Here is a 60,948-nt window from a genome sequence, read left to right on the forward strand (position 1 = left end):
AACGTTTGTAGCTTGTGTGTGCACTAACGTTTGTAGCTTCACGGTCTTTTATTTTCAGTTTATGTATAGTGTTCGTTTCGTGTTTTCTCTCTTCTAAATTAAAGAAGATGTATTTTCCACACGCTGCGCCTTGGTCCTCTCACTCACCCATGGACGATCGTGACAAAAACAGCAATTCTCAACTGGTAGGTCGAGACCCAAGTGTGGGTCCCGGCAGGTTTTGAGTGGGTCATGGGTGTCTGAGTAAAAATATATATATATATATATTATTTTTATGAAAAAAAATACTCCAGTCTGAACTTTAATGACTTAAACCAGGTAGAAAGTGTGTAGAAATGATAACGAACTTAAAATTGTAAAATAATCCCCCCCCACAAAAAAAAATACTCAATCACATTTTCAATATAGAGCTATTACCCAGCTAGCACAGTGGATCTGGGCCAATTCCAGCTGAGAGTCGGGGCACTTGACTGAGAGTCAGACTCGGCCGACGTCATGTGGCCCGAGTCTGGGCCGCCTTAGGCGGTATTACTTATGGCTAGGATGCGGAGATTGAGCTCGGGCCGATTCCAGTGTGAGTTATCTGGCCCAAATGTATTACTTAAGGCTCGGGCCGATTCCGGTGCGAGTTATCTGGCTCAAATGTATAACTTGGGTCTCAGGACGATTGGGGCTAGTCTCTGGCAGATGATTACACTGGCTGCTTTATATAATTAATGTTTCATTATTTATACCTTTTTCCATATTTTGTCATTGTTTCTGTGATCAAAAAATACAATTACCATTTAAATTGAATTCTTTAAGAGTCCTGTTTAAGTTGTATTTTAGTATTTTGATACTTTGTGCAAGGCAATAAGCATTAAAAACTTTGTGGATGTAGCCTCCAGAGTGACACAGCGCTCTAAGACACTGCATCGCCGTGGAAACTGCGTTGCTACAGATGCTAGTTCGATACTCGTGCCGGCTGCGACCGGGAGATCCATGAGGCGACGTCCAAGTTAGGGGAGGGTTTGGCCGGCCGGGATGTCCTTGTCTGATCGCACTGTGGCGGGCCAGGTGCATGCACGCTGACACCAGGTGTATGATGTTTCCTCCAATATATATTTTTTTGGGGGGTGGATGAGTATAATTTGTATGCATAAAATGTAAAATAGTAATTACTAAAACGGGTAATTTTGTATACATTTATTTAAATTTGCATCGGGCCACTTCTGGGGGGATTCTGGTAAGATTCCGGCAAATCGGCTGAATTCCGGTAGACGGAAACGGCCCGGTGTACTTGGGCCGATTCTGGGCAGTCATTCATTTTGATTCCGGGCCAAGTACGACACCCGATTCCTGGGTAATTCAATCAGTTCCGGCCCCTCGGAAGAGGGCCGCTTCTGGGTCGATTCCTCATGGCTAGCTGGGTGGCAGCACTATTTTGGTTGATTTTTGTGGTGTCAAACCAGTGAGTTTAACATTCTTCATCAAGAATATGGGCAACGTTTAATTATTGACAATGAAAGAGGTGGGAATGCTGTTCCCTTGTCATATAATTGTTATATTTACCATCAATATAGCGTCAAAATTGTTCTCCTGATTGTATTTTGGCTATTCTTTTTTCGCGATGTGAGTATTGGGTCGCAACTGAGACAACCCGGTTCAATTTGGGTCCCGAGGCAAAACCAGTTGAGAACCACTGATCTAAAAGACCTGCATCACCTGTACTGGGAGCTTTTCCCTTTCTAAAGGACATATTTTTTTCATTTTTTTTAGAGCCCCCGTACTGCACAATGAGGAAGTGAGTCGCTGGTTGGGGTAAGTTTCTCCAAAACAAGTGAAATCACAACAACAACAACAAAAATACAAAAAAAGTGTTTGGACCCTTCTATAACAAGCCATTTAATTAAACAAATACAGCAAAATTCTCCTTTATAGCCTAATTACTGGTAGCCTAATTAGATTACTAATTGAGATGATTCAAGTATCAAGAGGTCAAGTGGCATGTGAAGATACTATATTGACCTGCTTGAGGACAAAACTAGGCCTCCCAGTTAAAAATACATTTTCCTAGCCATTACAACCTATGAATCTAGTAGTACTAAGCCTACTCCCACCATGGCTAAGACAAGCTAACTGAGCTAGCAGTACTCACCCAGTCTAAGTCTTTTCCTGTGGTAACAAGCCTTGTTAGCATGCTAAGCTAGCAATACCTACCCAGTCGAATTCTTCTCCTGTTGTATACAAGCCTATTTAGTTAACATGCTAAACTAGCAATACTCACCCTGTAGGCCTTCTCCTGCAGGTTGGTGTTGCTGAGCTTCAGGATAACATCAAATTTGATTGGCTTCACACTCATCCGACCAGGCTTCTTGTTAAAGTCCACCTGACGAATGATCTAAAGGACACACGAAAGAACAGAAAAATGTGTGCCTTCAGAAATCATGCTAAATTAGCAAAAACTTTACACACGTTAGACATCATCAAAACACCAGTGACAGTGCCTGCCCTCAAAAACACACAAACCAGGACGTCACCATCCTTTGGTATGGGGCTCGTACAAAGGAAAAATAATTGAGGTTCCTGACGACAGACATTTTAATAAATGATCAATGCAAATATATGACCAAAGGTTACAGTCCGTAAAAAAGCATACCATTAAAAACTACAACCCATCAAACACTATATGCTTGGTGTTTTTTGAGTGTGTGTTTGTGTGCCCCTGGTGATGTGACCCTTTAGTAGCTGTGGCTTCTGCAAAAGCTACTGGGTATCCAAATAAACAAATGCCAATTACAGTATATTGTGCATGTTCTTCAGAATCAGCACAGTATGTGCCAGTGCTATATTTCTGTATTTTTACTTATATCATTTTGCATATCACATTGTGTGTTTTATGTGTACTGGATTGACCTAGTTCTCTATATTTTGTTTGTGTATCTGTGTGTGTGTGCATGTGAGGTCGTTGGCACTAGGCGAGCGGGAGCACTCCTGGCCAGGTCTGTCTGTACAAACATCGGATGTGGTGGTGGTCACCGGGGGGGAGTAGGGGGGGGGGGGGGATATGGGCCAGCCCTGATACACAGAGGGGGCCACTGTAGCAGGAAGCTCCAAATCATATGCCCCCCCAACACACACACACACAAAGTATGTGTGGTGTGCATGCACGTGTGTGTATGATGGTGAGGTCTGTTATTGTATATGGAGTGTGTTTAAGTGTTTGTTGGCTAAGCTAGCATGAGAAAGGCAGTATGGGAGGCGAGCGCTTGTTCCCGTGTGCATGTGCACAGTTTGACCAGAGCGATAAAGACCCGGCTGTGGTTTACGCTCTGCTCCTAACTCAGACATACCAAACTTGACACATATTTATGATCCCACAAAGGCACGCATTTGCTTAGGCACTTTTTTAGTCTAATAATGTTGGCAGAAGACTGCCTCAGTCTGAATGGTAGTCTATAGACTGTTATGGGTACTTGGTAATTGGCTTCTCTTAACCTAGCTAACTAGAAATATGCTTAAAATGTACAATCAAGGCACTCCCAAGGATTTTCTGACAAGGTGGTGCTGAGTTACAGTTGCGGCCAAAAGTTTTGAGAATGAGACAAATATTAATTTTCACAAAGTCTGCTGCCTCAGTTTGTATGATGGCAATTTGCATATACTCCAGGATGTTATGAAGAATGATCAGATGAATTGGAATTAATTGCAAAGTCCCTCTTTGCCATGCAAATGAACTGAATCCCCCAAAAAACATTTCCACTTCATTTCAGCCCTGCCACAAAAGGACCAGCTGACATCATGTCAGTGATTCTATCGTTAACACAGTGTTGACGAGGACAAGGCTGGAAATCACTTTGTCATGCTGATTGAGTTCGAATAACTGACTGGAAGCTTCAAAAGGAGGGTGGTGCTTGGAATCATTGTTCTTCCCCTGTCACCCTTTTCCAGCATGATGGAGCACCTTGCCATAAGGCAAAAGTGATAACTAAGTGGCTCTTGGAACAAAACATCAATATTTTGGGTCCATGGCCAGGAAACTCCCCAGACCTTAATCCCATTGAGAACTTGTGGTCAATCCTCAAGAGGCGGGTGGACAAACAAAACCCCACAAATTCTGACAAACTCCAAGCATTGATTATGCAAGAATGGGCTGCCATCAGTCAGGATGTGGCCCAGAAGTTAATTGACAGCATGTCAGGGCGGATTGCAGAGGTCTTCAAAAAGTAGGGTCAACACTGCAAATATTGACTCTTTGCATCAACTTCATGTAATTGTCAATAAAAAACTTTGACACTTATGAAATTCTTGTAATTATACTTCAGTATTCCATAGTAACATCTGACAAAAATATCTAAAGACACTGAAGCAGCAGACTTTGTGAAAATTAATATTTGTGACATTCTCAAAACTTTTGCCCAAGACTGTACATTCCTCGCATAAATAGGTTGGATGGAAACATGGTTACTGACTCTCCCCTTTAACTCCTCTTAATTCACCCATTTTTAACTACAACTTCTGACTCTGTTGGAGAGGAGGTGTAGAACCACTGATCTACCTCAAAGTGAGGTGAAGAATCACTGATCTACAAGTAGTATTCCCTGCCAAATAATCTGTTTTGTGCGATTAAGATTCACAGAACTCCCCTGGCTCAGGCCATCCACCCAGCAAACATGCACACATAACCAGGCATTGATATATATATATGCAAATTGCCATCATACAAACTGAGGCAGCAGACTTTGTGAAAATGTATATTTGTGTCATTCTCAAAACTTTTGGCCACGACTGTAGGCCTAAGGTTTGGTAGGGGGGAGGTCCGGATGAGGTCAGTCAAGTTGTAGCATTTAGCATTTTTGAAAAACCTTTAACCGCTGAAACCTAGCATCTTAAAATATATCAAACATTGTAACCAAGGCAGAAGTCTTGTTTGATCCTAAATTAAATTGAAGTGTCTCAATGACGCTTTCACATTTTTGTAGGTTACATTTTGGGGTAATGATTATTCTAAATAATAGGCGTATTTATGTGGATAGTCGAATGAAAATGTCAACTGGCTTAATTGTGTTTGAAAATTCAGAATAATTCAATTACTGGATGCAATGTAGTAGTCTAGTTTACTGTAGGCTTTTTGTAATATGAAACAACTGAACTAGGCCTATAGGAGCTTGTTTCAGTTCTCCATCCCTGACCTAATCTATCAAATTAGGTCTGACTACTAGGCTACCATTCATTCAACATGCCTTGTCGTAATTGGCGAACTATCATCACACCATTAGCAGCCCACTGTTGACATTCAGCTATATGAAGAGGACAGATGAACTGATTAATTAACACAGGCCTGCTAATCTCTAAATTACATTTCTGTGAAGGATGATATTAGAGGAACAGCTCTCTGCTACTGTCTGTCTGTTTCCATCTCCACAGCGACACGTACTGAACTCCCACAGCACTGCACGTTTCCTTGCTTGTCAATGCGCTCGCGCCTACTACAGAGATCAAGCATATGAAATGTGCTATTTTACAGGGTCAGCCACAGTAGCACTGTAGAAAATTAGGGTTAAGTGCCTTGCTCAACGGGACAGCGGCAGTTGTTACCTAGTCGGCTTGGGGATTTGAACCAGCAACCTTTTGGTTACCGGCCCAAAGCTCTTTACTGCTAGGCTACCTGCCAGGGTTAGCCTTAGCTAAGGCGCTAACTACAAAATAATAGTGGTTATGTGCTTGACTAACACATATATTTTTGGAAAATGTATTTGTCAAACAGTTTGTTCTCCATTTTACCTAACCTGTGGTATCAATGAATGAAGTGGAGAGCTGCCATCCAGATAGATGGAGGAAAACCAATAGTACTATGACTATAGGGGTGGGCCTGAGCAGAGAACTAACTTTCTCCTCATCCGAGTCGTCTGAATGGCTCAGCTCCAACTTCAGACAGTTACAGTTACCACAATGTGCCAACTAGAAGCCTATTTTTGGGTCGTTTTTTTGTACCGGGCGTACTTTGACCTCAAATTGTGTGCATGGTATGCAAAATGCGTGCAGGTTGACAGGTTTACTAATGCACTCTGCAGACCACATCCTCTCTGCCTATGTAGCAGCCGGCCACCTCCCCACCCACACACACAAACGGGGGAGCACGAGGGGGGTGCTTTTCTGCTGCTCTAATTAAAACAGTACCAGCGCGCACCTCAGCCTCTTTTCTCTTTAAGGAGGGAAACAGTTCAAAAAAATGAATAAACAGGCAATGGGGTGCATCATGAATAAACACTGTGCGCTGTGAGGGGTTCTCGGAGTGTGTGTGCTGGAGGGTGGACGGCTGTGCCGTAGGCAGAGAGGGATGTGGTCTGCAGAGCACGTTAGGAGCAGAGTAAACCACAGCCTGGCCTTTATCACTTTGGTCAGACCATCAACACGCACGCACGCACGCACGCACGCACGCACGCACGCACGCACGCACACACACACACACACACACACACACACACACACACACACACACACACACACACACACACACACACACACACACACACACACACCAGACCATCACGGTGACCACTCCCACAAAACCAAGCTGTCGCCTCCATACTACCGTTCTCCTGTTAGCTTACCACAGGAGGCTAGCACTCACGAAGACTGATATGGGTATGCACACCACATATACTCAAAGCCAAACCCACACGCACACAGTCAAACATGTTGACAGTTTGTGCTCTTACCCTGATAACAAAGGTGTGTAGCGCGCACACACAACCCTCAGATGTACTTCCTCCCCCTCATCGTTCCGAGGCTATGCCGTTGTTAGCCGTTGAGACCTCGCTAACTGCCTTGATACACTGGACTGTGTTTTCCACTGATACCTGAGAAAATGTTGCATAACCCACCCAAGTTGTTTGTTTCCATTGGTTCTGTTGCCAAATGTTGTCCTTTTGAGGTATTTCTCACATCTAATCAACCCCTTCAGATCAAGGCTACACAAGTGCTCAGGGCAGGGGTGGCCAACCCTCCTCATACTGAGCTACTGGTTATGCAAGGTTTTGATCCGACCCTGTTGTAAATTAACATACCAGATTCCGCTCAGCATGGTCCAGTGAGCATATTACCAGTTCATTTAGGTGTGATACCTAGATTAGGGTTGGAGCGAAATCCTTCAGGGCTCGTATTCACAAAGTATCTAAGAGTAGGAGTGCTGATCTAGGATCAAGTCCCTCCTGTGCCTGTAATCGTGTTCATTATTAAGTAAAGAAGGCAAAACTGGTTCTAGATCAGCACCTCTACAGGGAGAAGCTTTGTGAATACAGGCCTAGGAGGGCAGTGCTGTTGGGGGAAGGTGGGGCACCCTTAGTATAGAGCAGTGGTTCACCTGCCACACACACACACACACACTATATGATACATTTATTAAACATAAGAATGAATGAGTGTGAGTTTGTCACAACCCGGCTTGTGGGAAGTGACAAAGAGCTCTTATAGGACCAGGGCACAAAAAATAATAATCAATAATTTTGCTCTTTATTTAACCATCTTACATATAAAACCTTATTTGTTCATCGGAAATTGTGAAGAACTCACTACAGGTTAATGAGAAGGGTGTGCTTGAACGGATGCACATAACTCTGCAATGTTGGGTTGTATTGGAGAGAGTCTCAGTCTTAAATCATTTTCCATACACAGTCTGTGCCTGTATTTAGTTTTCATGTTGGTGAGGGCCAAGAATCCACTCTCACATAGGTTTTTTATTTAAATTTAAATTTAACCTTTATTTAACTAGGCAAGTCAGTTAAGAACAAATTCTTATTTACAATGACAGCCTATGGGGGAACAGTGGGTTAACTGCCTTGTTCAGGGGCAGAACGACAGATTTGTACTTTATCAGCTCTGGGATTTGATCTAATAACCTTTCAGGTTACGGGCCCAACACCCTAACCACTAGGCTAAGTCCCGCCAAGGTACATGGTTGCAAAGGGCATCAGTGTCTTAACAGCGCGATTTGCCAAGGCAGGATACTCTGAGCGCAGCCCAATCCAGAATCTGGCAGTGGCTTCTGATTAAATTACATTTTCACAGAACCGCTTGTTGAAATTTTGATGAGACTCTCTTGTTCCGATATCAGTAAGTGGACTGGAGGCAGGGCATGAAAGGGATAACGAATCCAGTTGTTTGTGTCGTCCGTTTCGGGAAAGTACCTGCGTAAATGCGCACCCAACTCACTCAGGTGCATCGCTATATCACATTTGGCATTGTCCGTAAGCTGGAGTTCATTTGCACACAAAAAGTCATACTGTCACGTTCCTGACCTGTTTTCCTTTGTTTTGTATTCATTTTAGTTGGTCAGGGCGTGAGTTGGGTGGGTTTGTCTATGTTTGTATTTCTATGTGGGGTTTTGTGTTCGGCCTGGTATGATTCTCAATTAGAGACAGGTGTGTATTGTTTGTCTCTAATTGAGAGTCATACAAAGGCAGCCAGGGTTTCACTGGTGTTTTGTGGGTGTTTGTTCCTGTGTCCTCACAGGACAGTTGAAGGTTAGTCACGTTTGTTGTTTTGTAGTTTGTAGTGTCTTGTTTGCTGTTTTTCATTAAAAGATGGCTTATTTCCCTCAATCCGCATCTTGGTCCTATCCATGCTCCTCCTCGTCTAAGGGGGAGAACAACAATGACTGCCTTTACAGAAACACCCACCACAACAGGACCAAGCGGATTGAGGAGAGAGAACAAGAACTAAAGCAATGGAGAGAAGAGGAATGGAGTTGGGAGCAAATTTTCAATGGAGAAGGACCCTGGGCTAAGGTGGGAGAGAATCGCCGCTCTCGGGAGGAGAAGAAGGCAGCCACAGCCCAGGAGCGCAGGTATGAGGGTAAGCGGCTAGCACGGAAGCCCGAGAGGCTCACCCAAAAATTTCTTGGGGGGGGGGGGGCTAAAGGGGAGTGTGGCGAAGCCGGGTTGGATACCTGAGCCAACTCCCCGGGCTTGCCGTGGAGTAAGAGGGCGTCGTACTGGTCAGACACCGTGTTATGCGGTAAAGCGCACGGTGTCCCCAGTACGCGTGCTTAGCCCAGTGCGGGCTATTCCACCTTGCCGCACTGGGAGGGCTAGGTTGGGCATCGAGCCGGATGCCATGAAGCCGGCCCAACGTATCTGGCCTCCAGTACGTCTCCTCGGGCCGGCGTACATGGCACCAGCCTTACAGGTGGTGTCCCCGGTTCGCCTGCATAGCCCAGTGCGGGCTATTCCACCTCGCCGCACTGGCAGGGCTACGGGGTCCATTCAACCTGGTAAGGTTGGGGAGGCTCGGTGCTCAAGAGCACGTGTCCTCCTTCACGGTCCGGTATATCCGGCGCCACCTTCCCACCCCAGCTCAGTACCACCAGTGTCTACACTACGCACTAGGCTACCAGTGCGTATCCTGAGCCCTGTTCCTCTTCCACGTACTCTCCCTATGGTGCGTGTCTCCAGCCCGGTGCCTCCAGTTCCGGCACCACGCACCAAGCCTCCTGTGCGTCTCCAGAGCCCTGGACGCACTGTTCCTTCTCCCCGCACTCGCCCTGAGGTGCGTGCCCTCAGCCCGGTACCTCCAGTTCCGGTACCACGCACCAGGCCTAGAGTGCGCCACGAGAGTCCAGTGTGCCCTGTTCCTGTTCCCCGCACTCGCCCTGAGGTGCGTGCCCTCAGCCCGGTACCTCCAGTTCCGGTACCACGCACCAGGCCTATAGTGCGTCTCAGCCGGCCAGAGTCTGCCGTCTGCCCAGCGGTGCCTGAACGGCCCGTCTGCCCAGCGCCGTCTGAGCCATCCGTCTCCCCAGCGCCATCTGAGCCATCCGTCTCCCCAGCGCCATCTGAGCCATCCGTCTCCCCAGCGCCATCTGAGCCATCCGTCTCCCCAGCGCCATCTGAGCCATCCGTCTCCCCAGCGCCGTCTGAGCCATCCGTCTGCCAGGAACCTGCAAAGCCGCCCGTCTGCCATGAGCCTGCAAAGCCGCCCGTCTGCCATGAGCCTACAGAGCCGTCAGCCAGACAGGAGCCGCTAGAGCCATCAGCCAGACAGGAGCCGCTAGAGCCGTCAGCCAGACAGGATCTGCCAGAGCCGCCAACCAGACAGGATCTGCCAGAGCCGCCAACCAGACAGGATCTGCCAGAGCCGCCAACCAGACAGGATCTGCCAGAGCCGCCAACCAGACAGGATCTGCCAGAGCCGCCAACCAGACAGGATCTGCCAGAGCCGCCAACCAGACAGGATCTGCCAGAGCCGCCAGCGAGCCATGAGCAGTCAGAGCCGTCAGAGCGCCATGAGCAGCCAGAGCCGTCAGAGCGCCATGAGCAGCCAGAGCCGTCAGAGCGCCATGAGCAGCCAGAGCCGTCAGAGCGCCATGAGCGTCGAGAGCCGTCAGAGAGCCATGAGCAGCCAGAGCCGTCAGAGAGCCATGAGCAGCCAGAGCCGTCGGAGAGCCATGAGCAGCCAGAGCCGTCAGAGAGCCATGAGCGTCGAGAGCCGTCAGCCTGCCATGAGCGTCGAGAGCCGTCAGCCTGCCATGAGCGTCGAGAGCCGTCAGCCTGCCATGAGCGTCGAGAGCCGTCAGCCTGCCATGAGCGTAGAGAGCCGTCAGCCTGCCATGAGCGTCGAGAGCCGTCAGCCTGCATGGACCTGCCAGAGCCGTCCAGCCAGGACCTGCCAGAGCCGTCCAAACAGGACCTGCCAGAGTCCTTCAGCCGGGATCTGCCCCTTGTCCCGGTGTTGCCCCTTGTCCCGGTGCTGCCCCTTGTCCCGGTGCTGCCCCTTGTCCCGGTGCTGCCCCTTGTCCCGGTGCTGCCCCTTGTCCCGGTGCTGCCCCTTGTCCCGGTGCTGCCCCTTGTCCCGGTGCTGCCCCTTGTCCCGGTGCTGTCCCTTATCCCGGTGTTGCCCCTTGTCCCGGTGCTGCCCCTTGTCCCGGTGCTGCCCCTTGTCCCGGTGCTGCCCCTTATCCCGGTGCTGCCCCTTATCCCGGTGCTGCCCCTTCATTTAGGTGGGGTTAGTGGGAGGGTGGTCATTGGGAGGGGGATAAAGAAGCGGGGATTGATTATGGTGGGGTGGGGACCTCGTCCACCGCCAGAGCCGCCACCGTGGACAGACGCCCACCCAGACCCTCCCCTAGACTTTGTGCTGGTGCGCCCGGAGTTCGCACCTTAAGGGGGGGGGTTCTGTCACGTTCCTGACCTGTTTTCCTTTGTTTTGTATTCATTTTAGTTGGTCAGGGCGTGAGTTGGGTGGGTTTGTCTATGTTTGTATTTCTATGTGGGGTTTTGTGTTCGGCCTGGTATGATTCTCAATTAGAGACAGGTGTGTATTGTTTGTCTCTAATTGAGAGTCATACAAAGGCAGCCAGGGTTTCACTGGTGTTTTGTGGGTGTTTGTTCCTGTGTCCTCACAGGACAGTTGAAGGTTAGTCACGTTTGTTGTTTTGTAGTTTGTAGTGTCTTGTTTGCTGTTTTTCATTAAAAGATGGCTTATTTCCCTCAATCCGCATCTTGGTCCTATCCATGCTCCTCCTCGTCTAAGGGGGAGAACAACAATGACTGCCTTTACACATACAATGATGGAAAGACGTGTGTGTTGTTAATGCAGACAGAGAAGAGCTCCAACTTCTTAAATAATAGCCTCAATTTTGTCCCGCACATTGAATATAGTTGCGGAGAGTCCCTGTAATCCTAGATTCAGATCATTCGGGCGAGAAATAACATCACCCAGATAGGCCAGTTGTGTGAGAAACTCGTCATCATGATAGCGGTCAGAGAAGTGAAAATGATGGTCAGTAAAGAAACCTTTAAACTCGTCTCACAATTCAAAAAAAACGTGTCAATACTTTGCCCCTTGATAAGCAGCGCACTTCTGTATGTTGTAAAAGTGTTACATGGTCGCTGCCCATGTCTTCGCATAGCGCAGAAAATACATGAGAGTTCAGGGGCCTTGCTTTAACAAAGTTAACCATTTTCAATGTAGTGTCCAAAACGTCTTTCAAGCTGTCAGACATTCCTTTGGCAGCAAGAGCCTCTCGGTGGATGCTGCAGTGTACCCAAGTGGCATCGGGAGCAACTGCTTGCACGAATGTTACCATTCCTCTCTGTCTCCCTGTCATGGCTTTTGCGCCATCAGTACAGATACCAACATGAGCAGCAGCTACGTTTGGCTACATACAGACCGTTAGTGGAATTCCCGCGAGAGAGTAGCGGTTAATGTGATTGGATGTTAATTATTTGACTAGGCTACCTGTATTTGACATTGTGTTGTTATTTCACTGAACACTGATTGATGCTTATTTATAAAACCCTCTTAGGCCTCACTCCCCCCTATCTGAGATATCTGCTGCAGCCCTCATCCTCCACATACAACACCCGTTCTGCCAGTCACATTCTGTTAAAGGTCCCCAAAGCACACACATCCCTGGGTCGCTCGTCTTTTCAGTTCGCTGCAGCTAGCGACTGGAACGAGCTGCAATAAACACTCAAACTGGACGGTTTTATCTCAATCTCTTCATTCAAAGACTCAATCATGGACATTCTTACTGACAGTTGTGGCTGCTTTGCGTGATGTATTGTTGTCTCTACCTTCTTGCCCTTTGTGCTGTTGTCTGTGCCTAATAATGTTTGTACCATGTTTTGTGCTGCTACCATGTTGTGTTGCTACCATGTTGTTGTCATGTGTTGGTGTCTTGCTATGTTGTAGTCTTAGGTCTCACTTTATGTAGTGTTGTGTTGTCATGATGTGTTTTGTCCTACATTTATATTGTATTTATTTTTAATCCCAGCCCCCATCCCAGCAGGAAGTATTTTGCCTTTTGGTAGGCAGTCATTGTAAATAAGAATTTGTTCTTGACTGACTTGCCTAGTTAAATAAAGGTAAAAAAAAGAAAGAAAGAAAAAAAAAAACACTAGATGGTTTCATTTTATTTTGGAAGTTAAACGAAGCTACTCGGGCAAGAAAAAAGAACTTACCCAAATGTATAGTCATTTGGAAAATATAAATGGACTCTTTGAAAATGTAAAAAAAGTATATATACTTTTAAAAAAAACGTTAAATGTGAATCACATTTTTATTTGGCGTACTCCGACGGCATTGAAGGTAGGTTCGGGATGGTGATGGGTGGATTTGGCTCTTACCTCCAGTAGGAAGGGCAGAATGGGCACAAAGTTGTGTGTGCTGCTAGAGAGGAGGGTGAGGCCACTCACACAGTGGATCCTCTGAGGGTAGTAGCATTCAGTGGGCACCAGCCTGCACAGCAATACAGACACAGATTCAGTGGTTAACACTACCACCTGCTGGTGGAAGTGTGAAGTACAACTTGCTTTTAGGGCAGGGGTAGGCAATACATTTTGGCTCGAGAGGCACATAGAGATTAAGAAATTCTATAGCTGGCCAAACATAATTTCTATGTGTGTGTGTGTGTGTGTGTACCCACTTGATGGTGCCCACTATGACCTGGTACAGTGGGTAGATGAGGGACTGCAGGACGTCGCTGGGGTGCAGCGTGCTGAGAAAACGACGCCACAGGTATTTGTGTTTATTATGAATCCCCATTAGCTGCTGCTGGCTACTCTTCCTGGGGTCCAGCAAAAAAGTTTATAAAAATGTTCAAAACATTACAACACACTGTGTGCCAACAGGCCCCTGCTCTACCACACATCTACAGTTCTAAATCCATGTGTACGTGTGTGTACAGTGTGCATGTTATGGTGTGTGTGTGTGTATGCATGTGTCTGTGCCTATGTTTGTGTTGCTTCACAGTCCCCACTGTTCCATAAGGTGTTTTTTAATCTGTTTTTCTAAATCCAATTTTAACGGCTTGCATCAGTAACTTGATGTGGAATAGAGTTCCATGTCGTCATGGCTCTATGTAGTACTGTGCGCTTCCCGTAGTCTGTTCTGGACTTGGGGACTGTGAAGAGACCTCTTGTGGCATGTCTGGTACAGGCAGTGGACAAACTGCCAGTTATACACCAACTGGTATGTCTCCTGCAGCGATCACGCACAGAGACACACAAGGACACAGACACCTTAAATTAACATCAGCACCGATCTACATTCCATTCGTAGTTTGTAATAAAAACATTGTAACAAGCTTGTTGTAACAAGCTTTTCTAATGATTTGTCCCAGTAGTCTGAAATAAAAGTGGAACCTTTGGCTCCTATGTTAATATGTCACTTTGACCACACAATAAAATCTTTATAAATAACATTATTCCTTAATATCACTATCTGTACTTCCTAGTGTCCTATATCATACCTCATCATCATTAACCTGTGTACTTTTACGTCACACATAGTCCTTGACTATGTTCTCCAAATGTTGCTATTTGATTAGGATCCCCATTAGCAGCTACTCTTCTTGGGGTCCACACAAAACACTGCATAATACAGAATATTAATAGAAAAGAAAAACTCAAGGACATAACTACATACATTTAAAATGTCACAGCCTACAAACACACAATATATCTAGGTCAAATAGGGGAAGTGTTGCTTTCAGTTTTTTGAACCCAGGTTTGCTGTTCACTGCTTTGCTCAGGGGCAGAACGACAGATGTTTACCTTGTCAGCTCGGGGATTTGATCCGGCAACCTTTCAGTTACTGGCCCAATGCTCTAACTACTAGGCTACATTCAGATGGATAGGAGTTTCATGCAAAATACTGTAGAGTTTTTTGAATTTGTTGTGGATTTGGGAACTGTGAAAAGAACCCTGGTGCCATGTCTGGTGGGGTGGGTGCGTGTCAGAGTTGTGTGTAAATTGACTATGAAAACAAATCTTACTTATTCAAATAAGAAGCGATGCAGTCAATCTCTCCGATACTTTTAGCCAAGAGAGACTGGCATGCAAAGTATTGATATAGACCTCTGATCACAGGAGTCTGTTCTGGGCCAGCAAGCGTTTTTTTATGTCCTTCTTTGCAGCACCTGACCATATGACTAGGCAATAATCAAGATACACTATATATACACAAAAGTATATTGACACCCCTTCAAATTGGTGGATTCGGCTATTTCAGCCACACCCTTTGCTGACAGGTATATAAAATCGAGCACACCTCCATGCAATTTCCATAAACAAACTTTGGCAGTAGAATGGCCTTACTGAAGAGCTCAGCGACTTTCAAAATGGCACCGTCATAGGATGCCACCTTTCCAACAAGTCAGTTTGTCAAATTTCTGCCCTGCTAGAGCTACCCCGGCCAACTGTAAGTGGTGTTATTGTGAAGTGGAAACATCTAGGAGCAATAACATCTCAGCTACACAAGCTCACAGAACGGGACGGCTGAGTGCTGAAGCGCATAACTTGTAAAAATCATCTGTCCTTGGTTACAACACTCACAACTGGAAGCAATGTCAGCACAAGAACAGCCGCATGCACACAAACTTAAGATCACTATGCGCAATGCCAAGTGTCAGCTGGAGTGGTATAAAGCTCACCGCTATTGGACTCTGGAGCAGTGAAAACGAGTTCTCTGGAGGGATGAATTATGCTTCACCTATCAGGCAGTCCGACAGACAAATCTGGGTTTGCTATCTTCCCCAGTGCATAGTGCCAACTGTAAAGTCAGAATGGAGGAGGAATAATGGTTTGGGGCTGTTTTTCATGGTTCGGACCCCTTAGTTCCAGTGAAGGGAAATCTTAATGCTACAGCATACAATGACATTCTAGACGATTGTGTTCCCAAATTTGTGGCAAAAGTTTGGGGAAGGCCCTTTCCTGTTTCAGCATGACAATGTCTCCGGTGCACAAAGTGAGGTACATACAGAAATGGTTTGTCGAGATCGATGTGGAAGAACTTGACTGGCCCGCACACAGATCCCTGACCTCAATCCCATCGAACACCTTTGGGATAAATTGGAACGCCGACTGCAAGCCAGGCCTAATCGCCCAACATCAGTGACCAACCTCACTCTTGGTTTTGTGGCTGAATGGAAGCAAGTCCCCGCAGCAATGTTCCAACAACTAGTGGAAAGCCTTCATAGATGAGTGGAGGCTGTTATTGCAGCAAAGTGGGGACCAACTCTATATTAATAGCCATGATTTTGGATTGAAATGTTCGACAAGCAGGTGTCCACATACTTTTGGTCACCTGCTGCACTGATGCCACCTTTTCAACTTCCCATGTATTGGTTCACCAAGACCAATGTAAAAAGATAAAGGTGGGGACTGAGCCCAGTAGATTGCTTTAGTTCTGAAGAGGCATTGTTTCAGAATGGAGGGTGCTGTAGCTCTGCTGGTGTTGCTGTTCTCTCGGTCTGGAGCATGGGCTCAGGGAGAGAGTGGCGGGGTCAGAGAGAATGACATCACTCAACCGGGTCACAGTGAAGGGAGAGCGTGCAGGGAGAGTGACGTTGAACAGTTGACCAACCAGCCTGACATCTGGACTGAGCTGAAGGAGCTGAGAGACATGGTGGTGGAAGAGAGAGTGGAGCTGAGGAACGTGGGGTTAGGACCAGGCGATATGGCCAAAATATCACCACAATATTTTTTTTAAATGTTGACAATTTTTGCAGTTTTTGAATAATAAAAGTTCTAAATATGCTTTATGAGTAGGGCATGGCCCTAGGTTGACAATACATTCAAAGCGTTTTTAATGGGGCTTTGGCCATTCTGATTGTGTTATACAGTTCAATAAAACTTCCACCAAAAGTTGGAATATAGTGGACACTTTGAATACAGTGTTGTTTGACATGATAACGAATGAAAATGCCAGGGAGGGGCTATTGTGACAGGGTAGGAACCAAAGTGTTCGTCAGCTTTTACCAAGTGGACCCTAATTAATGTTAAATTAAACATTTTCACTTACTGTAGCTTTGAGTAGCTAAAATACAACAGCAATGGTATCAGGCTGTAATAGAGAGCTAGCTACGCATGCGCTTGTGCGTAACAGCGCTGACTAACTATATTTAGCTAGCAATTAGCATAAGTGGCTAACATTATTTATTTTAGCAACAACTTGCTGTTTGCAGATAGTAAGACACAAAAATGAATAGCGCGATTATACAGCGATTGTGGATTTAAACTCAGCAGAAAAAGAAACGTCCTCTCAATGTCAACTGCGTTCAGTTTCAGAAAACTTAACATGTGTAAATATTTGTACAAACATAACAAGACTCAACAACTGAGACATAAACTGAACAAAACTGAACAAGTTCCACAGACATGTGATGAACAGAAATTGAATAATGTGTCCCTGAACAAAGGGGGGGGTCAAAATCAAAAGTAACAGTCAGTATCTGATGTGGTCACCAGCTGCATTAAGAACTGCAGTGCATCTCCTCCTCATGGACTGCACCATATTTGCCAGTTCTTGCTGTGAGATGATGTTACCCCACTCTTCCACCAAGGCACCTGCAAGTTCCCGGACATATCTGGGGGGAATGGCCCTAGCCCTCACCTTCTGATCCAACAGGTCCCAGACGTGCTCAATGGGATTGAGATCCGGGCTCTTCGCTGGCCATGGCAGAACACTGACATTCCTGTCTTGCAGGAAATCACGCACAGAACGAGTAGTATGGCTGGTGGCATTGTCATGCTGGAGGGTCATGTCAGGATGAGCCTGCAGGAAGGGTACCATATGAGAGAGGAGGATGTCTTCTTCAACGCACAGTGTTGAGATTGCCTGCAGGAACAACAAGCTCAGTCTGATGGTAGCATATCATTACATCAGTATGTACCGGTATGTTAGCTAGCTACCTAATGTTAGTTGGCTGCTTATACATCAAACTTGCTAGTATATTAACTTTAGGCTAACTACCCAACGTTTATTGACTTGATTATTCCTGTCATTATTAGCTTAGTTATTAAATGGTATAGTCGTTGTGCGTTCTCAATGGACATTCGGGTGCTTTCGTAAATTCGCTCTGGCTATCTACTCCGATTTCAGAGCACTCTCGTCTGAGTGTACCACAGCGCAGAATAATTAATGATGAATGGCCGGTGTCAGTAAACGTTGGCAAAAAGCATAATTAAATTGTTGCTAGCAGCACTGTTACAGTCACCAACGCTCTGAATAACATGAAAACTGCCTAACCAGCTCTGCTAGAGCAAATAAAATGGTCAGAGTGGTCTCATTTGTGTCTGGAAGCAGCTCGCAAGCTAGCCAACGTTAGCTTGGGTGCTTGACTGCCTTTGCAAGGTCAGAACGCTCAAATCAACCCTACTCCTCATCCAGTGTGCCCTCCTCCGAGAGCGAAACCCGTACCAACAGATGCATATCTGTATTCACAGTCATGTAAAATCCATAGATTAGGGCCTAATGAATGTATTTCATTAGAATGATTTCCTTATATGAACTGTAAATCAGTAAAATCTTTGTAATGCAAAATGCATACATTTCAAAGATTTTACTGAGTTACAGTTCAAATAAGGAAATCTGTCTATTGAAATAAATTGTTACATGACTGGGAATACAGATATGCATATGTTGGTACGGGTCTGGATCAGAAATCCAGTCAGTATCTGGTGTGACCATTTGCCCGTTTGCCTCATGCAGCATGACATCTCCTTCGCATAGTTGATCAGCCTGTTGATTGTGGCCTGTTGATTGTGGCCTGTTGATTGTGGCCTGTTGATTGTGGCCTGTTGATCAGCCTGTTGATTGTGGCCTGTTGATCAGCCTGTTGATTGTGGCCTGTTGATTGTGGCCAGCCTCTTCAATGGCTGTGCGAAGTTGCTGGATATTGGTGGCAACTGGAACACGCTGTCGTACACATCGATCCAGAGCATCCCAAACATACTCAATGGGTGACATGTCTGGCGAGTATGCAGGCCATGGAAGAACTGGGCCATGTTCAGCTTCCAGAAAGTATGTACAGATCCTTGCAATATGGGGCTGTGCATTATCATTCTGAAACATGAGGTGATGTCGGCAGATGAATGGCACGACAATGGGCCTCAGGATCTCGTCACGGTATCTCTGTGCATTCAAATTGCTATCAAACAAATGCAATTGTGTTCATTGTCTGTAGCTTATGCCTGCCCATACCATAACCCCACCAGCACCATGGCGCACTCTGTTCACAACATTGATATCAACAAACCACTCGCCCACACGCCATACACCTTGTCTGCATGGCCCACTGCATGCCAGTGGCCCATTGACGTCGGTTACGACACCAAACTGTAATCAGGTCAAGACCCTGGTGTAGATGATGAGCACACAGATTTATGTTTCTGACAGTTTGTGCAGATATTCTTTGGTTGTGCAAGCCCACAGTTTCATCAGTTTCAGGGTAGCTCGTCTCAGACCATCTGGCAGGTGAAGAAGTCAGATGTGGAGGTCCTGGGCTGGCGTGGTTACACGTGGCCTGCGGTTGTGAGGCCGGTTGGACGTACTGACAAATTCTCAAAAATGGCTTATGGTAGAGAAATTAACATTCAATTCTTTGGTAACAGCTCTGGTGTAAATTCCTGCAGTCAGCATGCCAATTGCACGCTCCCTCAAAACTTGACATCTGTGGCATTGTTTTGTGTGACAAAACTGCACATTTTAGAGTGGCCTTTTATTGTCCCCAGAACAAGGTGCACCTGTGTAATTATCATGCTGTTTAATCAGCTAATTGATATGATTATGGATTATCTTGGCAAAGGAGAAATGCTCATTAACAGCGATGTAAACGAATTTGTGCACAAAATGTTTGCTTTTTGTGCATAGGGCTGTTACGGCGACCGTATTACCGCCACACGGGCGGTCAGGAGTCAGTCAAATTCCACGTGACCGTTTAGTCACGGTAACCAGGCTTCTCCAAGCTCTGATGCTGCTGATGGTCATTCGTAGCCTACCAAACTTGCTAACTGTCTGGTACTCAGCACTCTATTGCCCCTCAAATCACTTTGACATCAATGCAATTTCATCAAAAATCTAATCAAACACTTTATGCGAGCCCATAAGCTCATGGTGCACAACATTTCTGTAGGCTATGCAACTGCCCGAGAAAAGAGAGTTTTGATGGCCTCTATTAAAACGAGGATCCCATCAGCTTCCTATAGACTAGGGCTACTATATTTATCAACTTTCCTATTATTAAGCACATTGCTGCCCTTTACAACAGGAGTATAGCCTACCTGGCTGGCATGAAAATGAACCATGGGAAAAGAGTCCTCCATTCGCTATTTAAATTTTTTCTTTTACTAGGCAAGTGAGTTAAGAACAAATTCTTATTTTCAATGATGGCCAAGGAACAGTGGGTTAACTGCCTGTTCAGGGGCAGAACGACAGATTTTTACCTTGTCAGCTCAGGGATTTGAACTTGCAACCTTTCGGTTACTAGTCCAACGCTCTAACCACTAGGCTACCCTGCCGCCCCTGTCCATAGATTATTTAGAAATGTTTTACCCATGCCACTTTTCCGACAAGTGCATGATAATGGTCCATTCTAAATCAAAACTAATTCCACATATATTATTTGGTATATGTGAAGACACTAACTCAAGAATAGTCTGATGGGTGACAATATTCGTGTGCAGTAAGGCAAGAAACAGCGCATGTCTTTTTCTTTTGTGCAACTTTTTCAAATCATAGTTGCATGTCTCATGTAGCCTAGCCCATAGGCCAATATGTTTTGATAAGGTTTGTATCACAACTAAAGTGGACAAATAACCCCTAGCTTTACAAGGGGTTTAGAGCATAAGTTGTACACAAATCAAATCACATTTTATTTGTCACATACACATGGTTAGCAGATGTTAATGCGAGTGTAGCAAAATGCTTGTGCTTCTAGTTCCGACAGTGCATTAATATCTAACAATTACCCAACAACTACCTAATGCACACAAATATAAAAGGGTAAATGAGAGTATGTACATACATATAAGTGCAGTATATGGATGAGCGATGGCCGAGCGGCATAGGTAAGGTGTGTCGTGTCTTTGGCTATGCCGGATTAAGTGATATGACATGCTATTCTATAAAATCATTTCTCTGTAATTCATATTACCTGATTAATAAGCTAATCAGGTGAATGTAATTAACTAGAAAGTTGCGGCACCACGAAAGAATGTCTATAGAGCCGTTATCTTCCGAATAAACTCTTAAAGACCTAGTAATCTTTTACATCAATAGCAGTCAATATTTAATCGTCACCTTGTTTAGTCTCATCTGAAAGTTGTAAATTCTTGATCATGAGTTATAAGTTGAAATAGCAATACAAAATTTGGTTTAATTATTTATTTACTAAATAATCACACAGATTTACATCTACACAGAATGGATCATACATTGATTACAAATTATGTCATAAAGAAAACGTCCCTGGTGGACGGAACAGATACGACGGCTGGTTACACAACGAGAAGGGGTTGGGTTTGAGTGAAAGAGCAGGAAGACTGAGTAACAAAGGGAGACGCTATCGTAAATTCAGTATCTTATGCATTCTAAATAACCGCCCATTTAAAAAAGGAGAATGCAATAAATATTTACTCTGAGCTGCGCTTCGGTAGATTGGTTGTCGATGGAAGGCCGGTTTGTTCTTTGAAGAATGTCTCTGGTGGTAAACTGTATACTTGGTAGTACCGTCGTCGTGTGGTAGAATAGATACTCTGTCCGTCCTCTCCTAGCCCACGTCCTCTCCTAGCCCTCTCCTAGCCCTCTCCTAGCCCACGGATGGAGCGAGACATGATGTCCCAGATGTGCTCAATTGGATTCAGGTCTGGGGAACGGGCGGGCCAGTCCATAGCATCAATGCCTTCCTCTTGCAGGGAACTGCTGACACACTCCAGCCACATGAGGTCTAGCATTGTCTTGCATTAGGAGGAACCCAGGGCCAACCGCAACAGCATATGGTCTCACAAGGGGTCTGAGGATCTCATCTCGGTATCTAATGGCAGTCAGGCTACCTCTGGCGAGCACATGGAGGGCTGTGTGGCCCCCCAAAGAAATGCCACCCCACACTACGACTGACCCACCGCCAAACCGGTCATGCTGGAGGATGTTGCAGGCAGCAGAACGTTCTCCACGGCGTCTCCAGACTCTGTCACGTCTGTCACATGTGCTCAGTGTGAACCTGCTTTCATCTGTGATGAACACAGGGCGCCAGTGGCGAATTTGCCAATCTTGGTGTTCTCTGGCAAATGCCAAACGTCCTGCACGGTGTTGGGCTGTAAGCACAACCACCACCTGTGGACGTCGGGCCCTCATACCACCCTCATGGAGTCTGTTTCTGACCGTTTGAGCAGACACATGCACATTTGTGACCTGCTGGAGGTCATTTTGCAGGGCTCTGGCAGTGCTCCTCCTGCTCAAAGGCGGAGGTAGCGGTCCTGCTGCTGGGTTGTTGCCCTCCTACGGCCTCCTCCACGTCTCCTGATGTACTGGCCTGTCTCCTGGTAGCGCCTCCATGCTCTGGACACTATGCTGACAGACACAGCAAACCTTCTTGCCACAGCTCGCATTGATGTGCCATCCTGGATGAGCTGCACTACCTGAGCCACTTTTGTGGGTTGTAGACTCCGTCTCATGCTACCACTAGAGTGAAAGCACCGCCAGCATTCAAAAGTGACCAAAACATTACATTTACATTTACATTTAAGTCATTTAGCAGACGCTCTTATCCAGAGCGACTTACAAATTGGTGCATTCACCTTATGACATCCAGTGGAACAGCCACTTTACAATAGTGCATCTAAATCTTTTAAGGGGGGGGGGGGGGGGCAGAAGGATTGCTTTATCCTATCCTAGGTATTCCTTGAAGAGGTGGGGTTTCAGGTGTCTCCGGAAGGTGGTGATTGACTCCGCTGTCCTGGCGTCGTGAGGGAGTTTGTTCCACCATTGGGGTGCCAGAGCAGCGAACAGTTTTGACTGGGCTGAGCGGGAACTGTACTTCCTCAGTGGTAGGGAGGCGAGCAGGCCAGAGGTGGATGAACGCAGTGCCCTTGTTTGGGTGTAGGGCCTGATCAGAGCCTGAAGGTACTGAGGTGCCGTTCCCCTCACAGCTCCGTAGGCAAGCACCATGGTCTTGTAGCGGATGCGAGCTTCAACTGGAAGCCAGTGGAGAGAGCGGAGGAGCGGGGTGACGTGAGAGAACTTGGGAAGGTTGAACACCAGACGGGCTGCGGCGTTCTGGATGAGTTGTAGGGGTTTAATGGCACAGGCAGGGAGCCCAGCCAACAGCGAGTTGCAGTAATCCAGACGGGAGATGACAAGTGCCTGGATTAGGACCTGCGCCGCTTCCTGTGTGAGGCAGGGTCGTACTCTGCGGATGTTGTAGAGCATGAACCTACAGGAACGGGCCACCGCCTTGATGTTAGTTGAGAACGACAGGGTGTTGTCCAGGATCACGCCAAGGTTCTTAGCGCTCTGGGAGGAGGACACAATGGAGTTGTCAACCGTGATGGCGAGATCATGGAACGGGCAGTCCTTCCCCGGGAGGAAGAGCAGCTCCGTCTTGCCGAGGTTCAGCTTGAGGTGGTGATCCGTCATCCACACTGATATGTCTGCCAGACATGCAGAGATGCGATTCGCCACCTGGTCATCAGAAGGGGGAAAGGAGAAGATTAATTGTGTGTCGTCTGCATAGCAATGATAGGAGAGACCATGTGAGGTTATGACAGAGCCAAGTGACTTGGTGTATAGCGAGAATAGGAGAGGGCCTAGAACAGAGCCCTGGGGGACACCAGTGGTGAGAGCGCGTGGTGAGGAGACAGATTCTCGCCACGCCACCTGGTAGGAGCGACCTGTCAGGTAGGACGCAATCCAAGCGTGGGCCGCGCCGGAGATGCCCAACTCGGAGAGGGTGGAGAGGAGGATCTGATGGTTCACAGTATCGAAGGCAGCCGATAGGTCTAGAAGGATGAGAGCAGAGGAGAGAGAGTTAGCTTTAGCAGTGCGGAGCGCCTCCGTGATACAGAGAAGAGCAGTCTCAGTTGAGTGACTAGTCTTGAAACCTGACTGATTTGGATCAAGAAGGTCATTCTGAGAGAGATAGCAGGAGAGCTGGCCAAGGACGGCACGTTCAAGAGTTTTGGAGAGAAAAGAAAGAAGGGATACTGGTCTGTAGTTGTTGACATCGGAGGGATCGAGTGTAGGTTTTTTCAGAAGGGGTGCAACTCTCGCTCTGTTGAAGACGGAAGGGACGTAGCCAGCGGTCAAGGATGAGTTGATGAGCGAGGTGAGGTAAGGGAGAAGGTCTCCGGAAATGGTCTGGAGAAGAGAGGAGGGGATAGGGTCAAGTGGGCAGGTTGTTGGGCGGCCGGCCGTCACAAGACGCAAGAAACATCAGCCAGGAAGCATAGGAACTGAGAAGTGGTCTGTCGTCACCACCTGCAGAACCACTCCTTTATTGGGGGTGTCTTGCTAATTGCCTATAATTTCCACCTGTTGTCTATTCCATTTGCACAACAGCATGTGAAATTTACTGTCAATCAGTGTTGCTTCCTAAGTGGACAGTTTGATTTCACAGAAGTGTGATTGACTTGGAGTTACATTATGTTGTTTAAGTGTTCCATTTATTTTTTTGAGCAGTTTATATATATATTTTTAAATAAGTGTTTTATCTGTATTAAAAGAAATGTGACACCCAATTCGGTTCCAACAATGCAACGGTGTTAATTGGTGGGGTGTTCCAGCTCGTATTTTTTTAAACGTGGAGTGGACTTTTAAAAACATGAATAATTACCCTGAGCAGCCTTTTAAATATAGGCCTTTTTAAACATGTACAGTTGAATTCGGAAGTTTACATACACTTAGGTTGGAGTCATTAAAACTATTTTTTCAACCACTCCACAAATTTCTTGTTAATTAACAAACTATAGTTTTTGCAAGTCGGTCAGGGCATTTACTTTGTGCATGACACAAGTTATTTTTCCAACAAATGTTTACAGACAGATTATTCACTTATAATTCACTGTATCACAATTCCAGTGGGTCAGAAGTTTACATACACTAAGTTGACTGTGCCTTTAAACAGCTTTGAAAATTCCCGAAAATTATGTTATGGCTTTAGAAGCTTCTGATAGGCTAATTGACATCATTTGAGTCAATTGTAGGTGTGCCTGTGGATGTATTTCAAGGCCTACCTTCAAACTCAGTGCTTCTTTGCTTGACATCAGGTGAAAATCTAAATAAATCAGCCAAGACCTCAGAGAATAAATTGTAGACCTCCACAAGTCTGGTTCATCCTTGGGAGCAATTTCCAAATGCCTGAAGGTACCACATTCATCTGTACAAACAATAGTACGCAAGCATTTACACCATGGGACCACGCAGCCGTCATACCGCTCAGGAAGGAGATGCGTTCTGTCTCCAGAGATGAACGTACTTTTGTGCAAAAAGTGCAAATCAATCCCAGAACAACAGCAAAGGACCTTGTGAAGATGCTGGAGGAAACAGGTACAAAAGTATCCATATCCACAGTAAAACGAGTCCTATATTGACATAATCTGAAAGGCCGCTCAGCAAGGAAGAAGCCACTGCTCCAAAACCACCATAACAAAGCCAGACTACGGTTTGCAACTGCACATGAGGACAAAGATCGTACTTTTTGGAGAAATGTCCTCTAGTCTGATAAAACAAAAATAGTTCTGTTTGGCCATAATTACCATCGTTATGTTTGGAGGAAAAAGGGGGAGGCTTGCAAGCCGAAGAACACCATCCCAACCGTGAAGCACGGGGGTGGCAGCATCATGTTGTGGTGGTGCTTTGCTGCGGGAGGGGCTGGTGCACTTCACAGAATAGATGGCATCATGAAGAGGACATTTATGTGGATATATTGAAGCAACATCTCAAGACATCAGTCAGGAAGTTAAAGCTTGATCGCAAATGGGTCTTCCAAATGGACAATGACCCCAAGCATACTTCCAAAGTTGTGGCATAATGGCGTAAGGACAACAAAGTCACGGTATTGGAGTGGCCATCACAAAGCCCTGACCTCAATCCTATAGAAAATGCGTGGGCAGAACTGAAAAGGTGTGTGCGAGCAAGGAGGCATACAAACCTGACTCAGTTACACCAGCTCTGTCAAGATGACTGGGACAAAATTCATCCAACTTATTGTGGGAAGCTTGTGGAAGGCTACCCGAAAAGTTTGACCCAAGATAAACAATTTAAAAGGCAATGCTACCAAATACTAATTGAGTTTTCTTCTGACCCACTAGGAATGTGATGAAATAAATAAAAGCTGAAATAAATAATTCTCTCTACTATTATTTTGACATTTAACATTCTTAAAATAAAGTGGGGATCCTGACAGGGAATTTTTACTGGGATTAAATGTCTGGAATTGTGAAAAACTGAGTTTAAATATATTTGGCTAAGGTGTATGTAAACTTCCGACTTCAACTGTATACCTATCTGCAGTGGCCTTAAAAACATCCGTACTTACCTGCAATGGCCTTTTAACAAGCATACCTACAACACCGTTCAAAAGTTTGGGGTCACTTAGAAATGTCTTTTTTTTTTGCCCATTAAAATAACATCAAAATGTTTAGAAATACAGTGTAGACATTGTTAATGTTGTAAATGACTATTATAGCTGGAAATGGCAATTTGTTTTATGGAATATCTACATAGGCGTACAGAGGCCAATTATCAGTAACCATCACTCCGGTGTTCCAATGGCAAGTGTGCTAGCTAAACCAATTTTATTTCCTCTCTCCTTCAAAAGCAGGCTATTTGGGTGGTCCCGTGTCAGAAGTACAGAGCGGTTGGTACAGCCGGTTCTTCTTCGTTCCCAAGAGCATTTGAATGTTGCATTGCGTCCTATCCTGAACTTGAATGTTTTAAACAAACACCTCACAGCTTGCAAGTTCAAAATGCTCACACTTCGCTGGCTATTGCAGTCGGTGCGTCCCAGCGATTGGTTCACGTCCGTAGATCTGAAGGATGTACATTTTCATGTGGCTATACATACTCCCTACAGAACGTTTCGGAGGTTTCATTTCGAGGGTGTGGCCTAATGTGTTTCTGGTCCTGCCTTTCAGGTTCTCCCTTTCGCCCTGCACCTTTTCTATGGTGGTGGAGGCGGCTTTGGCACCGGTGCGATGCCAGCGGATCAGAGCATTGGCCTAACTGGATGATTGGCTAGTCATAGCAGAGTCGAGGGAACAGATGGAGCTCCACTCTGCCACGCTGGTTTCCCATATTCAGTCTCTGTGGTTCATAGTAAATCACAAGAAATGTTGTTTGACTCCGGCTCAGCGCATTCAGTTACTGGGTCTCATTCTGGACTCGGCTGATTCATGCGTTTATGTCCCAACAGAGTAGGTTCGCATTTAGCTATGAAAAGGAAGATGCACAGCAAACTGCAGACCATACCTCCTGGTCACTGTCCTCATGCATTATCTCCTGAAGGGGCCAACCTGAGGACTGGGATAATTTGTTTTTATTGTGTCTGTGTCTGAATGTGGGGAAGGAACTGTGTTTGTTATGCCCACAACTGGACGATACCGCACTCTCGATAGGGGTGTGGATCAGAAAACCAATCCGTATTTGGTGTAACCATCATTTACCTCATGCAGCGTGACACATCTCCTTCACATAGAGCTGATCGGGCTCTGTTCAATACGTTGACATCCGCAAACCGCTCGCCCACACGATTTCATACATGTGGTCTGTGGTTGTGAGGCCGGTTGGACGTACTAGCAAATTCTCAAAAACGATGTTGGTAGCGGCTTATGGTAGAGAAATTAACATTCGATTCTCTGGCAACAGCTCTAGTGGACATTCCTGCAGTCAGCATGCCAATTGAATGCTTCCTCAAAACTTGAGACATCTGTGGCATTGTGTTGTGTGACAACATTGCACATTTTATTGTCCCCAGCACAAGGTGCAGCTGTTTAATGATCATGCTGTTTAATCAGTTTCTTGTTATGCCACACCTATCAGGTTGTTGAATTATCTTGGCAAAGAAGAAATGCTCACTAACAGGCATGTAAGCAAATCTACGCACCAGTTTGAGAGAAATAAGCTTTTTGTGTGTATTTAATATTTCTGGGCTCTTTTATTTCAGCTCATGAATCATGGGACCAACACTTTACATATTACATTTATATTTTTGTTCTATTTTTGTTTAGTGTAGTTAGATTTTAGCAAACACAATAACCAATACCAAGACCCAAAACTCGCGACATCTATAGGGACGTGTACTCTCTCCCTACTAACAGACACCTGTCAGAGCCCAATCTCATAGTCTTCGTGTGCTTGAAAAGTTTGTAAATTGCATGACACGTTCTTTCTTCTGCCAAGCCGAAGAGAGAAGAATTCAGGAAATGAATGCGAGCTCTGGTATTATAGCCAGAAAAGAGGGTCTTCCAAGGGCGGACTTGGCATCCATTTTTCCTGATGGGCGTGATTTCAGTTTTCTTCATGTGAATATGATTGGTCGTTGACTTTCCATAGTATATTATATCGAGTTACTGACTGACAGGGAACAATAACAAAGCAGAGTCCCCGCCCCTGTTTTGGTAAAAAGATGAGGGATGGGGCTGGAGAAATGTAACCGCTCTTAAATTCATAGACAGCGCTATGGTTGCAAGGACTGACCATCCGGGATATCAAAATTTGAGTTTTAACCTTGTTTTGAGGCTATATAGTGTTTGTTTAGATTGACTCTGTTTATAAAACATTGGAGTAAATCAAGTTTATATTTTGGGTTCTGATGGGGTACGACAGTTGAACTAAGCTCAGAGGCATTTCTAAGTTACATTCTTCAAGAATCAATGGGTACAATCTGTATAATAGATTTCTAAATCCAAAAATGTATGCAGATTGCCCCTTGAAATGCTTTTCCAGTCTGTGGGCTTGTTCGACATTGCAGCCAAATGATCTACAAAGAACCTCGCATCATAAAAACGACTCATTATTATTTGTAGATCCGTCAGTCACAATTGACTCATGATACATTACTGTTTCGATCCTCTCGAACATGGGTATTGTGAGACTGATAATTCCCCCACCGTGACTACAAAAGAAGACGACCTCGAACTTCACCATTCTAAAGCGTTGATGTTATGTGTGACGTTCAATTTGAAAGGTTTTTGCAAATCCGGTAGATTTAGCAGAGACCGTAGTTAATCTAAATGGATTTTGTATTCAGCTTTTCAATCGGTATCATGTGCAATAGCAGAACATCTATTAGTTCACTTTGTCTGTGTTTTTGCAATATATAAAAACTGTTTTAAAATGCACAGTCTGAAAGAAGGAGAAACGAAATATTTGTCAGTGTCACTTGTGTGGAGCGAGCGATACAAGAAGCATTTTTTTGACGCGACATCATGTAATGTTGACGTGATGATTAACAATTCAAAATACTGATAAATGAAATACCTTACATTCTGAACTTGGACTATAACATATCAAGAAACTGGAAAAGGTTACAACCAGAAATACATGTGTGCTGTCCTTGCGACACAGACGACGGCTGGTGAGTCTTGAGCTCTACTGTACAGTAGTTAGCTAGCTAGCTAAATCCCGACATCGCCATGTCATTTGTCACGGCTGCCGGTGTCTATGTAGTAAAAATATAGCTTGCTAGCTATAGTAGCAAAATCAATGACAGTTATGTTTTAGCCACAGGTGAAAAGGGAAACGTTTAGCTAAACCTATAGAAGACTGTCGCTAGCTAAATAACCATTCTGGAAATTCAAAATTGCACTTTATGTTCATCTCGTGGGTAACCAGACGTAGTCACTTATGTCTAGCTAGGGTACAGCTTTTCTGTGGGAACGTGATCTCAATAGAGCGGCTAAATATAGTTAGGATTCGATGTTCTGACTTCTCTATCGATTTGTCTGTCTAGAGAGGATGATCATTTGCTGCAGGTTATGTTTTGGGACTGGGCTCTCCAACCCTGTTGCTGGAGTGCTACCGTCCTGTAGTGTAGGTTTTCACTCCAACCCTAATCAAGGGCACCTGATTCTAATCATTAGCTGGTTGATAAGATGGATGAATCAGGTTAGTTACACCTGGGGTTGGAGCGAAACCATTCAGGAAGATAGCTCTCCAGGAACAGAGTTGGGATGCCCTGTTTTGGGATAATGTCTAGCACGTTCTTGATTGGCCAGACCAGACGATCCAGCGATTTAAGGTGGTGTAGAGATAGCATCTTGCACATAGTAGATAGCTAATTATAATTTATGAATGTCATAAGCGCGTTTTAGTCGATATCACAATTACAGCAAAAAAAACATGATTTATTCCGGTCAGTGTCTAATTTTATTCACGCCGCAACGATGAGGATCTCATCACTGCTGCAGATCCACCTTAAATTTGATGTCATTGCTCATGCAGTCAACAGCATCATAGAGGATCACTGGTGTAGTGCTATTTTTTTTAGGTGAGGGAGACTTTTTTTTTTTAAGTGACTTCATATTTTTATCACTCAGTGTGTACCGACAGATCTAGCCGATTTAATAATTATAAAAAATGCTTTCTCCAATTGCGACGTCTGCCTATGCCCACACACAGGCTATTGTCTAAATATTTGTAATACTCTCAAACATCAAGTTAGGCATAGGTTACCTCATTTCAAAATATAGGCCATCATCACTGTCAATCATGAATGATCATTATTAATGTTTTACGGTGAAACGTCCAAACGTATCTCCATTCTGATTATTTTATTGATCTCCATCATTTTCATGCGAAGAGGCATTTAGTTATTCTTTAATTACTGTTTCCTGAGTGAATTAGAGAAGATAGTGTTAAACCTTTAGCCTTACTTGTATTTTGTTTCAATGAAAGCACATATTCTGCCTAGTGCCACGATCTGTGGAGTTTTGGTGCATGAGAAAAAAATATAACTATTCGGTTTCAGCTAACCGTTCTAAAAATCTCATTAGAAAAGGAGGTGTTTTTGGTGTAGCAGGAATGTTATAGCCCTATGTTGGTATTATATTTGGTTATGTAACATGCACATTCATAATTGTGATCTTGCAAGACATTGATTATTTTATCTAACTTTACTAAACGAGCACCGTTGTGAGAAGGGAAAATCTTCTATTTGTAATAAGTGATGAGTATGACTATTATAGGCATAGGCAACAGATCTTGATGAAATATCATTTTAAAAGGATATTTTAAGTAAAAAGGTTCTGAAAGTACAGCGCCAGGATCGTGCAATGATGTCAATTAAAGAAGTCGGACCAACTTGTGGTGCTGAAGGATAGCTCCTCCATTTGGCCAGTTCAGGATCAAACAACATTAATTTGCAATAGGCCTATGACTACATGGTATAGCTATTTGTAGGCTATAGCCTAACGTAAATACATATAGCTTAATATCATTGCACTGTTTGCAAGGAAAGCTTTATTGCGAGTAGGTCTTTCATTGTATAGCTTACATTTACATTTAAGTCATTTAGCAGACGCTCTTATCCAGAGCGACTTACAAGTACATACATTCATACTTTTTTTGTACTGGTCCCCCGTGGGAATCGAACCCACAACCCTGGCGTTGCAAGCGCCATGCTCTACCAACTGAGCCACACAGGACTGGACACGCTGTATCATAAATACGCTTTGATTTGATTAGCTTGAACACACGGTTACAATATGCGTTGCATTCGGGAAGTATTCAGACCCCTTGACTTTTCCCACATTTTGTTACGTTACGGCCTTATTCTAAAATTGATTAAATCGTTTTTTTCCCTCATCAATCAACACACAATACCCCATAATGACAAAGCAAAACAGGTTTAAATAATTTTTTGCAAGTTTATAAAAAACAACAACTTAAATATCACATTTACATACAGCACCAGTCAAAAGTTTGGACACACCTACTCATTCAAGGGTTTTTCATAATTTTTTACTATTTTCTACATTGTGGAATAATAGTGAAGACATCAAAATTATTAAATAACACATATGGAATCATGTAGTAACCAAAAAAGTGTTAAACAAATCAAAATATATCTGAGATTCTTCAAAGTGGTCACTCTTTGCCTTGATGACAGCTTTGCACACTCTTGGCATTCTGTCAACCAGCCTCATGAGGAATGCTTTTCCAACCGTCTTGAAGGAGTTCCCACATGCTGAGCACTTGTTGGCTGCTTTTCCTTCACTCTGTGGTCCAACTCATCCCAAACGATCTCAATTGGGTTGAGGTCGGGTGATTGTGGAGGCCAGGTCATCTGATGCAGTACTCCATCACTTTCCTTCTTGTTAAAATAGCCCTTACACAGCCTGTAAGTGTGTTGGGTCATTGTCCTGTTGAAAAACAAATGACAGTCCCACTAAGCGCAAACCAGATGGAATGGCGTATCGCTGCAGAAGGCTGTGGTAGCCGTGCTGGTTAAGTGTGCCTTGAATTCGAAATAAATTACAATGTCACCAGCAAAGCACCATAACGCCTCCTCCATGCTTCACAGTGGGAACCACACATGCAGAGATCATCCGTTCACTTACTCTGTATCTCACAAAGACACTGCTGAGTCGACGGTTTTATGATTAAAATAATTCATCAATATTGAATAAAGATGATTGTTTGAATGGAATATTCCACAACAACCTTCGCCCCAGTCTGAGGTCCTGAGCAGGTTTTCATCAAGGATCTCTGTACTTTGTGCCGTTCGTCTTTCCCTCGATCCTGACTAGTCTCACAGTCCCTGCCGCTGAAGAACATCCCCACAGCATGATGCTGCCACCAGCATGCTTCACTGTAGGGATGGTGACAGGTTTCCTCCAGACGTGAAGCTTGGTATTCAGGCCAAAGAGTTCAATGGTTTCATCATACAAGAGAATCTTGTTTCTTATGGTCTGAAAGTCCTTTAGGTGCCTTTTGGCAAACTCCAAGTGGGCTGTCATTTTCCTTTTACTATGGAGTGGCTTCTGTCTAGCCGCTCTACCATAAAGGCCTGATTGGTGTAGTGCTGCAGAGATGGTTGTCCTTCTGGAAGTTTCTCCCATCTCCACAGAGGATCTTTGGAGCTCTGTCAGTGACCATCGGGTTCTTTGTCTCCTCCCTGACCAAGGCCCTTCTCCCCCGTTTGCTCAACTCAGGGAAGAGTCTTGGTGATTCCAAACTTCTTCCATTTTAAGAATGATAGAGGCTACTGCGTTCTTGGGCTATTTCAATGCTGCAGACATTTTTTGTACCCTTCCCCAGATCTGTGCCTCGACACAATCCTGTCTCGCAGCTCTACGGACAATGCCTTTGACCTCATGGCTTGGTTTTTGCTCTGACATGCACTGTCAACTGTGGGACCTTTATATAGACAGGTGTGTGCCTTTCCAAGTGGCATTGTCCAATCAACTGAATTACCACAGGTGGACTCCAATCAAGTTGTAGAAACATCTCAAGGATGATCAATGGAAACAGTATGCACCGGAGCTCAATTTCGAGTCTCATAGCAAAGGTTCTGAATACTAATGTCAATAAGATATTTCTGTTTTTTATTTCTAATAAATTTGCACACAATTATTAACCTGTTTTTGCTTTGTTATTATGAGCTATTGTGTGTGGATTGATGAGGAAAACATTTTATTTAATCCATTTTATTATGAGGCTGTAACATAACAAAATGCAGGAAAAGGAAGGGGTCTGAATACTTTCCGAACGTATTGTACCGTATTACAGAATAAAATAAAGAGAAGGGAATTATCAATTCATTGCATTTTAATCTATGCAATTACATTCTATCAAGTCAATTGACCAAGTAGTGAACATAAATCATTACTATGTAGAATTGCACAGCCATAAAATCAAGTGTTTGGTGTGGGGTATTCATGCTTCTCAAAAACTATAACCCAGATGCATTATTACCTCCAACTTGGCCCAATTCACATTTCCAATTGTCTACCCTGACATACCAAGCTAGAACGGTCCTTGTGTCTCCCTTTGGACACTCTAGTTTGGGAGTCTTCAGCAAAACGGTGTCGCCTTAAGAAGTGATCACATATTGTTCTGGGTTCCACTGTGCAAGAGGGTCCATGGAGTTTTACGAACATCCTCGAGGCAGACACACAGTCAATTACTTTTTTCTCCACCGTTCTGATTGGCCAAAGTGGTCAAGACTCTGACTGGCCTCTGCAGTGCACACAGGTAGCCTAATTGTTAATTCTTGCCACCGCCAGAGAGAAGACAGGGTGGTAATTAAATATAATTTATTTAGAATGTATCAGAATTCATTTTCCAGAAATAGTTTTACAAGCTCAGTGTATTCTCGAGTCAAAAGGGAAGGAGCCTGCGCTCCGGCAACACTACACCCCTGCAGAGGATTGAACGGAGGCTTTCTTACATTTACATTTACACAAATATGGACCGAGACAGACCGTAGCGATTATCAAATTGGATGCTTCACGTGACACCATTCATTCCTATGTGAAGACTCAGTAGTGAATTGAAGCCAAATGAAGTCGGTTAAGATGGCATCTCATGGAGAGTTTGAGCTGCTCCAGGAAATAAAATTGCAGGCTAGCTCAGTGCTGCCCCCTCTTGTTAAGTACTCTACATGACTATTTCAGCCACACCCATTGCTGCTAGGTGTAAAATCGAGTACACCGCCATGCAATCTCCATAAACAAACATGGGCAGTAGAATGGCTCATGCTGAAGAGGTCAGTGACTTTCAACGTGGCATCGTCATACTATGCCACCTTTCCAACAAGTCAAGTTCATCAAATTTCTGCCCTGCTAGAGCTGCCCTGGTCAACTGTAAGTGCTGTTATTGTGAAGTGGAAACATCTAGGAGTAACAACGGCTTAGCCATGACGTGGTAGGCCACGCAATCTCACAGAACGGGACCGCCGAGTGCTGAAGCGCGTAAAAATTGTCTGTCCTCGGTTGCAACACTCACTACCGAGTTCCAAATTGCCTCTGGAAGCGGCCGCACACAAGCCTAAGATCACCATGCGAAATGCCAAGCGTCGGCTGGAATGGTGATGGCAGGCTGCCAATTGACGCAGTAGAAACGCGTTATCTGAAGTGCTGAATCACGCTTCACCATCTGGCAGTCCAATGGATAAATCTGGGTATGGCGGATGCCAGGAGAACGCTACCTGCCCCAATGCATAGTGCGAACTGTAAAGTTTGGTGCAGGAGGAATAATAGTCTGGGGCTGTTTTTCATTTTTTGGTCCCCTTTAGTTCCAGTGAAGGGAAATCTTCATGCTACAGCATACAATGATATTCTAGACAATTCTGTGCTTCCAACTTTGTGGAACAAGGTTTCCTGTTTCAGCATGACAATGAACCATGCACAAAGCGAGGTCCATACAGAAATGGTTTGTCGAGATCGGTATGGAAGAACTTGACTGGCCTGCACAGATCCCTGACCTCAACCCCAACGAACACCTTTGGGATGAATTGGAACGCCGACTGCGAACCAGGCCTAAACGTCCAACATCAGTGCCCGACCTCACTAATGCTCTTGTGGCTGAATGGAAGCATGTCCCCGCAGCAATGTTATAATATCTAATGGAAAGCCTTCCCAGACGAGTGGAGACTGTTATAGCAGCAAAGGGGGGACCAACTCTATATTAATACCCATAATATGATTTTGGAATGAGATGTTCGACGAGCAGGTGTCCAGATACTTTTGGCCATATTGGTTCAAAGACATATCTTTCTGTTCAATTAGAAGCAATTATTGGTACGATTGTCTTAAAAAAATATATTGACATGAAGATTGACCACGAATATCGCCATTTTTCCATTCACTATAATGGGGGAACCTGTTTTCTGCTAAAAATGCCTGCAGTACCACGGTCGGCCTTGAACATCCGTGACTTCATTGAGAAGGATCAGTCGTTCAAATTAAATTAAATTCGTTGACAACGGGTGTAAACTAACATGTGAAATGCTTGCTTACGGGCCCTTCCCAACAATGCAGAGTAAGAGAAAATAGATAAGTAATAGAAAAGTAATAACACATAATAATAAATACACAATGAGTAACGATAACTTGCCTATATACACAGGGTACCAGTTCCGAGTTAATTTGCAGGGGTAATTGAGTGCATAGGCAACAGGATAGACGATAAACAGTAGCAGCAGTGTATTTAATCCAAAAAGTTTGTGCGTAAAGGGTCAATGCAGATAGTCCGGCTAGCTATTTGGTTAAATATTTTATGAACTATTTAACAGTCTTATAGCCTGGGGGTAGAAGTTTTCACGTTCCAGACTTGGTGCTTCGGTACCTCTTGCTGTGCGGTAGCTGAGAGAACAGTAGCTGGAGCTCTTCCCCAGTGATGTACTGGGCCGTTCGCACTACCCTCTGTAGTGCCTTGCGGTCGGCTGCCAAGCAGTTGCCATACCAAGCAGTGATGCAAGAGGTTCTCAATGGTGCAGCTGTAGAATTTTTTAAGGATCTGAGGGACCATGCCAAATCTTTTCAACCTCCTGGGGGGGGGAAGAGGAATTGTCGTGCACTCTTTACAACTGTGTTGGTGTGTGTTGGCCATGATAGATCCTTAGTGATGTGGACACTGAGGAACTTAAAGCTCTCGACCCACTCCACTGATGTGAATGGGGACGTGCTCGGCTCTCCATTTCCTGTATTCCATGATCAGCTCGTTTGTCGTGCTGATGTTGAGGGAGAGGTTGTTGTCCTGGCACCACACTGCCAGGTCTCTGACCTCCCTACAGGCTGTCTCGTTGTCGGTGATCAGGCCTACCACCGTCACGTTGTCAGTTCTTCCCTGGCTCCACGAAACTGCAACGTTTATCACTGGTCATTTGTATTTTCTGCCATTGCTTTTCTCGCTGATGATACGGTTATTCAAAATAGATGGTGTGGGAGTTGGGGGTGCAATACCACATCTTTAGGAATAGCAATGAATAGGAACAACCTCAAGGAGGAAGGTGAAATGACCAAATGCATGCTGATAAACAAACAAAGATGGTCACAGCTGGGAAATGGTCTGCAGAAATGGAAGCAGTATGTCTGGCAGTCATCCAGAATATCTAGTGAGTCAGAATAACGAAAGGTATCGTTATGTGTGTGTGAATAGGTTTGTGTGTCCCCTCAGTGACACTGACGGTGGCTACGGATAATAGTCTGTGTGTCAGTTAATGACCCATCGCTGCAGTGACGACAATGCATTCTTATTCATTGGTGCTGGCTACCTTGTATCTGTTGAAAATATGAACTTGAATGAATGTCATGTCAACATTTGGAAATTGTCAATGTGCAAAATAGCCCGATGCTAGCTATTTGTCCTGGGCATTAGAACATGTCTGAATTAGCTGTGTGTGTGTGTGTGTGTGTGTGTGTGTGTGTGTGTGTGTGTGTGTGTGTGTGTGTGTGTGTGTGTGTGTGTGTGTGTGTGTGTGTGTGTGTGTGTGTGTGTGTGTGTGTGTGTGTGTGTGAGAGAAAGAAAGACACAAGACCTGTTATGCAGTAGTGGTGACATTTTAAGATGCTTCTTTATCAATGGTTAAAAAATGAATTTGTTCGAAGGAGCAAAAAGTAATGTATCTCACATTGATACATACTACGAAGTCTCCATAGAAGTCTATGTAATCTATGGCATAGGCCTCATAGACAGTAACCAGTGGACAGTGGATTCCTAAAGTGTAAGCTAGGCCTAGGTTATCAGGGCATGAAACGTACACTCTGTTACCACAGAACCAACGTAAGATAGTGTTACCGTTATCCAGTTGTAACATAACTCCACTGTTATAGTAGTACCCCACCCCCTCGCACACACTGAAGTACAACCTTGGCCAGGTGAAGTGCTTTACTGTCAAGATGTTACTACCAGTAGGGTCCCAGAACAAGCATACAGAGTCACAGCAGTCCGGTGGGCCAAAAATATGTTAAGGGTGGATCCCGGAAGGGGCCCGGGGCCTGGTCTTTTTACAAAAAGGTCTGTCGAGTCCGAATGGTTTGAACTACAAACTATTAAACTGTATTAAAAGCGGAGACTCTCACAGAGCTCACACGCTTCTACGAAGAAGGTAGGAAATGCCAGGACATAGTGACTATAGTACTGTAATAAGCTCACATCGTTGCTTTCACAAACGCCACACAGTTGTCACTGACTAGTTGGATGTTGCTCTTAGTGAGCAAAGAATTTATGTACTTACAGAATTCATATACATTCATCTTTATCTGTTTTTTGCTTTGTTGGACCTTATTTTTAAATGGACATTTGTCAGTAAAATTCATGAATGCAACTGTTTTTGTCAAATAGTTTTGTGTTCTGCATGTAGCCCTGGTTGTCCTGAAAGAACACGGTAAAACACTTGTGAGGCTAAATATAAGGGCTTTATAAATGACAGTCAGATAATGAAAAGCCACATCTTTTTCTGAGGTCACGGGACTGATAGGGTTAACCGTTTTAACAGTGGTTATCTTTCAGACTGGTTACACCCCCAGAACGCACAAACGTATGGCATGTGTGTACACGCAGCCTTCAATCAACAAACATCTAGCCTATCAGAAAGGTAGGCTAAATTGACAACAATATAATTTCCACCTGAATAATTTTACACAAACTTGGTGCAATGTCTTGAGACATCCACGTCACCATTACACCCATTACAGTAAAACAACCTTATATTTTGGGTTATGACGGGGTAAGACCGGTCTGGTTAGCTGAGTAAAGCTGATGAGGCATTTAAAAGTGATATTCTAAGAATCAACAGCTGTTCGGGCTAAAATGGCAGTGCATATCATAGTGGGTCTTTTCATGAAGCCTTCATAAAACTTTTATAAGGCCTGCTGTAGATGCTTTATATTCTAAAACACTACTAAGAAAATATACCACATATGGTAGAAAGAGGACCAGATTAAATTACATTTTAGCCACTTGTGGCATAACACACACAGTTGAGAGGAATGTAAATATTCATTATAACACAAATCTACAGAGTACAGTATAGGGTATCTAGATGCTTATGCACCATTCTAAAGTGTGTTCTTAACATGAGAACTCACTGGATTTATAAGCAAGGATAACATTGAACACGATTACATAAGGGATAGTCAACAAGAGGCTATGCGTTCTATGGAAAATAATGAACTTCCGTGGAGTTCCAGAGAACGCATAGAGCCACGAGTTGACTATCCCTTTTATACCATGGTTATAGTTTAACACATTTCCCACTAGAAATGTGTTCATCCATAGCTAGCAAGTTTACTAGATGGCGACAGTAGATCCTTTGGTAACCAAACACACAGACTTGCAAGTTTAGCTAACCAAACCATCAGTCCTAGCTTGCTATTATGAAATAGTCACACTAACTCGACCTGTATTGTACTTTTGATTTGACATGCATGATTAGGACCTAGCCTACCTCAACAGCTTCAATGACATTGACGGACAGACTTAAAGCAAAGTAGAATTAAGCAGTCTTGACAGCTGATGTCAGTATTATGATGTGGATATTACTGGCTAGCACAGAGTGCTATACAAGCTAACCATGCTGGCCTAGCTAACCTACATTTTGGTATACCTGGCTGTCATGATTGTACAGTCAGTTGTCATATCTTTCACATCAGCTACTATGACTGTTATGACACCTGTCATGTCATGCCTATTACAGCAGTGGTGATGTAATATTGTTTTTGATGATACAAACAGTCACATATGACATAAAACAGAGATTTATCGAATTGGGACAATTCAATTGGAATGAACCTAGGGCTGCAAAATTCCTTCTGTGATTTCTAGAAAACTTGGGAATTTGGGTAAAATTCGCAGAATTTGTTGAACCCTAAAAGAACCGGAATGGCTCCCCTTGTGTGTTGCAGTCTCCCAGAGTGAGGCCCAGGCAGGAGCCGGCTGCAGCGGAGCGGGGCACCATGATGGAGGGGGGCATGCAGCTGCTGAACCGCGACGGCCACAGCATCTCGCACAACTCCAAGCGCCACTACCACGACTCGTTCGTGTCCATGAACAGGATGCGCCAGCGCAGCTTACTCTGCGACATCGTGCTGCACGTCTCCAACAAGGAGATCAAGGCGCACAAGGTGGTGCTGGCATCCTGCAGTCCCTACTTCCACGCCATGTTTACAAGTAAGTATCCCTCCTCAGAGTCCGCACCCACTGCTACTGAGACTGCTATTCTGTTTCTCCACGCCCTCAAAAGTGTTCACTACTAGTGTTAGTCACTCACTTTGAGACACCGTCTCCCCCTCTTTACCATGAACAAAGTGGTGTGAGGGGTTTGTGGTGATTATTGGTTGTTGCTTGAATGCTCAGACATTGAACTGCGCTACATTTTGCTCAATGTGTGTGTGTGTGAGTGGCAGTGGCACCTCAACTTGTGAGCAACACCTAATTTGTTTGCTTCCTTCCTCATCAGTGACCACTTCCTTCCTTCCTTCCTCCCTGTTGTCTGTGTGCGTTCTTTCCTCTTGGGGTCATAGATCACCAGGTGAGGTGTGTCCCAGTTTTTCTCCTCCCTCCTGCAGCTCCTACTAGAGCCTTGTGAGGGTATGGGGCTTTAAGACTCACCGCTAGACTTACTTTCAACTGACCATGCTCTAAACCTAGGCCTATTTTAAGTCTGCTGATACAGTGCCTTCGGAAAGTATTCAGACCCCTTCCCTTTTTCCACATTTTGATACATTACAGCCTTATTCTAAAATGGATTCAATTAATAAAAAAACATCAATATACACACAATACCCCATAATGACAAAGCGAAAACTGTTTTTTTATTTTTGCAAATGTATTAATTTATCTTCTTTGCATAAGTATTCAGACCCTTTGCTATGAGACTTGAAATTGAGCTCAGCTGCATCCTGTTTCCATTGATCACACACCTGTCTATATAAGGTCCCACAGTTGACAGTGCATGTCAGAGTAAAGACCAAGCCATGAGGTCGAAGGAATTGTCCGTAGAGCTCCAAGACAGGATTGTGTCGAGGCGCAGATCTGGGGATGGGTACCAAAACAATTCTGCAGGATTGAAGGTCCCGAAGAACACAGTGGCCTCCATCATTCTTAAATGGAAGAAGTTTGGAACCACCAAGACTCTTCCTAGAGCTGGCCACCCGGCCAAACTGAGCAATTGGGGGAGAATGTCATTGGCCAAACTGAGCAATTGGGGGAGAATGTCATTGGTCAGGGAGGTGACAAAGAACCCGATGGTCACTCTGACAGAGCTCCAGAGGTCCTCTGTGGAGATGGGAGAACCTTCCAGAAGGAAAACCATCTGTGCAGCACTCCACCAATCAGGCCTTTATCATATAGTGGCCAGACTGAAGCCACTCCTCAGTTAAAAGGACACAACAGTACGCTTGGAGTTTTCCAAAAGGCACCTAAAGGACTCAGACCATGAGAAACAAGATTGTCAGGTCTGATGACGCCAAGACTGAACTCTGGACTGAACGTCACGTTTGGAGGAAACCTGGCACCATCCCTACGGTGAAGCATGGGGGTGGCAGCATCATGCTGTGGGGATGTTTTTCAGCTGAATAAATACTAATCAGGATCAAGGGTAAGATGAACAGAGCAAATTACAGAGAGATCCTTGATGAAAGCCTGCTCCAAAGCGCTCAGGACCTCAGACTGGGGCGAAGGTTCACCTTCCAACAGGACAGCAACCCTAAGCGCAAAGCCAAGACAACACAGGAGTGGCTTCGGGACAAGTTTCTGGATGTCCTTGAGTTGCCCAGCCAGAGCCCGGACTTGAACCCGATCGAACATCTCTAGAGAGACCTGGAAATAGCTGTGCAACGACACTCCCCATCTCACCTGACAGAGCTTGAGAGGATCTGCAGAGAAGAATGGGAGAAACTCCCCAACTATAGGTGTGCCAACCATGTCGTGTCATACCCAAGAGACTCGAGGCTGTAAACGCTGCCAAATGTCTGAAAACGTAAATGTAATTTTAAAATAAGGTTGTAATGTAACTAAACGTGGAAAAAGTCAAGAGGTCTGAATACTTTCCCGAATGCACTGTATAGCCAACAATCTAATCAATATAACCAAAACGCTGTTGTGTGTGTGTGTGCTGGCTCTTTTGACCTGTTGGAACAATTGGACTCCCTTCCATGCTCAAATATGCTTCTTCGCTGTGTTTGGCTTAAGCACCTCATATTTCCAGGAATCGGAATGACACAAAGATTGTCTGACAGTCAAACAATGAATCACTCAGACACAGACAGCTACAAATGCTAAACAATTCCATAGTGCTATGCAGTGACTGTCCTATGAGAATTTGTGTATAATGGGAGGTACGTGCTTCATGTCTGTGGCAATAGAGCAGGGATCATCAACTAGATTAAGCCGCAGGTCGATTTTTGTTCTTGAAACAATGGTCATGGGGCCGGAACTTAATTACAAAACATTTTTAGAATGCAAATGGAGCGCAAGAAGCCCAAACGGATATAACATTTGACTAAAACATAATCATTTCAAAGCTTGCTTACATTTGTATGCGATCACATATCTCTTTATTATACGTGGGAATACTTTGAAACAGATTTCAAAAATTAAAATCTCTTTGAGCTGAGTTACTGGTGTTATTACAGTCTTTTATGTCCCCCCCCCCCGCCCGTGGGCTGCCAGTTGGGGAACCCTGCAATAGAGTATATACCACATTATACACACACACACACATACACACACAACTCTTTCAGTTAAAATGGAGTGTTAATTGCACTTGAAATAAACTCTCATTTGATTTCTCTGACTTGACATGTTGAATTGGTTTCTCATTTGGTTTGTCCGCACGGACACAGGCACATGTACACTGCAGACTGGAAAACTGAAAAACTCTGTTGTCTGTCTGTGGTCATGCAGATGAGATGTCGGAGAGTCGCCAGACCCACGTGACCCTGCATGACATTGACTCCCAGGCGTTGGAACAGCTGGTTCAGTATGCCTACACGGCAGAAATCGTGGTGGGGGAGGGAAACGTGCAGGTAAGAAGAAAAAACTACTGCGCTTTTCCTGGACTGCGTCTCAAATAGCACCTTATTCCCTACTTTTATTCATTTTTCTATTTGTATTTAACCTTTTATTTAACTAGGCAAGTCAGATAAGGACAAATTCTTATTTACAATGACGGCCTACCAAAGGCAAAAGGCCTCCTGCGGGGACGGGGGCTGTGATTAAAAAAATATATATATTGAAATATAGAACATAACACACATCACGACAAGAGAGACAACACACCACTACATAAAGGGGGACCTAAGACAACAACATAGCAAGGCAGCAACACGTGACAACAACATGGTAGCAGCACAACATGGTACAAACATTATTGAGCACAGACAACAGCACAAAGGTCAAGAAGGTAGAGACAACAATACATCACGCAAAGCCGCCACAACTGTCAGTAAGAATGTCCATGATTGAGTCTTTGACTGAAGAGATTGAGATAAAAGTACATATGTAGTGCACTATGTAGTCAAAAGTAGTCAGTATGTAGGGATGAGCTCCTAATGTACCATCATTATTGTACATGATGGTCTCGAACACTCTCAAAGTTGGTAAACTTCTCTGACCGCTATCAAAGTAATAACGGGAGAGTTCTGTACTCTGATGTCCGTGGAGAGCATGAAATCTGAAAGGGTTTGAGAAGTATTTGACTCTTGTTATAATAGCTTTGTATACTTACCTCTCTGGAACTAATACGTTTAGTAACCTAAAGTAAAAACCGTAAAAGTATTCCACGAAAACATACTGATACTGATGATTACATTACTTCGTCAAAGTATTTCTTACTTCTGTTCCTAATCTCTTATACACTGCTCCAAAAAAATAAAGGGAACACTTAAACAACACAATGTAACTCCAAGTCCATCACACTTCTGTGAAATCAAACTGTCCACTTAGGAAGCAACACTGATTGACAATACATTTCACATGCTGTTGTGTAAATGGAATAGACAACAGGTGGAAATTATAGGCAATTAGCAAGACACCCCCAATAAAGGAATGGTTCTGCAGGTGGTGACCACAGACCACTTCTCAGTTCCTATGCTTCCTGGCTGATGTTTTGGTCACTTTTGAATGCTGGCGGTGCTTTCACTCTAGTGGTAGCATGAGACAGAGTCTACAACCCACACAAGTGGCTCAGGTAGTGCAGTTCATCCAGGATGGCACATCAATGCGAGCTGTGGCAAAAAGATTTGCTCTGTCTGTCAGCGTAGTGTCCAGAGCATGGAGGCGCTACCAGGAGACAGGCCAGTACATCAGGAGACGTGGAGGAGGCCGTAGGAGGGCAACAACCCAGCAGCAGGACCGCTACCTCCGCCTTTGTGCAAGGAGGTGCACTGCCAGAGCCGTGCAAAATGACCTCCAGCAGGCCACAAATGTGCATTATTGATATTTCTCTGTGAGAAATGGTGGTGGAAACACCTTTTATGAACACGGCTTGGCAACATTGTAACCGTGAAGCGGCCATGGTGCACTCTCATGGGGCTCAGCCAGGCTGTTTACTTTTGTAACTGAATGAAAACAACATTTTAACAATGTGATTTAAACCAATTTATGTTGGGAAAATGGATGGCAAAAATGCAGAATGATGCTAAATACCTGTAAACAACTTGGGGAGAAAAGTTATTTCACAGATTTAATCGTGTAATATTGGGCCTACTGATTATTTCTCACTATCTACTTATGAGCTACTCATTGACAGCCCGCGAGCTACCGGACATGCAGTTTTCTGCAAAGGAAATGGAAGGCTACTCAGTCAGCGGGAGAATCTCAAGTGTAAACTCCTCACGTCCTCTCTCCTCGCCTCCTTCTCAAAACCCATTGGATGAGAAAGCCAGAGGTCCCGCCCCTCTGACCTTCTCCTCCAATGAGTTTTGTGAAGGAGAGAGGACTCCAGCAATTGAGGTTCTCTCAGGGGCTGCGATACAGCAAAGCCTTATCAGACATGCTCGTGCTCATCAGGGTTCTTACAGGCAAAGGGAAATGACAAAATTTGCTCGTGGTGCCGCCTCTCAAATGAAACAACACCCTGAGTGCATCTGACATGAAACAATGATACAAATGCAGACGCACAACAGAATAGATGTAAAAAAAATATTCTATTTGCATGTGCCTTTTCATTTTTTAACACCAGTGGTGCAACTAGTGCGTTCTAACTGCACTGAGCCAAAACAGTGGAGCAAGGGAGGGAAGCATCACTTTCAAGTGGGCAAAACCATTCATCTTGAGGCAACGAGGGGAGGGGGTGCAAAATGGAATCTGTGTCACGGCTGACTAGGTGTGTAGATAAGAATCAGGCGCAGAGAGCAGAGAGGTCCAGGGGAAAGATGCACTTTAATGCGGCACCAAAAGTAAATGCCTAAACACGCAGGGCGCAAAACACTGACCAACCCAACACAACGGGTAACACGGTCCAGAGCACAAACAACAACGACGACACAAACGTGAACATGAAAATAATCCCGCACAACAAAGGGGAGAGTTCCACACACTAAATAGGGAAGCAAATCAAGCACACACAAAATAGGAACAGGTGTAACTAATGAGACAAAACTAACCGAAAAGAAAAAGGGATCGGTGGCGGCTAGTAGGCCGGTGACGACGACCGCCGAGCGCCACCCGAACAGGCGGGGGAGCCAACTTCGGCGGGAGTCATGACAATCTGTTACTTCCATTTTATATATTATATAATCATTTTGTATTTTAATACAGACTAGCTCAAAACATTACTAACCATTTGAAAAGGAGAAATTACCTAATGGATCATGATACTTTTCTGGTAAAAAAAAGTGGGGGTGCAAAAACTGCAGCTGCTACGTTTGCTCCATCGCTCAGGCGTCTATGGCTCCACCCGATCGTCCTCTTTTTCTTCTAGACCTTACTCCCTGCGGCCAGCCTGCTGCAGCTCAACGGGGTGAGGGACGCCTGCTGTAAGTTCCTCCTCAGCCAGCTGGACCCCTCTAACTGCCTGGGCATCCGCGGCTTCGCAGACACGCACTCCTGCAGCGACCTGCTCAAGTCGGCGCACAAGTACGTCCTGCAGCACTTTGTGGAGGTGTCCAAGACCGAGGAGTTCACGCTGCTGCCACTGAAACAGGTCAGAGGTCAGACAGAATACTGAACTAGCACGTCAAACGCCTTTCCTTACAGAATGATGTGACGGCGATGGGATCTTATTTTTGGAATTGTTTTGCATTGGAGTTGTTGAAAGTTATCGTGGCACTTTGGTTTATGACTCGTGCGCTGATGTTGGGAGCCTGCGAGCTCTAGACACAATAGGAATATAAACCTTTTCACCTCTTAATCGATCAAGGCGATCTACAGTGCTCTCCACTCGTCTGACAGTTGTTGGTAAAGACAAACAAAGATGCTCAGCTGCACTGAGATGCATTAGTCTCCTCCCACTCTGACTGTCCCTCTCTTTCCCGCAGAAAGAGGAGAGCATCTTGTCATGTTCTGTCCTTTCCTCAACCCCGTCAAGGTCCTTCATAGAGCAAGCAGCAAAGACGAGCGTGTGTAGTTGCCTTTTGAACACTCATTAGACGAAGACATCTCTCCATCCTCGGCTCCTTGTCAATCAGTGTCTCTTGTAGTTTTACTCATCATGCTCTCCGTCTAGTTTTTCTGTCATAGCAGCTCAGCATAGCAGTCACTTGTTCATCGTCTGGACTTGTCCAATGACAGCCTAGTTTAGGGGTATGGCCTGGAAGTGTTAATTAGGCAGAGCACTGCCAAAGATGGGTCATGTTCCAGACCGAGTACATTGCAGATGTTGTTGCATCGACCAATGGTTGCTTGCCACATCATCGACTGCGCAGTCGGGGATCAGATTTCTAGTGGGTAATTCCACGAAAGGATACAGCTCAAATATTTTTTTGTATCTGAATGTTCTGGCAATTCTCACATAGAAACGTCATTGGGAGGAAGGATCTTTGACGTGTTTCTTTTCTATCACAAACTATTTTGGAGAAAAATCATGATGAAAGTACATGATACATTTACATTTTAGTTGTCTTATCCAGAACGATTTACAAACGCAATTTAGGGTTAAGTGCCATGCTCAAGCATAACGGACAACATCTTGGTGTCATTATACTCCCTATATTGTGCTCAAACATGGAGTATGAAATACAATTTCATTTATTTAACCTAAAATATATCAATAATTCAGAAGGACCCTTTTTGATTTTGTACATTTTAAGACATATAGTGTGTTACAACATACTGTACAAGTACATACAATTTCCAGAGTGGGCTCCCTGCTAATTCTGAAGTTTTGATACATTTAATGAGCACCACCAACACAGTGAATGGGGAAATGGATTAAAAGGGAACTCCCTATGTTGTGATATGGTTATAATGTCAATTCTATGTATATATAAAATTGGTCATAGCTTCAAAACTACCAGAGAGCCCAATTTGACTTATTTGAAGTAAGTTTATCAACTTTAAAAAAAGATCCTAAAAAATGCAGTGTATGATATACCAGTCTTTACTTTTTACCAATGTAAAAAAAAAAAAAAACGATTTCAAATGTTGCTACCGAAGACCAAATCCAGGTGGTGAGACACATATTGTTCCAAACAATACGTCTAAAAATAAGCTAAATCAAAAAGGGTACTTTTTTTTTAATATAAGCATTTTTTCTTTCAGAATCTAGACATAATCCATATGTTATGGAGCGTAATGACACCAAGATGTTGCATGCAGGTTCCCGGATCATAGCGTCTTACAGGAGGCATGTAGAGGTCTAAAAAGGTCCTAAAATGAACTCTTCGTCATAAATGTCCAAAAAAATGGTTTGTGATACAAATGTAAAGAACATGTCAAACATCCTTCCTCCCAAGTAAGTTTCTATGTGAGAATTGCCAGAACAATATAAGATGGCCAACATTTTTCGGCCTATCCTGGCACGGAATCGCCCTATATCATAATGTTTAGCTGATCCGTTAAACACACATCAAGGCATTGTAAGATCTGGCATGCGTCTTGAAGCCTGGAACACGGCCATGGTGCATGTGTTGCCAAGAGACTGAAGGATCTATAGGAATCCGTGTCCATGAAATGTGAATGGGAATGTAGCTACCTCGCATGTGGACAGATGTGAACGCTCATTTCATCCTTTGGTCAGAGTTGAGGGGTTGGAGTCAATAGTCTCTTTTTAGGGTCTGAGTTGGGGTTAGCAGCGTACCTAGGTGTGTTGGTGAACATACGTTTCGAGACAATATCAGAGACAGGACAGGTTAAGCTATGTGACAGCTGTGACAGCACCAGCTGTTAGGATTTTCCTCCTGATTGAAACACTACACTAACTATTTGATTGCTCTTTAATTTTCTTCCATCTCAATGTTACTCGCCAAACTGAAAGGAAGTGGGCACTATCCATTAGCCAAGAGTAGAATGAGTAGGCTTAGTGACATCCGAAACAGAGCTGTAGGGCAGCCAGCTGGGACTCTGCTCTCTCTTTTGCTTTCTCCTTGTATTCCTTTCTCTCTCTCTCTCTCTCTCTCTCTCTCTCTCTCTGTTTCTCTCGCTCTCTTTGTTTCGCTCTCTATTTTCTGCCTCTCTTTTTCTTCCTTTCTCTTTCTGCAGCTGTGGTGTGCCAGTCACAGATCTGCACAGGGGCAGGGTTTATTTACCTGCTCTAAGTGTTTTTCAGCTCACCGAGCCATGAAAAGCGCCCCCGCATTTCCTCGTTTTAGACACGAACACTGGCAACTGGACTTTTGACTGGACCTTATGGTCATCTACTACACGGTGTTATTGCTCACATACAGACATTTGGTTTATACATGTTTTTAAATATACATTTCGTATCTGTTCTTTCTAGGTCTCTCAAACACACTTGTACTGGTACACTTTACATGTCAGACACAGACACATTGTCTGTCTGGCTCTGTACTGTGCTGCTCTGTACTGTGCTGCTCTGTACTGTGCTGGCTCTGTACTGTGCTGCTCTGTACTGTGCTGGCTCTGTACTGTGCTGCTCTGTACTGTGCTGCTCTGTACTGTGCTGCTCTGTACTGTGCTGCTCTGTACTGTGCTGGCTCTGTACTGTGCTGGCTCTGTACTGTGCTGCTCTGTACTGTGCTGCTCTGTACTGTGCTGGCTCTGTACTGTGCTGGCTCTGTACTGTGCTGGCTCTGTACTGTGCTGGCTCTGTACCGTGCTGGCTCTGTACCGTGCTGGCTCTGTACCGTGCTGGCTCTGTACCGTGCTGGCTCTGTACCGTGCTGGCTCTGTACCGTGCTGGCTCTGTACCGTGCTGGCTCTGTACTGTGCTGGCTCTGTACTGTGCTGGCTCTGTACTGTGCTGGCTCTGTACTGTGCTGGCTCTGTACTGTGCTGGTTCTGTACTGTGCTGCTCTGTACTGTGCTGGCTCTGTACTGTGCTGGCTCTGTACTGTGCTGGCTCTGTACTGTATGGCTCTCTAGTTCATGTGGATTAGCTGATGCTGTTTGCCTGAAGCTGCTGCTATTCTATTGATCTCAGCAGCCGCCCTGCCCTGCCTGACTAGGAGCTGTGCCACCCTCTCTGCAGTGCACACACACACACACATCGCCCTAAAAGAGGCGCACACACGCGCACTACATAGTCACGCTGTAATAATCAGGACACGCCCTTACCCATTTAGCTTCAGTTATATGGGTACACACAGCATATATTAATTTTATTTAATTTAATTTTTTCACCTTTATTTAACCAGGTAGGCTAGTTGAGAACAAGTTCTCATTTACAACTGCGACCTGGCCAAGATAAAGCAAAGCAGTTTGACATATACAACAACACAGAGTTACACATGGAATAAACAAACATACAGTCAATAATACAGTAGAAAAAGTCTATATATACAGTAGAAAAAGGCAATAAATAGGCCATGGTGGCGAAGTAATTACAATATAGCAATTAAACACTGGAATGGTAGATGTGCAGAAGATGAATGTGCAAAGGAGCAAGATAAATAAATAAATACAGTTTGGGGATGAGGTAGATTGGATGGGCTATTTACAGATTAGCTATGTACAGGTGCAGTGATCTGTGTGCTGCTCTGACAGCTGGTGCTTAAAGCTAGTGAGGGACATATGAGTCTCCAGCTTCAGTGATTTTTGCAGTTCGTTCCAGTCATTGGAATTAGAGAACTGGAAGGAAAGGCGGCCAAAGGAGGAATTGGCTTTGGGGGTGACCAGTGACATATACCTGCTGGAGCGCGTGCTACGGGTGGGTTCTGCTATGGTGACCAGTGAGCTGAGATAAGGCGGGGCTTTACCTAGCAAAGACTTGTAGATGACCTGGAGCCAGTCGGTTTGGCGACGAGTATGAAGCGAGGGCCAGCCAACGAGAGCGTACAGGTCGCAGTGGTGGGTACTATATGGGGCTTTGGTGACTAAACAGATGGCACTGTGATAGACTGCATCCAATTTTTTGAGTAGAGTGTTGGAGGTTATTTTGTAAATGACATCGCCGAAGTCGAGGATGGTCAGTTTTACGAGGGTATGTTTGGCAGCATGAGTGAAGGATGCTTTGTTGCAAAATAGGAAGCCTATTCTAGATTTAATTTTGGATTGGAGATGCTTAGTGTGAGTCTGGAAGTAGAGTTTACAGTCTAGCCAGACACCTAGGTATTTGTAGTTATTTGTAGTTATCCACATATTCTAGGTCAGAGTAGTGATACTGGACGGGCGGGCAGGTGCGGGCAGCGATTGGTTGAAGAGCATGCATTTCGTTTTACTAGCATTTAAGAGCAGTTGGAGGCCACGGAAGGAGAGTTGTAGCATTGAAGCTCGTCTGGAGGTTAGTTAACACAGTGTCCAAAGAGGGGCCAGAAGTATACAGAATGGTGTCGTCTGCGTAGAGGTGGATCAGAGACTCACCAGCAGCAAGAGCGACATCATTGATGTATACAGAGAAAAGAGTCGGCCCGAGAATTGAACCCTGTGGCACCCCCATAGAGACTGCCAGAGGTCCGAACAACAGGCCCTCCGATTTGATACACTGAACTCTATCAGAGAAGTAGTTAGTGAACCAGGCGAGGCAATCATTAGAGAAACCAAGGCTGTTGAGTCTGACGATAAGAATGTGGTGATTGACAGAGTCGAAAGTCTTGGCCAGGTCGATGAATACGGCTGCACAGTATTGTCTCTTATCGATGGCGGTTATGATATCGTTTAGGACCTTGAGCGTGGCTGAGGTACACCCATGACCAGCTCAGAAACCAGATTGCATAGCGGAGAAGGTACGGTGGGATTCGAAATGGTCGGTAATCTGTTTATTAACTTGGCTTTTGAAGACCTTAGAAAGGCAGAGTAGGATAGATATAGGTCTGTAGCAGTTTGTACAGACAAAGGTATGGTTGGATGTGAATACAGTGGAGGTAGGCCTGGGCATTGAGTGATGATGAGAGAGATATTGTCTCTCGAAACATCATTTAAACCAGGTGATGTCATCGCGTGTGTGGGAGATGGAACTGAAAGGTTGGATATGGTATAGTGAGCAGGGCTAGAGGCTCTACAGTGAAATAAGACAATAATCACTAACCAGAACAGCAATGGACAAGGCATATTGACATTAAGGAGAGGCATGCTTATTCAAGTGATCATAAGGGTCCAGTGAGTAGTGAGGCTGGTTGGAGACACGGCGATTCAGACAGCTAGCGGGCCGGGGCTAGCAAGCATACACCACCACAATGTCTTTGTGGCGCTAATGGAAATATGATTCTAAACCATTGTCTTCATGAAAATTGATCCCACACACACATTTACCTCGGCTCATTGTTTTATTTTTTTGGACATTTCAGCTGACCTTTTTCAAGATGTTTCAAAATTAACATTCATTCCAGATAAATAGGAATGAATTCATGTTATAATTTCTTATCGTGACAAATTTTGTGACTCATCGCACGTGGGATGAACGCCTCTGTGGGGGAATAGCTTCTTTCATTGATGTAAGAGAATCGCTCGCAAATGTCAAGAGGTGTAGAGACTGTTATGTTTGTAACTCTTGAGTAAAATGATACTCTCTCTTGCCCTCTTTTTCTCTACCCCTCTCTATGCCTACCCGCTCTCTCTCTCCCCCACACCCCTTCTCTCTCCCCCTCCTCTCTCTCCCCCTTCCTTCTCTCCCTCCTCTCTGTGTGAAGGTATTGGACCTGATCTCCAGTGACAACCTGAACGTGCCGTCGGAAGAGGAGGTATACCGGGCCGTGCTGAGCTGGGTCAAACACGACATTGACGGGCGCAGGCAGCACGTTCCCTGGGTAAGATCAAATATGCACCTGTGTAGCTCAGTTGGTATAGCATGGCACTTACAACATCAGGATTGTGGGTTTCATTACCGCTGGCCACCTATATGAAAATAATTAACTTTGGATAAAAGTGTCTTCCCACTCCCACCTCCCATTCCCCTCTCTAGCTGATGAAGTGTGTACGCCTGCCCCTACTGCGGAGGGATTTCCTCATGAGCAACGTGGACACGGAGCAGTTGGTGCGCCACCACTCGGAGTGCAAGGACCTGCTCATCGAAGCCCTCAAGTACCACCTGATGCCCGAGCAGAGGGGCGTGCTGAGCAACAGCCGCACCCGGCCTCGTCGCTGCGAGGGCGCCAGCCCCGTGCTCTTCGCCGTTGGTCAGTGTGCCCCAGAGGTTACCCACCAGGGTACATACACACATTCACACATGCGCGTACACATACTTATATGAAGTACTTTCTACCTATAGAGTTCCATTGTTTAAGCAGGGATCCTGAATTTGGCCCGTGGTTAAAGGCGAACCGGTTCACAGATACTGGGTAACATTCAAAACACATAACATTTTAAATAGATGTGATTTGGCAATTATCCAAAATGAGTTTGGAATATTACAGCTCGCGACTACCATCTGTAGAATATTTGTTCGTATTATAACTGAAATAAGACCATCCTCAGCACTGTTTGTTCATGTTGTTAGCTATGATGATTATGTGGTTGTTGTCTGTGTGTGTTGTGCCCAGGTGGGGGCAGTCTGTTTGCCATCCACGGCGACTGCGAGGCCTACGACACGCGGACAGACCGCTGGCACATGGTGGCCTCTATGTCCACCCGGCGGGCACGGGTGGGCGTGGCGGCCATCGGAAACAAGCTGTACGCAGTGGGAGGGTAAGAGATGAACTCATCTGACCAACCTTTGACCCCTAGATAGTCTAGATTTGGGTAGTAAGTCTTAACCAATGTCGTGCTAGCTAACTGAAATAGGACTGTTTAACACTGGTATGCTAGTGGTAGTTTTGCTAGCTAGCTAGCTCGGTTAGGTTAATATGAATGTCTTAAAAGTGAGACTAGGATTAGGGGAGATAACTTGTTGTAATCTTATTTAACTCAAAACATTGAATTATAATATTTTGTATGATAAGATAAACATTTTCCTGTGGCAGCAGGACTAACGTGTGGCAGCAGCCCTTAAGGTGTAATTATTCAAATTGTGACTTTCAATGCCAAAGCACGTCCCCTCTATCCGAGAGAGGGAAACAAAACAAACGCCCTTTGCTTTTGTACATCAAGTGAAAGGCAGAACAAAGTAGTGTCTGATGCACTACTATCACTGTCTGGAATGTCAGAGTCTCATCCAGGTGCTACTAATGGAAATAAGCTATGACAAATATCCCCTGTCAAATAAATAAACAGATGATACCTTATTTAAAATACATTTTATTTCAAGAAATATTGTGTTTTAAACTGTTAACAAAATACACTTGTGAGAATTGCTTAATGAGATTAAAGAACGAAACCTGAAGAGGTACCAGACACCACTAGTGTCAGAGCCCATTCTCCTATTGTTCGCCTAGGATACATCCAAAATGGCACCCTATTCCCAATATAGTGCACTGTTTTTGACCCGAACCTTATGGGGAAAAGGGGGCCAAAGGGCTCTGGTCAAAAGTAGTGCACTATATAGGGAATAGGGTGCCATTTGGGACCCATCCTAGACCAACCATAGGAGGATGGGCTCTGCCACCAGTGTCCGGTACACAACCTCTAAGCCCACTCACTGGCCTCTCTCTCCCTCAGGTATGACGGTACCTCCGATCTAGCGTCAGTGGAGTCCTACGACCCGGTCACCAACTCCTGGCAGCCCGAGGTTTCCATGGGGACGCGGCGGAGCTGTCTGGGTGTGGCGGTGTTGCACGGCCTCCTGTACGCGGCCGGCGGCTACGACGGAGCTTCCTGCCTCAACAGGTCCACTTCTGTCGCTGCTCACTAGGCCTGTAGCGGTTAGTGCTGCTGACGTCGGGAACACAGATGCCAGGCTCGGGATTGGGTTCTAACCTAGCCCCGTGCCTTTTGACTTGGAACTTCTCCTATTTTCTACCTACTGTACTATCTACCCACTCTGAGGACTTGTACTCCTCCATAATAACTTAGGGACACTGTCATAAATGTTAGAACGTTAACATGTGTACGTCCATAAAGTGTTACAAATATGAATGTACCTCTAGCCCGCTGTCCACAGGGAAACTTCCTTGAATGTCAGTGAATATATCCGACACTGGTTGTCTCAACAGATTTTAACTCACATATACAAATACTGAGCTGAGAGTGTTGTACTCCATCCATGTATGTAATGAGTGCCCCCTCCACCCCAACAGTGCAGAGCGGTACGACCCTCTGACCAGTACCTGGACCTCCATCGCTGCCATGAGCACCCGAAGGAGATATGTCCGTGTGGCCACTCTGGGTGAGCATGTGATGTCCACGTTGGTGTGATTATGTCATCTATTGAGCACGGATATAATGTAGGCTTGAGTGATTTTCCTACTGGGTTCCTGGTTATTATGGGTCTCATCAAACATGTGCGAGCTGTAATCTGGCATTTGGAGCTTGTCATCACGTGGCTCTCTGTCTCTTTTTATATTTTTCTTCTGTTCTCTCTCCACCATCTCTCTGTCACTCTACCATCTCTCTCTCCCTCTCTCTGTCACTCTACCATCTCTCTCTCCCTTTCACTTTTCTCTCTCCCTCTCTCTGTCACTCTACCATCTCTTTCCCTCTCACTTTTCTCTCTCCCTCTCTCTGTCACTCTACCATCTCTCTCTCCCTCTCACTTTTCTCTCTCCCTCTGTCTGGCACTCTACCATCTCTCTCTCCCTCTCACTTTTCTCTCTCCCTCTCTCTGTCACTCTACCATCTCTCTCTCCCTCTCTCGCTTTTCTCTCTCCCTCTGTCTGGCACTCTACCATCTCTCTCTCCCTCTCTCGCTTTTCTCTCTCCCTCTCTCTGTCACTCTACCATCTCTCTCTCACTCTCGCTTTTCTCTCTCCCTCTGTCTGGCACTCTACCATCTCTCTCTCCCTCTCTCGCTTTTCTCTCTCCCTCTGTCTGGCACTCTACCATCTCTCTCTCCCTCTGTCTGGCACTCTACCATCTCTCTCTCCCTCTCTCGCTTTTCTCTCTCCCTCTGTCTGGCACTCTACCATCTCTCTCTCCCTCTCTCGCTTTTCTCTCTCCCTCTGTCTGGCACTCTACCATCTCTCTCTCCCTCTCACTTTTCTCTCTCCCTCTCTCTGTCACTCTACCATCTCTCTCTCCCTCTCTCGCTTTTCTCTCTCCCTCTGTCTGGCACTCTACCATCTCTCTCTCCCTCTCACTTTTCTCTCTCCCTCTGTCTGACACTCTACCATCTCTCTCTCCCTCTCTCTGTCACTCTACCATCTCTCTCTCCCTCTCTCGCTTTTCTCTCTCCCTCTGTCTAGCACTCTACCATCTCTCTCCCTCTCTCACTTTTCTCTCTCCCTCTGTCTAGCACTCTACCATCTCTCTCCCTCTCGCTTTTCTCTCGCCCTCTCTCTGTCACTTTTATTGCCTACCTCCTCATGCCTTTTGCACACAATGTATATAGACTCATTTTTTATTTTATAAAAAAATGTTCCTACTGTGTTATTGACTTGTTTATTGTTTACTCCATGTGTAACTCTTTGTTGTTGTCTGTTCACACTGCTATGCTTTATCTTGGCCAGTTGTAAATGAGAACTTGTTCTCAACTAGCCTACCTGGTTAAATAAAGGTGAAATAAAATAAAAACTCTACCATCTCTCTCTCTCTCACTTTTCTCTCTCTCTCTCTTTCTCTCTCTCTCTCTCTCACACACTTTTCTCTCTCCCTCTCTGTCACTACCATCTCTCTCACTCTTTCTCTCTCTCTCTCACTTTTCTCTCTCCCTCTCTGTCACTCTACCATCTCTCACTCTCACTTTTCTCTCTCCCTCTCTGTCACTCTACCATCTCTCACTCTCTCACTTTTCTCTCTCCCTCTCTGTCACTACCATCTCTCTCATTCTTTCTCTCTCTCTCTCACTTTTCTCTCTCCCTCTCTGTCACTCTACCATCTCTCACTCTCTCACTTTTCTCTCTCCCTCTCTGTCACTCTACCATCTCTCTCTCACTCTTTCTCTCTCTCTCTCTCTAGATGGTAGTCTGTATGCAGTAGGAGGGTATGACAGTTCCTCACACCTAGCTACAGTGGAGAAATATGAACCACAGGTATAAAAAAAAAAATGAAACAATCAATGAGATCTCTATCAATATGAACATGTTTCCTGGACCCCGATTAAGCCTATAGAAGAATCTCAACTGAGCATGATTTCCAGTAGCCTGGTAGAACCAACTTGATCGCTGTGTTCACCATCCTATTAAATACAACGTAGCGATTAGGCTGGTCCCACCAGGCTATATTTTCAGTCCATTAATATGCTTAATCTGGTTAAAACCGGCCCATAAAGCTGAATCAAAAAGTAGAACCAACACTGATGAGTCCCTCAACTGACCATGTCACTCCTAACAACCCTCTATGATTGGTCGGAACAGAGCAACGCGTGGACGGCCATCGCCAACATGCTGAGCCGGCGCAGCAGTGCCGGGGTGGCTGTGCTGGAGGGGATGCTCTACGTTGCCGGGGGAAATGACGGCACCAGCTGCCTGAACTCAGTGGAGCGGTTCAACCCCAAGACCAATGCCTGGGAGGGCGTGGCGCCCATGAACATACGCAGGTGGGCACCGCCAGCCACATCACAATTGCTACCAACCACCTGTGGCTATAACTTCATTACCAGTGCATATATAGAGCCTTCTCTCGCTCCTCATAAATGCCTTTATATGTACATAAAGGCTGTGAATCCATTCAGAATGTATCCCACACGAGTGCCTTTAAGGTCTTATGTTGTACACAATACTTGATGCCATTCTGTTATATAAGAGTATTTGAGAGTAGTCTCGGAGTGTGATGAGGTTTTCATTACGGCCGTTCCTCACCTAATGATTAGGGTTTCTGGACCCTGCACAAGCAGTGGGCCTTAGAGGCCAGGATTGGGAGATTTAAATAGAATTAGAGTCAAACATGCACATACACACACACACACACACATGAAGACAGTCACACACACAAGATCTCACACACACACACACACACACACACACACACACACACACACACACACACACAAGAAGACAGTCACACACACAATATCTCACACACACACACACACACACACACACACACACACACACACACACACACACACACACACACACACACACACACAGAAGACAGTCACACACACACACACACACACACACACACACACACATGAAGACAGTCACACACACAAGATCTCACACACACACACACACACACACACACACACACACACACACACACACACACACACACACACACACACACACACACACACACAGGGAAATAGACGGAGTCAACAGGAAATGAATTGACCAGGGAAACCTGATGACAATGGATGCTCCAGTCCATAAATAAACCATTGTTGTAATCAGCAGTGTGGCTCATATTCATCTAAAAACAGGCCCCATCTAGTCACAGCAAGGTCGTATTCACTACAACCAAACGGAAGCAAACAGGCTGAAACAGGGAGGGACCTACCTGAATTTGACCTGCCTTACTGAGTCTGCATGTTATGCTGCACCCCTTTCCCAGAAGTACCCATGACCTTGTGGCCATGGACGGCTGGCTGTACGCAGTGGGCGGCAACGACGGCAGCTCCAGCCTCAACTCCATTGAGAAGTACAACCCGCGCAGCAACAAGTGGGTGGCGGCCTCCTGCATGTTCACGCGACGCAGCAGCGTGGGCGTGGCCGTCCTGGAGCTGCTCAACTTCCCGCCGCCCTCGTCGCCCACGCTCTCCGTGTCCTCCACCAGCCTTTGACACGGGGCTAGGCTCCGGCTGACCTCAGCCCCCGCGTCGGTCACCGCCGCCCCCGCACAGCCAGGCCCAAGCAAGAGACGTAACTGCTCTGTATGAAGGGGGGGAGGGAGGGAAGGGAGGGGGTGCAGTTAAAAAGAGAAGAGGTTGGAAGAGTGAGAGGTTGGAAGAGTGAAGGATGGGGAGAGAGAGAAACACAGGGGTTGCTGGTGGATCTTTTGCGGTCTCATTTCCTGAGGTCTCGCTGTATTACCGTAAAGATACCAGCTCCTAGTCTCTTGAAGAACACGGTAGAGTTTTCCTTGGATAAAGGTAAAAAAATAAATAAAAAGATCCTCCCTTCATCCCTCTTTCCCTTTGCAATCCAACGCTTGAAACAGTCTCTGAAGACAGTCACTTTGTGTATCATGTGTACTGTAAATGTCTTTTTTTTTGTTATCACCATTTTTGCAATAATATATATATAGATATTGAAATGAATTATTTTAATAAGGAATGTAGCTATAGGCTGGTTCTGCCATGCATGCATATCGTGTCCTGGCCGGAAGGAATAAAAGTGTATAGTGCTGCTAAATGTGTCACACTAGGTGGCAGTAACGGCCAATGTTGTTTACCGTCCAACCCCACAGACGCACATGGGGAGGAGGGTGAAGTTACCCCTAGACGCTGATCTTGGGTCAGTTTAGCATTTTCCCCACTAATGGTTAAGGTTAGGATTGGGGAAGGGGAAGCTGATCCTAGATCTGTACCTAGGGGAAACTTCACACTGAAAAATAGATCTATTGATACTCGATCTACCGTTACTCGAAACTGTAGAATTTGTTTAAATCCCTTTTTTATATAAAAAACAATTACGTTGAATTCTATTTCTTATTTATTAAATGTAAAACAATCTATAGCTAATATATTCAGACAATTTCAAAGATGCTTTATGAAAAGAAAATGGACCACTGCTACAACTCAAGAGAGACGTATTGTTTTTATTTTGTTGCGTTAACTTTGTGCATATCGTGGATGGAAGTGTGTCAGGGAGAAAGTCAAAGTGTGAAACTGTTAGTCATTCAGTTTGTGCTTGAGAGTTGAGTGATGAGAGCATTGATAAGGATGTCTTAAACTGAAGACAATATCAGGGCCATATTCATAAAGTATCTCAGAGTAGGAATTCTGATCCCGGATCAGGTCATCCCTCTTATTCTGAATGATTTAAAAGGCTAAACTGATTCTAGATCAGCACTCCTACTCTGAGACGCTTAACACATACGGGACCCCGGTCAACTGAAATATCTCTGTATTATTTGTAACGGAAAACAGTTAAAAGATAAAGGTTTATTTTTTTCATGCAGTGGTTCATGTAACCATGAGAGAAAGTAGCTGATGCATATACAGGTCCTCATGGAGATTCTTCTGTGTGTTGGTACCTTGACTGAAAATGTAGGTATATATTTTTAAAAAAAAATTTCATTGCCTTGTCACTGCCACGAGCATGACACCACCAATGTCATTAATAGTTAGGGCAACTGATGTCCAATACTGTTGTGTGGAAGGCGACGGTATGCAAGCTTGCTTGTCCACTAGCTAATTAGAAGACCCTAATTTACTGTATAGATCATTATCATTCATAAACACACACAGTGGTATCACGCTTCTGGCAGCTTTGAAACGGCTTAAGTGCATAAAGTTCAAGTTAGCAAGTTTAACACAAATGACACCAATCTGAACACTTGACACTGGTGCTGTCATTTTGTCTTACGTACACTTCAGTTTGTACTCACCCATACCTCATCCGTGTGTTGTTGAAAAGCATACAAATGCACCACGCCAGGGTTGATGTAGTAAACGTGTGACAACATGTAATATAACTCTAAGCTCGAATGATACTCTGAAACACGTCAGTAAGGTAATACCAGGACTCTTTGGAAGTTCGAAGGTGGAGTGGTTAAAATAATGAACCTATTTGTACAAAGTTGATACTGACTCTTTGCCTGAGGTGAAAGAGCTGCGTCAGCCAAGGTTACAATAGACTACAACGGGTCCTAATTTGAGTTCTACACTCAGTCATGGTTAACTAGGTTCAATAAATATGTAGCACAGTGTGATAAGATGTCAAACATCTGAGAAGTCATTTTTTTCTCCCTTTTTTAGAAGGATTTTGTTGTTCTAGTTTGTTTTTCTGAAACAACCCAATATTGGTTAGTTGTAGAAAGGCCTCCTTCGAAAAAAAAAAGCTCTGTTTGTCTAATACAGATTATTTCCTGCAATTGTTCCCAAAGGGCAAAAGTGGTTGCACTGATGTTTTTTGTGACATCATGGTCAGGTTGTATACTGATTGGACGTCTTTTTAGCAGCCAGAAAAGGACATCTTTAACTAGTTGTAATCTGATATCTGACCATACAACCAGAAAACACATTTACAACCAGAAAAATAACTCATTGTAACATTCCATGGCAAATGTTACCTTCTGGGTTCGTGTGAACTCCTTATGTACCATGAGTGAAATCTGCACTCAACCACACAATACCTTGGCTTCCATTTTGTTGATTCAAATGTAAATCAGAAATTACCCAATTTCTTGGATTAAAACATTTGTGCGATGTCAATGTGACTGTAGCTTTTTCAGTTAACACATTGTCACATGCATTGTTTATTTATAATATATTATGTTTGTTATATTTATGAGGAAACTTGTAAAGTAATTTTGCACTATTGTGAAAATGGAGCAATACACTGTATGGAAAATAAATAAATCGCTGTTTTCCGGTGTGAGGACCCATGTTGTTTATGTAGTATATTTTGAACACACAGCCTACTAAGCACAAGATGGTGAAAATATGTCTTCTTTGTTAAAAAGGCGTTAAAAAACGTCTTTGAACCAATTTTGCTCAATGGGCGCTAGTTCAGTTGAAGGTTGCGTTGCTAACAGCATGTGTGTGTTGCTAGGCCCACTACAGTATCCATTTAGTATCGTCCCAGCATGCTTTCCTTTCACACTAATCTG

The 60,948-nt window shown here is 44.7% G+C and overlaps 1 protein-coding gene and 1 pseudogene across 4 annotated transcripts; one reads left to right on the plus strand and one right to left on the minus strand.

The window, feature by feature from the left end:
• Positions 1-14,271, minus strand: part of LOC129867269 (nucleolar complex protein 2 homolog) — a 44,539-nt pseudogene extending 30,268 nt beyond the window's left edge.
• A 14,687-nt stretch (positions 14,272-28,958) lies between these two features.
• On the plus strand, positions 28,959-60,719 carry LOC129824261 (kelch-like protein 17). Of its 4 annotated transcripts, XM_055883785.1 has the most exons (13): positions 28,959-29,335; positions 38,201-38,299; positions 39,609-39,873; positions 42,610-42,731; positions 45,629-45,850; positions 51,891-52,007; positions 52,163-52,406; positions 52,740-52,884; positions 53,794-53,961; positions 54,372-54,460; positions 56,188-56,261; positions 56,586-56,767; positions 57,727-60,719. In XM_055883785.1, the coding sequence occupies exons 3-13, from the start codon at positions 39,660-39,662 to the stop codon at positions 57,953-57,955; spliced, it is 1,806 nt and encodes a 601-aa protein (XP_055739760.1). In that variant the 5' UTR covers positions 28,959-29,335; positions 38,201-38,299; positions 39,609-39,659; the 3' UTR covers positions 57,956-60,719. The 4 variants fall into 4 exon arrangements, with proteins under 4 accessions (XP_055739760.1, XP_055739750.1, XP_055739769.1 ...); XM_055883775.1 differs by lacking the exon at positions 38,201-38,299; XM_055883794.1 differs by lacking the exon at positions 38,201-38,299 and having other exon boundaries at positions 52,163-52,376.
• Positions 60,720-60,948: the final 229 nt, after the last annotated feature.

Source organism: Salvelinus fontinalis, chromosome 2, assembly GCF_029448725.1.
Source record: "Salvelinus fontinalis isolate EN_2023a chromosome 2, ASM2944872v1, whole genome shotgun sequence".
Lineage (NCBI taxonomy): Eukaryota > Metazoa > Chordata > Actinopteri > Salmoniformes > Salmonidae > Salvelinus > Salvelinus fontinalis.

Excerpts from the sequence above, each read along its gene's own strand:
- LOC129824261 (XM_055883785.1), top strand. The coding sequence starts at position 39,660 with ATGATGGAGGGGGGCATGCAGCTGCTGAACCGCGACGGCCACAGCATC. Across the intron at positions 42,732-45,628 it reads TGGGGGAGGGAAACGTGCAG|ACCTTACTCCCTGCGGCCAG; the intron begins GTAAGAAGAAAA and ends TTTTTCTTCTAG. Across the intron at positions 53,962-54,371 it reads GGAGCTTCCTGCCTCAACAG|TGCAGAGCGGTACGACCCTC; the intron begins GTCCACTTCTGT and ends CCACCCCAACAG.